At 55.9% G+C, this 69,496-nt stretch overlaps 1 protein-coding gene across 1 annotated transcript; it reads left to right on the forward strand.

The window, feature by feature from the left end:
* Positions 1 to 2,889: 2,889 nt before the first annotated feature.
* On the forward strand, positions 2,890 to 52,786 carry KCTD16 (potassium channel tetramerization domain containing 16). Its single transcript, XM_018915617.3, has 2 exons — positions 2,890 to 3,991; positions 52,228 to 52,786. The coding sequence occupies exons 1-2, from the start codon at positions 3,160 to 3,162 to the stop codon at positions 52,677 to 52,679; spliced, it is 1,284 nt and encodes a 427-aa protein (XP_018771162.1). The 5' UTR covers positions 2,890 to 3,159; the 3' UTR covers positions 52,680 to 52,786.
* Positions 52,787 to 69,496: the final 16,710 nt, after the last annotated feature.

A 69,496-nucleotide genomic window follows, 5' to 3' on the forward strand; every position in this document is an offset into this window, starting at 1 on the left:
GTTGCATTTCTAAAGCTGTTGTGATTAAAATTCTATGGGTTTTGTTCTTTTCAAAGGGCAATTCTGATGATAATGTTTCAAAAAGACTTCGAGCTTAGAGCTGTCTCTACTGGCTAATCACAGGGAATCCGTGCCTGCTGCTCGTTAGAGCTTGTCAGGAGTCCCAGGTGTGGATAGCTCTGTCCCTGCTCACTGAGCACCTGCACATCCCACTGGCTGTGGGTGCGGGCCCCGAGCAGCAGCGCCGGGCTGAGCTCCACCCCCAGCCTCGGGCCTTGGGCTGTTGTCACGGGGACATCACAAACGCTTCCGTGCTGGTTTGAGCGCTGTCAGCTCTTACTGGGGAGAGGGAATGGATTCTTCAAGCCCTGCCAGTATGCCACCCCTGCCTTTATGAAAATGGATTTTAATTAGATGGCAGCATATGAACTCACATGGACAACTGAAATATTTGCAAAAGCTGATGCAATTCTCCCTGCTGTGAACAGGGACAGCACTGGCACTCCCAGAGGCAGCTGTCGATCCCGATCCCTCTGGCTGGTCATGCAGGTGTTAAATCCTGTCTGCACCGACTGCACCAGGCTCTTAAAAAGGTAATGAAGACATTTAAGTGAACATGATCTCACATCCCACCTTTAAATCCTCTGTGCAGGGGTTATGGAGCACTTGACCTGCACTGCTTCAGCTGCTCTGCAGAGCCACAAGGGCAGGACACAAGACCTGAGCTTTTCTGAGGCACAACCAGCACACCCTGTAGTGGCACCAGATTCTGCTGGTTTGAAAATAAGGATCCTGAACTGAGAGACAGACTCTGTTGAGGAGTGCGCAAGTTGCTTCAGAATGAATGAATGAAGGTAAAATTCAAGGGTTTGATTAATTGTTCAGCTCTCAGATTTAATTTGAAAAGCCTGTATGTACACAAGTAATGATTTTCTGTCTTAGCCTTGAAAATTATTCTTTTTTGCTATTTTGTTTTAAATTACTGCCATGTTTTGGGAAGAATCTCATCTGAAGCCTCAGCTGGTGCTAATACACCAAGGTTGTGGATTCAGTCCCCATGCATGTGGATCTACTTAAGAGCTGGATTCCATGATCCTTGACCCTTCCAACTCAGAATATTGTGTGAATCTGTGAACTTAAGTGCACTCAGCAACATCTACCCCTGCATGGTGACTCCATCACAGAGAGACTTCACTCTAAAGCTTTTAGCCAACCTTTGAGTAAAAGGCTTTCCTTTCTCATATGTTATCATTCCGAGAAGAGTATTTTTGCCCAGAAGTGGTGTGAGCTCTCACGGGGCTGTGCTGCCCCGTTCTCGCGGATGCCCGGCAGTGTGGGGTGCTCCGGAGAGCCGCTTCCGCAGCTCCTCCGCTGGGTTTCGGCTGCCGCCGGGGTGCCGGCTCCTCTCTCCGTGCCCGCAGCGCCCGGGCCGAGCAGCGGGGACGGACACGAGGTGGCGGTGCCGGCGCGCCCGCGGCTCTCCCCGTTAGAGACCCACAAGGAAAGCGGGTCCTCCGCACCGCCGGAGCCGCCCCCGGTCCCTCCTCCTCCCTCCCGCGCCCCGCGGCGGGTCCCCTCCCTGCCGGCTCGGGGAGATGAGGAGCGGCAGCAGCGGGAGAGAGTCCCGGTCCTGCCCGGCAGCCGCGGCCGCGCGCACCCGGAGCCCCCGCGCAGCCCGCACCGCCGGCGGGGACCCCGCGGAGCCGGGACAGGCACGTTGCGGGCGGGCAGGGGACGGGCGCTGCCGGCCGAGGGGACGGAGCGGGAGGGACCGCACCGCAGCTCGGGCGGGGAGCAGCGGGCGGCAGCGCTGCCCGGCCCCAGCCAGGCGGGGACCGGCGCTGTCCGCGGTGCTGCCCGGGCTGGGCGCGGCGCTGCCGCTGTCCGCGGTGCTGCCCGGGCTGTGCGCGCCCTGCCGTGCCCGCCTGTCCCGGTGCCGGCGCTGCCCGGCGCTGCCCGCTCGCGGCGCTGCCCGGTGCCGGCGCGGGACGCGGCGCCCATCCCGGCCCGACTCCTTTAAGATGATGCAATCGGCATCGCCCTCCGCGCTGCCGACCCCGCGCGGCTGAGCGGAGCCCGGAGCGCGCAGCGGGGCGGAGCGGAGCAGCGCGGGGCGGCCCCGGCGGTGCCCGCGGTCCCGGCGGGCCATGGGGGAGCCGCCGGCCGCGCTGCCGCCGCGGGAGCCGCCGGAGCCCGGCAGTGCCTAGCGCAGGCTGCGGGCTTTCTGCAAGTCATCGGGGCCGGCGGACGCGCCCCCGCTGCCCTCCCGCTCCCCCAGCCCAGCACATCCACTCGGGAATTATTTTATTTATTTGTTTGTTTGTTTGTTTGTTTATTTTCTCCCGCCGTGCTGTATGTACTGGTTTCCTCGTCACCCGCCATGGTTAACTTCCCTGTGACTCGGTTTAACACTTGAGACCTCCGTGGATGCTGCTAAGAGCACTTCTCTTGCCTTTGCTGTCCCTTGCTGGGATCGGATTCACTCTACCCGGACCCTGTGTGCCTGTATGTGTGTTCTGAGTGTCTTGACATTTTGGTTTTCTTTACAAGAGCTATGCATTAATTGTTACTAAGGTAAGACTCCCTGTTCTTGTTCCCTCATGTGCATGTCTAATTTAGATGTTTCTTTAAAGATGAAGTATGCAATTTCTTTTAAACAGTGGAGTCATATGTAGCCCTTCCATTGATGAATACTTGTGAAATAGAAGCGTAGAACTTGCCAAAAAAAAGAGACCTATTTAGCAGATTTAGCTTGGCTCTACAAACTGCTCTGCTTTTCTCTGTTGCAGCAGCTGTGATGCTTAGAAGAGTAATTTGTGCCTTGTTTTGTTTTCCCTTTTCACAGACCTGTGAATGACCATAGGCTTGGCTTGACCTTGATTTTGATGGCTTTGTTGGAAGATCTGATGATGTGATTGCATGTCATGAGGTGATTGCTCTCCAGCCTCCAGCCTCCGTGGCTCAGTGTATAAACCACTTCTGCCACACTGTCACTCATGGACAATTCAAATTTTTCTTTTAAACAATCCTTTTGGCATTTTTGTTTCCTCACTTCTCATTTCCCCCTTGTTTCTTCTCAGTGTTGGGAGCTCTATTCTACCCTCTGATGTGATTGATAGTCCTGCTTCTCTGTGCTGCTGATTTCCAGTTTAAACTACAATGGCTCTAAGTGGCAACTGCAGGACTTACCTTCCTGCCCGGGAGCAGGGGCCGGGGCTGCACTCCTTCCCCGAGGTGGTGGAGCTCAACGTGGGCGGCCAGGTTTACTTCACTCGCCACTCCACCTTGGTAGGCACCCCTCACTCCCTGCTCTGGAAAATGTTCACCCCAAAGAGAGACACAGCCAACGATCTGGCCAAGGACTCCAAGGGAAGATTCTTCATTGACAGAGATGGTTTCCTGTTCCGCTATATTCTGGACTATCTCAGGGACAAGCAAGTGGTTCTGCCCGACCACTTCCCAGAGAAGGGAAGGCTCAGGAGGGAGGCTGAGTACTTCCAGCTCCCAGACCTGGTCAAGCTCCTGACTCCTGATGACACCAAGCAAAGCCCTGATGATTATTGCCACAGTGACTACGAAGAGGTGTCTCAGGGCAGTGACACCAGAATTTGCCCCCCCTCGTCACTCCTGCCACCAGACCGCAAGTGGGGATTCATCACCATCGGCTACCGTGGCTCGTGCACCGTTGGCAGGGAGAGCCAAGCAGATGCCAAATTCAGGAGGGTCCCAAGGATTTTGGTTTGTGGAAGGATTTCTTTGGTCAAAGAGGTTTTTGGAGAAAGTTTGAATGAAAGCAGAGACCCAGACAGGGCTCCAGAAAGGTACACCTCCAGGTTTTATCTCAAGTTCAAGCACCTGGAGAGGGCTTTTGACATGTTGTCCGAGTGTGGATTCCACATGGTGGCCTGTAACTCCTCGGTGACGGCTTCCTTCGTCAACCAGTACACAGACGACAAGGTCTGGTCCAGCTACACCGAATACGTCTTCTACCGTAAGTACCAGCCGCGGGGGGAGAGCAGCGCCGAGCTCCGGCCGCCGTGCCACCGAGCGAGCGTTCCCGCAGCGCGGGGAGCGCCCGTGCCCGTGCCTGCCCAGGCTCGAGCAGTGCTCAGATCCGGGGGACACCTTTCCGTGCGGGCTGTGCAGGTGAAGCGGGGCTGAGCTCGGCGGGCCGGGCCTGGCTAGGTGGCAGCACAGACTGCCGAAAGCACCGTGCCTGTGCCCGGAGGACGCGATGCCTCTGGAGCGGTAAATCAGCGCCCGAGTGCCTCGCACTCTTCCCGGGACGTGTGGGACACAAACCGAGGGTGCAAACACTGTGAAATTCATTACAGAAAACCTTTAACTGGGATTCGCTTTGCAAAGGTAATAGAGGTTTGTTAATCATCAGGCACAGGCAGCCGAGCCATCTGTCAGCAGCCCTGACACGCTTCCACGCAGGGAGGGGAAAACACAATTCCATCCCTCTGGCCGCATTTCAGCAGGGCACTCTCAGAGCAGCTGCTGTGCTCTGGAATGAGGGCTCGGAGCAGAGAGGGGCAGGGGCTGGGCCTGGTTACACAACACGGCCGTGGAAAAGCGAATGTCCTCTCCAGGAGCAGCGTGTGCCCTGCTTCCCGCAGCCACCCCGGAGCCACGCTGCTGCTGCCCTGAGCTGGAGTGCTCAAGGACTCATTAACTTCAGCTGATAGCCAGGTACAGCCTGGTTACCAATGGTAACACCGGGCTAATCTGGATCCCGTGAGCCTGTACCAGAAAATCATTCCACATCTGCTGTGCCAAAACGTTTGAGAGGTTCGTGAGGCTCTTTGCCTCCATTTTCATTTGAGGAGGATGAAGGATGGAACAGTTGCATCCATCAGTGTAGCCAGCTGCTGCTTTGGCAGGTGGCCTTGAGATAGAGGGATAGAGGGACAGAAGGACAGAGGGATAGAGAGATAGAGAAACTGAGGGACACAGGGATAGAGGGACAGAGGGACACAAGGATAGAGGGACAGAGAGAGGGAGAATGCAGAGCTGCCACCCTGGGTGTGGTGCTCACAGTGAGCAGGCTCCTGGCGTGGGGAGCTGACAAAAGTTTTCGGTGGAGGATGCATCAGGAAGTGAACAGTTTGGGTGTAATTCCATGGATTCAGTGCCATCTACTCTTGTGTGGGGCTCAACAGGCAGCCCTAATCTGCTTATGCAATGAAGCTTAAGTTAGCATCCTGAAAAGACATCTGGGTTTTTGACATCTGTAGATTTACTTAAAATTAGTTTTCTAGCTGGATTTCTTAGCAAAATAGTTCTAAGGTCATGGATCAGCTTATATTCCAACAGGGATAGATGATTTGTGTTAAGGAGCTTCTGTTTGAAATTACAGTGTCTTGTACAAGTTCTAGGAGGAGAATTAATGTAGGTAAAGGAATGGATAAGAAAAATTGTGCTGGCGTTTATATTTGAAATAGGGAAAAAATATAAGTCCTTTAAAGGCACAATGATCTCTGCTAATTGAAGAGAGGATGAACATAGGCTTTCCCTGAATTAGCAGAACAGACTCCTGATTTTCATATCTCTGAAATTTTTACCTTAAAGAATTGCACACTGCTCCCACATCACTTCAGCCAGGGTAGGGACCAAGAGGAGAGGTACCGTAGAAATTTTGGAGAATGAAAGTTCATAGCAGGTGTCACAAAATCTTCCCTCATCAGTTGAATCTAATTGAAGTTCCTGGAAAGATTCCTACTCAGTTCAGCAGGCTTTGGGTTTGGCTCTGATGGGTTTTGTGGGGTTTTGACACAGATACAGTTTCACAGGTGGATTTTTCAGTGTCCTTCCCCAGGTAAAAGCCAAAGCCATGGCTGTGGTGCCAGATGACCCTTTCTTGTCCCAGCCCGAGTGGTTCAGTTCTGAATGGTGCTGGTGCTGCTGCCATGGAGCTCTGGCTGTGGATCAGCCCCACACGCAGGGCTGGCTGCAGCCGACACACCTGACAGCTGGCTCCACCTGCAGCAAAGGAGCTCCCTCTCCAAATCTCCTGAAATGACTCCATTCCCATTGTCCCAAAGCCTTTTCATCTGAAACTTTGAGGACCCATAAAACTGACATCTGGCTTTGCAGTGGAACATGGCATCTCCTCTGCAGCTGCTTAGCCATAATTACTTCTTTAGATGCTGCCAGCTGTGTCTGTGTAAGCATTAATCATCCAGCTGCTGTGAGCAGGTTAATGGGCCTGAACCTGGAGGAGTCTAACACAGCTGGGGAGGCAGAGGCAGAGGTGGTCTTTGCAGGGCTGCTCAGGAACTCCCGTGAAAGGTCTGTTGGAGGAAATATTCTCAGCTGGAAATGGATGATCAGCTCCAAAGGAGCAAGAATACAGGGAGGAATGGTGTTTCAATACACCAAGCACATTGTATGCTCCAAATAGCACCGAGAAGGAAAATGCCTGTGGTTGGCACACAATAAAGAGCATTTTTCATGTTCAAATCCATCTGAAAGTGGCTGAGATGGAGCGGAGAGGGTGTGAGCTGAGCAGTCTCACACGGGTACAGTGCAGGGGAGAAATGCACCATCAATATTGCATGGCCCTTTGTCCCACGGGCACGTGCCCTGCTGTTAGGGGGTGTAGGAGAGAGAGCTCCCCGTGGGGGAGGCTTTCCCAAACCAGCCCTGCAGGTGAGCCTGGCACGGCCAGCCCTGAGCTGTTTGCTGAGAAGAGCCCAGGGCGTGGGCACAACAGGGGCACTGCCAGGCTCCAGCCAGCCCCAGATGGGCCGAGGCACTGCAGGGCTTGGAGGCAGGCTGGGATGGGCCAGCAGAGCCACTCCCGAGCAGTTCTGTGACACACAGCTCCCGTGGGGTGGCACGGGGCACTGCCAGGCTCCTGCTCACAGGAGGGGAGGGGCTGGAGCCGAGGGGCTGCCCATGCATTTCCTTTCCCTCCAGTTTCTCCTATAGCAAAGATATTTCCTTACATTTTCTACTGGCTATGGCTGGATTTCTGACCAGAACCATTTTGTGGGTTGCCCCCCACTATTGCTTTAGTGATCCTAAAGTAAAACTTCATCTCCAAAGTCTCTCATTTTTGAAGAGGGTGAACAGCCTCTGCTTGGGTCTTCATTTTCCCCTGTTTTCAGCCTTTACAATGTGATGAACTGAAAGTGTGCCCTCGAGCATCTGGTGACAGTGGTGTTGGGGGCGGGGGCTGTGACAGCAGCAGGCTGGCTCAGCCCTCTGTAGCCTGGCCCCATTCCTGGGCCGTGGCAGCACCGTGCTCCTCTCCACCATAACCCACAAACCAGCACTCTGCTCCTTCCATCCCACAGCTCTGTCACACTGGGGGTGACACCCTGCATGTGGCTGCTGGCACTGCCAGGAGAGCAGATCAGCAGGGTGGGAAGGGACAAGGCCTGAGCTCCTGCCAGCAGTGCTGTGACACGGCGGGACGTGTGTGCCTGTGGGGCAGCTGGGACCTCAGGGACACAGCCAGGGATGGCCTGGCATGGCATGGCATGGCATGGCATAAAACTGCCTGTCAGCCCTGTGTCACATGGCTATTGTCCCAACACCCTGGAGCCATGTCCCCTCTCTCTCTGAGAAGGGCTGACAGGAGGGTTGGTCTGATTTGGTGGAGTCTTTCCTTGTACTGGCCCCTTCCCAGCTGCACACAGGGAGCAGCCCAGGCACCTGCAGATGTGCAGAGGAAAAGGTGAGACATTGCTGGTGCTGTAGCTCTGAAAGCCAAGGATGGATGAAGGATGCTCCTGCAGGCCTTGTGCTGGCTCTGCTCGCTCCAGGACCCTGGGGATGCTGGGGCCCCCCTTGCTCTGGGCAGGAGCTGGCCAGGTGTGCCTTGCAGCTGCTGGCTGATGGGCAGAGATGTTTGTGAAGCAGGCTGCAGAGTATCCTGGGGTAAAAAGATGAATCCTCTTGGGTGGGGACGTGCAGGAGGAAGGAGAAATGTCAGGCGATATTCCCAACGCCTGTCCTTTGGGCACTGTTCCCTGGGATAATCCTGGAGTCTGTTTCACAAGAGGATCCATTTGGGATTGCTGCAGCCAGCTGGGGCCTGTCACTGTGCATGTGTGACTGAGCTAAAGGATCCCATACTGATGTGCCTACCACTGACTCATAAATTCATTGTGTGGCAGAAATTTGACTCACAAAACGGAGCAGCCTTTGCACAGTGACACCCACAGCTGTGCTGTCAAATGGGCAAGATGTGGGAGAGGAACATCACCCAGTTCTCTTTAAACCAATACTGTCACATGATCCAGGAGCTGCTTCTGTCTGGTTTTAAATCAGTGAAGATCAAAATGACCCCAAAGTGAGCAAAATGAAGTCTAATCCAATGAATAATGCAAGCTTCTTCCCTGCTGACAGGAGATGTTTCTGTTTCCAGGTAATTATTGTCATCATTGATGCCTCTGGTTCCTCTTGCCAAAGCAAACCCTCTCACCAGGATGATCATCTGCAGGTGGTGGGGCTGAGCCAGCCAGGTCTGTCAGTCTGTTCATGGCTGAAGGACCTTCCTCCAAGCTTTTTTGCTCTCCCAATTTTTCAGGGCAGACTGAAAAACCTGCAGAGTTGATTAGAGTTATTCCATAGATGAGAAATGCTGTTATTTATTGGAAACCAGTTGTGTCAAATCTGATTGTCAGATTAGGCCAAGAATCTGCTGCTCAGTGAGTAAGCAAAGCAAAACATGACAAAAGAGTTGGTTGGATTTAGAGCTCAGAGTTGGTTGGATTTAGGGCTCAGAGCTGGTTCTAACAATCTACAGCCAGTGATGTTGAGGAGGCCGTGAGGGTGGCTTTGGCTCTGGCCTGTCTCTGCCCAGTACTCGCTGGCCCTTTGGCCAGGGTTACCCCTGGCCCTTGGGAGTGACCCTTATGGACTGCCCTGCTTCTGTCCACATCTGTCCCCTGCTCCAAGCACCTCCTGGGCATGGCAGCAACCCCTGTCCCAGCAGCTGCACAGCAGCCAGGCAGGCTGCTGCCAAGGAGGAGCCTTGTCCCTCTGTCCCTCTGTCCCTCTGTCCCTCTGTCCTGTGACTGGGGGAAGGAAGGGGCTTTGTGGCTGAGGAGATAAATCAGCCCTGCCTGCAGACGTTTTGAGCGGGTTGTGGCCTGCAGTTTGTGTTTTCCCTCCCTTCCCAAGCTGCCAGGATGGCAGTGTGCCAGGGGCACAGCAGACACCCCCGTGGGGCCAGGGCCTGGCTGTGGGCACAGCTGTGGGCACATCTTCACTGTCCCCAGCCACCAGTGCTGCCACAGGGAGTGGGGAGGGATGGAGGCACAGCCTCCCCCTGGCACTTGAGTGCTGCTGCTGCTGCTCTGTGATCCAGAAAAAGACCATAATGACTAACAGATTAACCAAGGAGAGCTGGCATTTAGGGAGGAAAAAAGAGAAATCCATGTATTTGAAAGTGCAGCCTTGAGCTGCCGTGTGCCAGGAGCAGCACACGAGGTGCCCAGCCCCGTCTGGGAGCGGAGCAGGCTCTGCTGTGCTGGAAGCAGCAGGGTGTGCCAGGGAGGGCTGAGGGCACGGGGAATGCCTGCCCTGCTGCCCCGGAGGGCACTCCTGGGTGGGGTGACCCATGACCCTGGGCAGGGCTGAACACGGCTCCCAGCAGCCCCTTTCTGCAGCTCCTTCAGCCTGCTGAGCTCTGCCTCCTCCAGAGCTTGCTGAAGTGTAGCTGTGACTCTCAGGAAAACAGAAAGAGTGAAGGAGTGCAAATGAGAAAACACAACCCGACGTTTGCCGTTCAATAAATACCAGCAACATATTGTGCACACAGACAAACACTGCCTTGCAGCAGGTTGGGTTTTTTCTGTCCAGCCATCCTAGATTTGTTTAATTTTGTAACCACAATATTTTCTCAGTTTCTCCTCTTTTTTTTTTCGGCTTTTCAAGTTCAAGGCTAACGTACAATAAATATGGAGACGCAAAGCAAAATCTAAATTACATCTTTGCACACAGAAAGAAGAACCCTTTTTTCTTTGAGCTTCCTTGCTCAAAATTGTATTTCTTATGAAGGAAGAAAACAGACTAAAGTGCTTTAGGCTTGGTGGAGTCACTTCAATTGTCACTGAGGTGTGATGCTGCCTGAGCTAGCCAGACCCAAGAATCCTGTGGCAGCGATTCCCCTGCTCCTTTCAGATGTACTCAGGTTAATTCTGGAATGCACTCAAACATTGCTGCCATTATCAGGGCTCCTAACGCTGCTCCCAGTGCCTAAGGAACAGAGGAGCTGGAGCTGCAGATGTGCTGGGTGAGGGAGGGTGCTGTGGGGATGGCTTGGCAGGTGCTGAACACCTGGAATATACCTGGCTTCATCCAGGGCTGCTCTGGGCACTCAGGTGTGGTGCCAGAGCTCAGTGCTCAGGGGATGTGTCCCTCCCTGGCTCAGGGCAGCAGCCTGGCCTGGTCCCAGGCTCATGGACCTGACTGAGCCTTCCCAGCCACTCTGGGCCCACACAGAGGGACTGCTTACCAGGGCATGCAGTGACAGGGCTTCCAACCCACCCCATTCAATGGTCCCGTGCTTCTATGGCTCCTGGAGCAAATGTCCCTTGGTGTGATTGTCCCTTGGCTTTATCTCTGCTAGCAGGGGCTGAGAAAATGAAGTGGAGAGTGCCCAGCAGAGGCCTGGCTGGGCTGTTCTCCTTGGTTTCCCCAAAGCAGCTTGCTAAGTCAGCTGTCTAATGGTGTTTGAAGGAGAGCGAGAAGTCTGGAGCTCTTAGAATTGTTTTGCATTTCAGTAGCTGGTCCAAGCTGAGTTGAAATGCCCACAAATGTAAATTGGTCAATTGGAGGGTGCCCTGGTGACCCCACTATCGACTCTCGCTCATGTCCTTCCCATCCAGGAGCTGCTCATACATCACTTGTGTTACACATTTCCCTGCACTGCCTCTGACTCTCCTAAGGATGTGATTAACGATTTCCAGGAGCTCATTGATTAGCTGTTAGGGCAGCTAAAATTTCCTCTACCAGAAACAAAGTGAGGAGAACCGTGGCCATCCTGGTTTGCAATCCATCCTGGAAATCCTGCTGCTGAGGTGTTGGAAGGTGAGCACAACATCCCCAAACACTACATCCCAAGGAGGAGAATGATCCTGGGCTCTGGGGAGTGTTCCTAGAGCAGTCTGGAGGCAGCAGCAGCCTGAGGGATGCTCCCACCCTGGATCTGAGCAGGGGCTGCAGCTGGGAGCAGACCCAGCACTGCCCTCCTGGCTGCAGGCTTGGCCAGGGCCTCAAAGTCAAGTTTAGAGAGAAAAATCCTCTCTGCATATTTTGGAGGAGACTCATTTCAGGACTTCAGATTGAATTTCCATCAATCTGAATCAGAGTGTATTTTTACAGTGGAATTAAATCAGGCTGAAATAGAACCCAGTGGAACATGCTGATTTTGACTGAATTTTACACTTTAAATATTTCCAAAGCAAAAAACTCCAAGCAAAGCTTGAGTGAGAAAGACCACACCACCAGAGAGCTTAGGAAAGTGTTTGTGCTCCTGCTGAGGGAATGTCACTGGATTTCTCTCAGCTCGGAGCTTTCCCTGGTGTGGGCAGGTCCAGCTCTGGTCCCAGGAGGATCTCAGAGGCTGATCCCGAGGCTGGGAGGTGAACAGGGCTTACTGCAAATCTGCCCTTTGATGCTCCTATAAAAATGGGATTTTTGACCACCACTTACACTCAATCTACCAGCAGGACCCATGATGGGGCTCTCACAGACAGCTGGAACAGAATTTTCTCTCACGGTGCCATTGCCTCAGTGCGTTGTCATGTGGCAGGTGAGTGCAGGGGAAACACTGAAGGTCTCAAACCCCCTTGTTCTAATGTGCCAAAATCGATAACAAGGAATTTGAGGAGTTACTGCTCGTTCTAAAAGTATGTTGGCTTTGGTTTCCTTTGGTTTTCTCTCCTGACCATCAGGAGCAGTCAGTGCAGGGAACTGGGTCTCAAGAGGCTGCCTGGTGCTTTTTCCTTTGGTTTGATGTTGCAGCATAATTGTGGGGAAAATAAATGACCATTGTCCTCCTGTGGAATTGCAGAGGGAATTCTTTCTTGGAATTAATGGTCCAGTGGTGGTCAGTGGTAACAAAATTTTTATGCATAAATAATGCCATTTATTATATTATTGATGCTTTCTTGTTGATGTTTTTTTAGAGTCAGAAGAGCAGCTCTGAGGAGCTCGGGTTAATGGCAGGAGCTGTGCTGAGCCCAGCAGAGCTGCAGCAGCTCCCCCAGTGCAGAGCTGGCCCAGCATTTGTGCAGCTCTGCCCTGGCAGGGCGTGCTCCCGTGGGGGCTGGCTAATTGGAAAGGCTGCCATGGTGAATCTCTCACTGTGACACAGGGAAAATATTTAATGTGCTTTGCTTAAGAGCAGCTGGGCTTCCTTGAGAGGTCACTGCCAGAAAAATGTTACTGAAAACTTCTTGGAAGTTGGGATCCTTCTGTCTCAGGAGTTTGGCTGTGACATGCTGTCACAGAGTCCCAGAATCCTGGGATCCATGAGGCTGGAAAAGCCCTCCCAGCCCATCCAGACCCAGCTGTGCCTGATCCCACCCTGTCCCCAGCCCAGAGCCCCGAGTGCCACCTCCAGCCCTTCCTTGGACACTCCAGGGATGGGGATCCAACCCTCCCTGGGCAGTTCCAGTACCTGAGCACCCTTTCCATGGGGAAATTCCTGCTGTGCCCACCCTGAGCCTGCCCTGGCCCAGCCTGGGGCCGTTCCCTCTCCTCCTGTCCCTGTTCCCTGGAGCACAGCCCAACCCCCCCGGCTGTCCCCTCCTGGCAGGAGCTGTGCAGAGCCACAAGGGCCCCCCTGAGCCTCCTCTGCTCCAGGCTGAGCCCCTTCCCAGCTCCTCAGGGATTCTCCAGCCCCTTCCCAGCTCTGTTCCTGCCCTGGCCATGCTCCAGCCCCTCCAGGGCTCCCCAGAGCTGCCCCAGCCCTGGAGGTGCCCCAGCAGTGCCAGCACAGGGACGGGCACTGCCCTGGCCCTGCTTCAACCCCAGTGCTCTGGCTGAGCCCTCCTGCCAGCACTGCCCACGATGACTTTGTCTCAATCCTGCCACCACCTCCTGAGCCACAGCCTCCTAGAGAGAGGTTGTACCCAGGGCCTGAGGAATTCCCCTGGGCACTGTTTAACCCAGCCCACGTGCAGCCCGTGGGTGGCTTCGCTCTCCCTGGCAGAGCCACAATCACCAGGATGCAAAACCTCTCCTTTCTAGCTGGGACAAGAGCAGTTTCCAGGTATTCTTGATTTCATTAATTTGTGAGCATTCAGGAGAACAAACCCTCTATTCTCTCAAGTCAATGCACTTGTATTACGTGAGGATTAAATCATTCCCTTCCCTCAGAGCAGAGGCTGCAGACAGAAACCTTCTATGCCTTCCCTTGCCTAGACAAAGAATATTTAAATAAGGATGTTGATAAAAATGCTTTCACTGGTAAAGACTTGATTAAAGGATCTGCTGCTCTAGAGTCCTGTAGGTGAAGGCAGAAGTCAAGAGGTGCCATTTCGTGCAGAGGGATTGAAAAGTTCCTTTAAGTTTGGTGCGTGGGAAGAATTTTCACAGCTCAGTGACATCTCCAGGGCTGGGGAGAGCCCAGGTCCCAGGTCTAGTGGAGATCACTGGTGGGGAGAATCAAACCCTGCTCTAACTTATTTCCATTTCTAAATCTTCAAAATACTTGACTTGCACCTGGGAAGCATCAGTGTTCACTTTATACAAGTTTTCTGGGTTTAAGAAGCCCAAATATTCTTTGGTGTGCTGAGGCTCGAAGGACTGGAGCTGCTCCACTGGAAACTGTCAATAATTGCCTCCCTTCCCTCCAGCAGCAGCCCACGAGTCCCCAGCAGGCTGGAACAGGCAGGTGGCACGTTGGCAGCCAGGCCCTGCTCGTGTGGGAGGATGACAGATTTGCCCACTCTGCCTGAGCAGCTCCGCAGCCTCTCGGGTTCCTGCAGATAAGGCAGGGGACTCAGGGCTGGCTGAGGCTGCTCTGTTCCCATCAGGGATGGTTCCCACCCCGGGAGTGCCTGCTGTGCCAGGCCCAGACAGATTCACTGCAGGAGCACAGGGTCTCCAGTCTGTGCATCCAGCAGCACCAGGCTGGGACCAGCCCAAGCCTGGCTGGCAGCAGCAGAGCCCTGGCTCCCACAGCACCCCTGGCTGGCAGCAGCAGAGCCCTGGCTCCCACAGCACCCCTGGCTGGCAGCAGCAGAGCCCTGGCTCCCACAGCACCCCTGGCTGGCAGCAGCAGAGCCCTGGCTCCCACAGCACCCCTGGCTGGCAGCAGGCAGCCTGGCCTTCAGCTGGGCCCTGCCTGTCCTGCTTTTGCTCTGGTACAAACACCATCAGAATTCCAGCCTGGAGCTGAGAAGCTTCAGGGCCACCCCATTGTGCCCTTCCAGTGCCTGCCCATGGCAGGGGTGGCACTGGGTGGGCTTGAAGGTCCCTTCCAGCCCAAACCATCCGTGATTCTGAGACTCTGGTGCTGAAGCAGAATTTTAGAATCTCTAAAAACATTCATAGATTTTCTCTGCAAAAAGACAATCAACCCACAGGCAGAGAGGGAAGAGCCAACCCTCCCCCAAAGCCTTTGGAAGCAGCCTGTGCTGATGGAAATGCAGCAGAAATCCAGCATTCTCCCGAGGAAAGCTAAAAGCTACATGGCAGACAGTAAATAAATAATTGCAGGGAAACATTGCACATAGATTTCTTGGGGAACAGAACTTAATTAAATTTTGTGAACATGCCTACAGAGTTCCATTGATCAGGAAAAAATGGATATGGGCTACGTCTGTAAGATTTACTTGCTTGGTTGTGTTTTGCCTTTCTTCCCTCCCTCAGCTTCATTCACTTTATATCCTGCAGTGGTGAGGGAGCACATTTCTGGTTTTTCTCTGTGAAGAAATTGATTCTGAGCAGCACAGGACATGATGTATGGTTTGTAACTCTACAATATTGCTAAGCAAAAAAATCACTGAAGAAGGCTGTGCAGATATTATATTAATTTCCATTTTAAAATGGATTTTTTCCCACTAGGACCAATAAAAATATGCAAAGACTTTCAACAACCTCTCTAGTAATGATTAATTAAAAGATGGGATAAATCTTTCTAGGCTAATTTAGCAAAGTAGTTTTTTTTAGACACTTCACAGGACACTTTTTGCCATTGAATCCAAACTTATACCTGATTTCACCCAGCAGCCACTCTGGCTCTGGCTGGGGTCGCAGATCTGTTTGTCTCCACCACCAGAGTCAGGGAGGTGAGTGTGGCTGGTGCCTGGCAGAGGAGCAGAGGGGCTGGGCAGTCACAGCCACCTCCGTGGCCAGCACAGGGCACAGGGAGTGCCAGGGGACTGGACCTGCTCCCCTCTGGAAGGGCTGATCCCCCTCTGAAAGGGCTGATCCTCTCTGGAAGGGCTGATCCCCCTCTGGAAGGGCTGATCCCCTCTGGAAGGGCTGATCCCCTCTGAAAGGGCTGATCCTCTCTGGAAGGGCTGATCCCCTCTGGAAGAGCTGATCCTCCTCTGAAAGGGCTGATCCCCTCTGGAAGGGCTGATCCCCTCTGGAAGGGCTGATCCTCTCTGGAAGAGCTGATCCTCTCTGGAAGGGCTGATCCCCTCTGGAAGGGCTGATCCCTCCTGGAAGGGCTGATCCTCTCTGGAAGGGCTGATCCCCTCTGGAAGGGCTGATCCCCTCTGGAAGGGCTGATCCTCTCTGGAAGGGCTGATCCCCTCTGGAAGGGCTGATCCTCTCTGGAAGGGCTGATCCCTCTCTGGAAGGGCTGATCCCCTCTGGAAGGGCTGATCCCCTCTGGAAGGGCTGATCCCTCTCTGGAAGGGCTGATCCCTCCTGGAAGGGCTGATCCCCTCTGGAAGGGCTGATCCCCTCTGGAAGGGCTGATCCCCTCTGGAAGGGCTGATCCCTCCTGAAAGGGCTGATCCCCTCTGGAAGGGCTGATCCCCCTCTGGAAGGGCTGATCCCCTCTGGAAGGGCTGATCCCCTCTGGAAGGGCTGATCCCCTCTGGAAGGGCTGATCCCCTCTGGAAGGGCTGATCCCCTCTGGAAGGGCTGATCCTCTCTGGAAGGGCTGATCCCCTCTGGAAGGGCTGATCCCCCTCTGAAAGGGCTGATCCCCTCTGAAAGGGCTGATCCTCTCTGGAAGGGCTGATCCTCTCTGGAAGGGCTGATCCCCTCTGGAAGGGCTGATCCCTCTCTGGAAGGGCTGATCCCTCTGAAAGGGCTGATCCTCTCTGGAAGGGCTGATCCCCTCTGGAAGGGCTGATCCCCTCTGGAAGGGCTGATCCCTCTGAAGGCTGATCCCTCGGAAGGGCTGATCCCTTGAAGGGCTGATCCCCTCGGAAGGGCTGATCCCTCTGGAAGGGCTGATCCCCCTCTGGAAGGGCTGATCCCTCTGAGGGCTGATCCCCTGGAAGGGCTGATCCCTCTGGAAGGGCTGATCCCTCTGGAAGGCTGATCCCCTCTGGAAGGCTGATCCCTCTGAAGGGCTGATCCCCTCTGAAGGGCTGATCCCTCTGGAAGGCTGATCCCTCTGGAAGGGCTGATCCCCTCTGGAAGGGCTGATCCCTCTGGAAGGCTGATCCTCTGGAAGGGCTGATCCCCTCTGGAAGGGCTGTCCCCTGAAGGGCTGATCCCTCTCTGGAAGGGCTGATCCCTCCTGAAAGGGCTGATCCTCCTCTGGAAGGGCTGATCCCCTCTGGAAGGGCTGATCCCTCTCTGGAAGGGCTGATCCCTCCTGAAAGGGCTGATCCCCTCTGGAAGGGCTGATCCCCTCTGGAAGGGCTGATCCCCTCTGGAAGGGCTGATCCCTCTGAAAGGGCTGATCCCCCTCTGGAGGGGCTGATCCCCTCTGGCAGGGCTGATCCCCTCTGGAAGGGCTGATCCCTCTGAAGGCTGATCCTCTCTGAAGGGCTGATCCCCTCTGGAAGGGCTGATCCCTCTGAAGGGCTGATCCCCTCTGGAAGGGCTGATCCCTCTGGAAGGCTGATCCCTCTGGAAGGGCTATCCCCTCTGGAAGGGCTGATCCCTCTGGAGGGCTGATCCCTCTGAAAGGGCTGATCCCCTCTGGAAGGGCTGATCCCCCTCTGGAAGGGCTGATCCCCCTCTGGAAGGGCTGATCCCCCTCTGGAGGGGCTGATCCCCTCTGGCAGGGCTGCACATGCTGCTGACTCTGCAGGATGGCAAATGGGTGCTGCTATGGAGAACAAAATGTGCTCCATGAGAACCCAGAGGATTTTTTCCTGTTCACATTTTACTGCCCAGCCCAAATTTCCCTGGGGGCTCTGGGGGCTCCTGGGGTGCTGCTGGTGGCCTGGGGCTGCTTCCCCCAGCCCAGGGAGGAGAAGCCCCTGCCCTGCTTTGCCTGAGCTGGCTCCAGGCTGTTCCCCTCCCAGTGAAGCCCAGCCCCAGCAGGAGGGTTGGTGAGTGAGGGGGCTGCTGGCCTTGCTGCAGGACTGGGAGCTGGCATATTGGTGAGGCATTAAAATTCCAATGGAACAGATGGTGTCAGGATTTTAACTTATGTTTATGAGATACAGATGGTCCAAGGAGTGAACTTGTTCACCAGTTATTTTTATTTTGAACAGGTTAAGAACAAATTACTCTCTGACTATTGTTGTTACTGCTCTTCTTGTCATTTCTTCTTTCCCTGCGAGCGTTTGTGTCTGTGCACATGTACAAGACTCAGAATCTCTTCTCCATGGAATGACAGACTGAAATAGCCCAATTTCTGCCTAAAACTCCCCTCTCAATATTTTATTTACAGTTCCCATGTGCTCGGCCTACCCTCCTCTGGAAGAACTGTCCCTGTGCCAGGGCAGCTCGGCCCTGTCCCAAGCTCAGCCCTGATCCCCACCCTGCCAACTCCACACCCGAGGCAGGGCTTGCACACCTGGAGAGAGGATGGCAGGGCAGGCTGCTGCTCTTGGTTGCACTGAAATAACCCCAGGCTGACCCCACTTTTATGCCATTAAGGATGGGATTATCTAACCTTGTCATGAAACAGGGGGTTGTATTTTTGTCATAATTTATAAGCTTGTTTCATTTTTTATAGAAAGAAAATACATGTACTGCTACAAATTATTAATGTCCACCTGAATATTTTACAGCCACCACACAGCACTCATTTTCATGTGAAGGCCCCAGTGCTTGGCACAAAGCACCTGTGTACATTTTCCAGCCTGGTGCCCCTGTCCTGTGTCACACACTCGGGGAGGGACCCAGGAGTTCCCTTTCAGCCACGTCCCCCCTGTGCCAGCCTGGGCTGTGCTTGGGCTCTGTCCCTGCTGGGGCTGCAGGTGGCAGCTCCTGGGAGGCTGAGGTGTGACCTGGCACTCGGAGCTGCTCCTGCAGGAGCTTTGCTGTTTGTGCTGGGCACGGGGAGCTGCTGCCAGCTGCTGCTGGTGTGTAATTTAGAGCCCAGTGCAGAGAGCAGGAGAGTCCCAGAGCTCCCTGTGGCTGGAACAAGCTGGAGGTGTTTGAGATCTGTAGATTGGGGAAAACAACGTTTCCCAAGGGTTACAGCACTGAGGAAGTGTCTGCCCAGCTTTCTCCTAACAAGGAAGGAATTGCTGAGCTCTGACTGTGATCAAGTGCCTGGGCCAGCAAAAATAAATCTTTGTGTGTTCCCCGTCCTTGGTGCAGTTCCCGTGTCCAGCCTGGAGCCCGGCTGCAGGGAAGGGTCCCAGCAAACCCCCCAAACAGATGGGCCAGGGCAGAGCAGCAGTGCAGGTGTGGGCTGATCAGGTTCAGTTATTCCTCCCTCGTGCCTGCTGCCATTACTCATCCTCTCTCCCGCATGCAAATGTGCAATCACAGCTCTCCCTGCTAAAGCCCACGGAGCTTTGGAGGCTCTGTTCCCACCCTCCAAACACAGCAGGTCTGGGAATGCAGCACTGGGGGGACAGAGCCACCCGGGGACCCCGATCCCACCCTGGCTCAGGGCCCTGCCTTGTCGTTTTTACTGGTGGAGATGTGAAGGGTTTGGGAGGGTGCAGGAAATGGCTGAGGGCTGCAGGGAGGCTCAGGGATGCCTGACCACATCTCCAAAGCTGTGAGACGCCTTGTCCCTGAGGGCTGGCATGTCCCCTCTTGGGGGCCAGCCAGGCTGATGGGTTGGGCTTTGGGGATCCCCTGGAGCACACAAAATCACCCTCCCACCTATCTCTGGTAATGAGGGTTTTCCATAATTATCCCGGGTAAGATGACATTGACCGAGAAGGCCGTGCCATCGCCAGAGGTGCTGGAGCTAATTCGGGTCCCTCGGGGCAGCTGGGCAGGGCAGGGCGAGGGGCAGGGCAGGGCTGCAGGGGCTGAGGGGCAGGGCAGGGCAGGGCTGCAGGACCCCTGGGGCTGGGGGAGAGCAATGAGCACTCCATGGTGAGCATTGCAATGCTGTGAAGGGCAGCCACTGTGCCATCTGCAGCTGCCCCCTGCCCCAGGCACAGGGCTTGGCTCTGTCCCTGGCAGGAGCTCTCCCTGTGCCCCCCACCCACACCTTCTTCCTCCCCAGCAGAAATGCTGGAAAGTTCCTGTTGCTGCTTCTGAACCAGGGGCTTAGAGAGCTCTGCAATATCAACTTCTTGCACTTCACACCGTGTTTGAAACCTTCTCTTCAAACCCTGAGCCCCTCTGGGCTGTGGGATGGGAGGGGTCTCCCTCTGCCCCCACCCTGATCCTGTCTCTCCATCCCGGGGATCCCCAGGCCGGTGGGGCCAGGGAGAATTTCCTGCACCCAAATTTCCTGCACCCAAATGTCCTGCACCCAAATTTCCTGTGCCCAAATTTCCTGCACCCGACCCTGCCAGCTTTCTCCACTGCAAGGAATAATCATCAGTATGTTTTGGTGAGTCAAGTAAATAGAATAATAAGTGGAATATCAGAGACACTGGAAAGTGTTTGCTCAGCTGGAGTGACAGCCTCAGTCCCATACTATTTTTGTTTGCAGATGCAGCTTTACAAACCATGGCTATAGGACAGATTAAATATTGTTTGAAAAAGTGATCAGAGATTTTGTTTGCAACTGTGCTGTAGCTCTTCTCCAAATATTGGAAGGATTTTAAATTGGTTTGTATTGATAATGGCACTGTAATGCCTTTCCTTGCCTGTACAGATCATCAGTGGTTTAATGTGCTTATTCCCAAGGGATGCAGTGACTGAAAAGAAGAGATTAAGATAAACCTTAAAGAATGTTTTGTGGGGAAAATTGTATTTCCTTTGAGCAGGCTTTGTGTAAGGCCTTGGCTTGTATCTGTTCGTGCTGCTGTGAGCAGTGGGCACGGCCAGATCCCTGTCTGCCCCACCCTGAGCCCCAGGGCAGAGAGAAGGTCCAAGCCAGGGCTGTGCCAGGAGCCTTTCCCAAAAGGAGGTTCCCTGTGCCTGTCCCTGGGGCTGGGCTGCTGGGCTGGGCCCACATTCCTGTGTCCCTGAATTCCAGCAGGGCCCTGGGGCTGCAGCTCCAACCCAAAGCTTCCCCTCCCAGCTGTGTGTGCCCTGCCCTGGGCTGTGCCCTGCCCGGGCTGCGGTGCCCGGGCTGTGTGTGCCCTGCCCTGGGCTGCGTGTGCCTGGGCGTGGGTGCCCTTGCCCTGGCTGTTGCCATGCCCAACCATGGGCCGTGGCCCTGCCCTGGCGGGGTGCCTTTGGTGTGTGTGCCCTGCCCTGGCTGCGTTGTGCCCTGGGCTTTGTGTTGCCCTGCCTGGGCTGTGCCCTGCCCTGGGGATGTGTGGCCCTGCCCTGGGCTGTGTGTGACACTGGGCTGTGTGGCCCTTTCATGGGCTGTGCCCTCTGACCTGGGTTGTGTTGATGTGGCCATGGCTGTGCCCTGCCCTGGGCTGTGTGTGCCCTGCCCTGGGCTGTGCCCTGCCCTGGCGGTGTGCCCTGGGCGGGTGTTGCCCTGCCTGGATGTGACCTGCCTGTGCTGCGTGTGCCCTGGGCTGCGGATGCCTGGGTGTGCGTGATGCCATGCACTGGGCTGTGCCCTGCCCTGGGCTGTTGCCGCCTGGCTGTTGTGTTGCCCCTGGATGTGTGTGCTGTGCCCTGGCGTTGCACTGCCTGGGATGTGCCCTGCAAGGGCTGTGCCATGCTCTGGGCGGTCGGTGACCTGGGGATGTGTGGGTGTGGCCCTGGGCTGTTGACCTGCCTGGGCTGTGTGTGCCCTGCCCTGGGCTGTGTGTGCTGTGCCCTGGGCTGTGCCCTGCCCTGGGCTGTGCCCTGCCCTGGGCTGTGTGTGCCCTGCCCTGGGCTGTGCCCTGCCCTGGGCTGCGTGTGCCCTGGGCTGTGTGTGCTGTGCCCTGGGCTGTGCCCTGCCCTGGGCTGTGCCCAGCTCTGAGCTGGGTGTGCAGCAGTGCTCTGGGTGGCTGGGCTGGCACTGCCAGCTCTGTCCTGCTCTGTGCCAGCCAGCACAGGGACACAGCCCCTCCAGAGCCATCCAGCTGGTAAATCCAGAGTGACACCGTTTGCCAGAAGCTGTTTGGATGTACAGGAGTCACATCTTTACTGAGCTGTTGTGAACACGTCCACCTGCATCCGAGCTCAGCCGGAACAGCTCCTCCTGCAGGACAGGGACATGTCCCATATGTCCCCAGAGGAGCTGGCTCCACGTGACGAGCCCTCTCTCACAGCCCGATGTGCTCCAGCCACGAGGTCCTGAGCAAAAATGGATGAACCTGTCTGTGGCTGCAGGACCAGGACTGCTGAGCCCATCCCCCAGTGGGGCTAAAATCATTTCAGTGAGAGCTTTATTGGGGTTTCAGCCTTTGGAGCTGAAGTTTGGGTTGGTGTGTGTGGCACACGCTGAGAACAATGTGCCAAATGGCACAGTGACAGCTGTGTCACTGTGACCACCCAAAGGCACCAGAAACAGCTCTGTTCTAAGCAAGGGAAGGTCTCCTTGGCTTTGGAACTGCTGGGTGAATACAGGGTGGCACAAACCTCTTGTCACTGTGGCTTCTGTCATGCCCTTGGCTTTGGGCAGCTGGATGGGGACAGAGCTCAGCTCAGGCCAGGCTCAGGAGCTGGCAGTGGATGTGACATTGGCTTTGTTTACTGCAGTAAATATATGACAAAACCCCCACATAACCAATATTTCACTGATCACAACTGGTTTATTTGTTGGATTTTATTGATGCTCTGATCTCTGGTGAGAAAATAATTGGCTGAAGCAGCAGAAGCCTATTCCATCTAAACCCGTGACAGCTTTGTTCAGTGACAGCAGTGGGTGACCCTGCTCTGAGTAAACAAACAAACACTCTCACTTATGGACCAATTATGTGTTATGGAATGGAATCTCTGAAGCACCCGCTTTGCTTTGCTCTAATTGTTGTGCTGCCTCCCTGCACGTCTCCTCTTGGTTAATTGCAGTTTTTAAACTTTGGGTTGCACTGTGGGATATGGTCAGAGCTCTGCAGGAGGGCAGCAGCTGCACATGTGGGTGCATATTTCAGTATATTTATATTCATTTTATAGATCTGCATGTCGCCCTGGCATTGGCTCAGGTGGGCAGAGCACGGTGCTAATGATGCCAAGGCTGTGGGCTCAGTCCCTGTGTGGGCCACCCACTCAAGGGTTGGTCCCCGTGGTCCCTGTGGGTCCCTTCCAGCAGAATATTCTGTCATTCTGGATTTAGCAAAGCTTGGGCTGGATGGTCTTTCCAACCCTACTGGTTCTCTGACTGAACTCTCAGCCACCCCTGGGGGGCACAGGGCAGGGTGAGCTGTGGTACCCAGGCCCAGGCAGGGGCAGGGAGGGTGCAGAGGCCACCCCAGTCCCTGCCCAGCTCCAAGGCAGTGCCAGGGCAGGGTGGCAGCAGTGCCAGGGCAGGGTGGCAGCAGTGCCAGCAGCCCCAGGAGGTCACAGCCCGAGCCACTGGGTACAGTGAAGTTATGTGAGCTGAAAGTGAAGGACTCAGCTTCTAAAAATAAATGGCTTTTTTTTCCCCGAGCGATTCATTTTTGCTGGATGGCTCAGCCATGTGCTGGTTTAGCAGCAGGACAGAGCCAGGGGCACAGGGGCTGCCTTGGAGGGGAGCTAGGGCTGGAACTCTGCTCCTGGCTGGAATGGGCACTTCGGGGCTGCTTTGGGTATTTATGCAGGGATTTTTGACCTGGTTTACTTTCCAGATTAACTGAACTTGAGAGGGTTTTTTGTAGAGAGTAGGTCCAGTGCCTGTTTTCATAATCTGGAGACACACAGGATACATTCCTGTGGTTGTCCTGTGCAGGGCCGGGAGATGGACTTTGATGATCCTTGTGGGTTCCTTCCCACTCAGGATATCCTATATCTTTAAGTTTTATTTCTTTAGGATTTTGCTATATGATCATTTGAGTTATCCTGCAGATCGAAGGCGTTTGATTCTCAGATGAGAACACAAAGAGCAGTGTAGAAATTCAATTTTCTGTTAAGACAATCTGCAGGCACATACAATTGCTCCCTGAGGAAGCCCAAGGTAAAGGGGCTGGAGAAGCTGAGTGTCCCTCACCCTGCAGGGCAGTGCCAGTGGGCCATTGTCACCCAGCAGGGTGGGCAGCTGCAGCTGAGCCCTGCAGAGCCCCCAGCCCCCCAGGGTCTCTGTCCCAAGCCCAGGGTCCCTCAGAGCCCTGGGCAGGGCTGCTCAGCCCCCCGAGCTGCTCCCCAGCCATCCCAAGCCCTCCCCACTCTCCCTGTAAGCCACACCTGCACTGGGGCCGTTCCTCAGGAGGCCCTGCCAGGCTGGGCTGGCTCTCAGGAGCAGTTTTGTTAGGCTTGGACTGGCATCTCTCATTCCCCTCCAGTGTGAACCTTCCTCAGATAACACAGCTCACATGAAAAGACTTCTTCAAATTCTTTAAGTGCACATTAAAATGCAAATCGGCCTTCTTATTAAAGACTTCTGGAAGTTCTCTGACAACACATTTAAATGCAAATCAGTGCAACGTAGACTCAATATTAAAATCCAAACAATTACTTGATCCACATGCTGAAATTAAAGGGGGAGCACATTGTATGTCCCCAGAAAAGCAGTGGCCTTGCCAGCAGCAGGGGAGGCAGCTCTGGGTGGGGCTGCCCTGGCTTTCTGGGGGTCACTGAGCTCTCCTGTGCCACCAGGGGGGTGGCACGGGCTCAGAGCCGGCCCTGTGGCACACAGCTCCTGGCTCAGAGCTGGCCCTGTGGCACACAGCTCGTGGCTCAGAGCTGGCCCTGTGGCACACAGCTCCTGGCTCAGGGCTGGCCCTGTGGCACACAGCTCGTGGCTCAGGGCTGGCCCTGTGGCACACAGCTCCTGGCTCAGAGCTGGCCCTGTGGCACACAGCTCGTGGCTCAGAGCTGGCCCTGTGGCACACAGCTCCTGGCTCAGGGCTGGCCCTGTGGCACACAGCTCGTGGCTCAGAGCCGGCCCTGTGGCACACAGCTCCTGGCTCAGAGCCGGCCCTGTGGCACACAGCTCCTGGCTCAGAGCTGGCCCTGTGGCACACAGCTCCTGGCTCAGGGCTGGCCCTGTGGCACACAGCTCCTGGCTCAGGGCTGGCCCTGTGGCACACAGCTCCTGGTTCAGGGCTGGCCCTGTGGCACACAGCTCCTGGTTCAGAGCTGGCCCTGTGGCACACAGCTCCTGGCTCAGGGCTGGCCCTGTGGCACACAGCTCCTGGCTCAGAGCTGGCCCTGTGGCACACAGCTCCTGGTTCAGGGCTGGCCCTGTGGCACACAGCTCGTGGCTCAGAGCTGGCCCTGTGGCACACAGCTCCTGGCTCAGAGCTGGCCCTGTGGCACACAGCTCCTGGCTCGGAGCTGGCCCTGTGGCACACAGCTCCTGGTTCAGGGCTGGCCCTGTGGCACACAGCTCCTGGCTCAGGGCTGGCCCTGTGGCACACAGCTCCTGGCTCAGGGCTGGCCCTGTGGCACACAGCTCGTGGCTCAGGGCTGGCCCTGTGGCACACAGCTCCTGGCTCAGGCTGCCCTGGGCACACAGCTCCTGGTCAGAGCTGGCCCTGTGGCACACAGCTCCTGGCTCAGGGCTGGCCCTGTGGCACACAGCTCCTGGTTCAGGGCTGCCCTGTGGCACACAGCTCCTGGCTCAGGCTGGCCTGTGGCACACAGCTCCTGGCTCAGGGCTGGCCTGTGGCACACAGCTCGTGGTCAGAGCGGCCCTGTGGCACACAGCTCCTGGTCAGGGCTGGCCTGGGCACACGCTCCTGGCTCAGAGCTGGCCTGTGGCCACAGCCTGGTCGGGCTGGCCCTGTGGCACACAGCTCCTGGTCAGGGCTGGCCCTGTGGCACACAGCTCCTGCCTCAGAGCTGGCCCTGTGGCACACAGCTCCTGGCTCAGAGCTGGCCCTGTGGCACACAGCTCCTGGTTCAGGGCTGGCCCTGTGGCACACAGCTCTGGTCAGGCTGGCCTGTGGACACAGCTCTGGCTCAGGGCTGGCCCTGTGGCACACAGCTAGGCTGCCTGCAGTCGTGGCAGGCTGGCCTGTGGCACACAGCCCTGGCTCGGGTGGCCCTGTGGCAACAGCCCTGCTCAGACTGGCCGTGGCACAGCTCCTGGCTCAGAGCTGGCCCTGTGGCACACAGCTCCTGGTTCAGGGCTGGCCCTGTGGCACACAGCTCCTGCCTCAGGGCCGGCCCTGTTGCACACAGCTCCAGGACTGCTTCAGTGCCCAGCTGGCACTTCTGAGACACCAGCTCCTCTCTCTGCCTGATTTGGTGCCCCCCATGTGCCGGTGCCCCCGGAGCAGCCAGGGCAGAGTTCTGGGCAGGTGTGGGCTCCTCAGGAGGCAGGAGATACGCTGGCAGTGAGGGAGGCAGCAGCACAGACCACTCAAATCCCCTCCATAAGTAAGGAGCCACAGCTGGATTTTGAATTTTTCCTCAAATGAGGCAGTGTGAGGTTAAAGCTCTACCCCCAGCCAAAGTGCTGGTAATTATTTGATGGAGTTTGAGTGGGCACGGGCTGAGGCCAGTTCTAAAAGCTCGGGGTGTCGGGGGAGGCAGCTCAGCTGAGCACATCAGATCTGCTTTATTTTAAAGTGTGATAATCCATTAGGAACAACAGCCTTTAACTATCTTTAAACCTGGATGAGGCCCTTTTGCTCTTGCTCTGCAGTGCTCCTGATGCTCCTCAGGAGGAGCAGAAGGTGCTTTTCCACCACTCTTTGTTCCCCTCTCTGAATTTTTTGGGCTGTTTTCACTCAGGCTGGCTCTCAGAGGTCAGTGGGTGACACTCAGGGTGTGACAGAAGCATTTCTGTGCTGGGGCTGTTCTCCTCTTTCTCTCAGACTTTCCTTTTGGAACGTGGCTCCTTTGTCTGAAAATCTCAGCCAGTGTTGTTCAGAGGAAGGGAAGGTGTGGAGGTACCCCAGGAATATGGGACCCAGGTATTTGGGAAAAGCACTGCCAGAGGAGGGCTCAGAGGAGCAGCCCCTGGTGACTCTCAGGTTCCTCACAGTGGTTGGAATTATTTGCTTTATCATCTTGAGCAGGCTGAAGGGACAGGGGACACTGAGGCTCACTCCTCTCACTTGGCCAGATCAGGTTTTACTGCTGGCTGGTGTGTAGCCACACCTGGGGCTTCTCCAAGAGAAAAAGAGGATTCTTTTCTCTCCTGAATTGGAGATCCCACAAACAAGCTTTGCCAACACCAACATTTTATTTATTTGGGGTGTTTGAGGGATCTGAAGCTCTGCTTTTGTTTGGATCTTTTATGTCATTTCATGTGCTAATCAGGGCTTTTTAACTTGACTCTGTCACTCAAAAGCTTCTTGATGATGATGAGCAAAATCAAGCTGTTTCACTGCTGAGTGTGTATCATCAGTGAATTTTAATTTTAAAGGAAAAAGTGAGAATCTTTCCATTTTTAAAAGTATGACTATTTTAAAAAGGACTCATAGCGATTTTAGTTAATCTTCTAAGCAAAATGGAATCCAAAGTACAAAATGGATCTGGTTGTTTCCTCTCCTCCACATACCATTTATTAGATGAAAACAAATGTCATACCCAAGTAGATGTGAGTGATGCACAAGGACAAGGTGTCCTGTGGCTGGGATCCATCAGTACTTGAAAAATGGAAATAATGGGAAGTGTTTCAGCTGGTGATGCTCATGGGTTCCTCGTCTGCCCCACCCTTGATTGCAAATATTTCAGTGTTGGGGAAAATCGAATATCAGGTCACGAACTGTAAATGAATTGTATATGTGAGCAAGTGGGGCAAAGGGGAAGAATCCCAGAGTCCCTGAGGCTGGAGAAGCCCTCCAAGGTCACCCAGTCCCAGCTGAGTCCCATCCCCACCCTGTCCCCAGCCCAGAGCACCGAGTGCCACCTCCAGGAGCTCCTCGGGCACTCCAGGGCTGGGGATCCAACCCTCCCTGGGCAGCCCCTCCGAGGCCTGGAGGAGGTCCCGGGGTGTGCAGAGGGATCAGAGCTGCTCCAGTGTGGAAGCGCAGCCAGCCGCTGTGCCTGGGCTGACCCGGAGGAGGAGGAGGAGGAGGGCTCTGGGGGAGGCAGGCCGGCCCAAGGGGGAGCTCTGGGATGTTCCTGAGGCTGCTCTGGCCCTGGCCCTGGCCCTGGGGCCGGGCTGGCTCCATCTCTCTCGGAGGTTTTTGCTCCCATGGGAAGCAGCCAAGAAGAATTCCTGCCCCTTCTGCCCCCACGGGCCGGCGGTGCTGGCGGGAGGTTCGGGGATGATGGGGACGGTCCCTCCTGTCCTGCCCCTGTGGCCCGAGGGCACCGAGCTGCTCCTGTCCCCGTGGCCATCCTCCCTGCAGGGGTCTGTGTTCGGGACTCGAGCACAGGGACGGGGCTCTGGCTTTTACGGCTTCAGCAGCGAGGGGGAATCGCCTCTGCCGCTGCCTGCGGGCGCTGAAATCCCCGACGCGCTCGTCATTCTGGGCTTAAGAAGCCTGCAAAACCAGTGCCTCGGCAATCCCTCAGCACCATGCACGTTCCGCAGCCTACGGTGCAAATTAGACTGGAAAACCGCGTTATTCCTGAGCTAGTTGTCCATGGCTTTGTTGCTAAGTTGGTGCCTTCTCATTCAGAAGGAGACAGAAATGCAAAGTACCCGTTTTCCGTGGGTGCTCGGATGCGTGCGGAGAACATCTGCTTTCCACCACGAGCGCTCGCCTCAGCTCTGCTCTTCTCCCTGCTCGGTCCCCACGCTCTGTACCAGCGCTGGGAGGGGGTTTGAACACTGGCAATGTGCAGCAATCCCGGGAAGAGCCCCTGAGGGCTGCGGGCACTCAGCCTGGGCAGAGCCCCTTAGGGCTCCTTAGCCCCTCGGGGCTGCGGGCACTGACCCAGCTCAGCCCGGGCAGAGCCCCCTTAGGGCTCCTTAGCCCCTCGGGGCTGCGGGCACTGACCCAGCTCAGCCCGGGCAGAGCCCCCTTAAGGCTCCTTAGCCCCTCGGGGCTGCGGGCACTGACCCAGCTCAGCCCGGGCAGAGCCCCCTTAGGGCTCCTTAGCCCCTCGGGGCTGCGGGCACTGACCCAGCTCAGCCCGGGCAGAGCCCCCTTAAGGCTCCTTAGCCCCTCGGGGCTGGGGGCACTGACCCAGCTCAGCCTGGGCAGAGCCCCCTTAGGGCTCCTTAGCCCCTCGGGGCTGGGGGCACTGACCCAGCTCAGCCCGGGCAGAGCCCCCTTAGGGCTCCTTAGCCCCTCGGGGCTGGGGGCACGGACCCAGCTCAGCCCGGGCAGAGCCCCCTTAGGGCTCCTTAGCCCCTCGGGGTTGGGGGCACGGACCCAGCTCAGCCCCGCCCGGCACGGCCGCCCCTGGAACGGGAGCGGCTCAGGGGCTCCGGCACGGCCGGACGCTGCTCGGGGGCTCAGGGCTCGGTTCCTCCCCTCCCGGAGTACATTCCCATCTCCTCCCTTAAGAAGTGCTCCTCTCTAGGAGCTGTGGAGCCTTTGTGGTTGGGGCCCAGCCGCGCTCTGCCCCCGCAGCCCCGCCCGGAGCATCCCCGGCTGCCGCTGCCCGGGCTGTGCCTGCCGCGCTCCCTGCTGATTTCTCAGTTCCCTCCCTCCCCTCTCCCCGTGACCCCCTTGTCCCAAAGTCGCCTCTCCACGTGTCCGCTCCCCCTCCCCGCGGCCCTGCCCTCGCTTTCCCCGGTGGTGCAGTGAAAGATATTTCCATTTTCCTATTGAATTTCCACTCTCGCCTGGACCCCGCTCGAAGCTGCTCCCCTGGGCTGCGCTGGAGGTTTCTGGGGAGGAGAAGCAGCCCGGAGCGCCCAGGCCCGGCTCGCTGTGCCCTAGCTGCCCTCTCCCCGGCGTGCCCTGCCAACACAGCCCAAACACATTTCCCCTGATGATCCCCGAGCAGCAGTCAATATCTAACCGAGCTCCTGCAAGCTGCTTTCTGCGCTCCGAGGAGAATTCCTAAAGAAACAGTTTGTAGGAAATGTATCGGAAAATTAACTTTGTGTTCATCAACACATCGTTAACGGCTTTCTCTCTCCAGCAATCGAATGTCCCCGATTGTTCCCAGCTTGGAGAAAGGTGAAGGCTGGCACCAGGCAATCTGTTCTCCGGCATTTGCTCGTGGCAGCGCTGCTCCCGGGGGGGGATGCAGGCTCCTGACGGGGGGCAGTGCAGGAAAAGGCATCTGCTGTGTTCCTGAGCCTGTTTACAGCACCGAGCCCAAAATCTCTATGGGCTGGAAGTGATGAATTTTGTTAAAATTTGTTTTTACCAGAAGCAGGCATCATTCATGATTCCCTTTTGCCGTTCTCAGTTTCCCTTGCTTCTCCTTCCCAGTCTCCTCAGCCAGCCAATGCAGCTTTTCATCTCCTGTGTTTTCTGGCATCTCTTCATTCCGTGTCAGCCTCCTCTGCTGCACCAAGAACATAATTTTTTATTCTATTTGGTTTTGGGTGCTGGTCCCCAACTGTATGATTTGCTGAAGGAGCCAAAGTTTAGTTTTTCTTTTACTTGCATGGCATCCATGTGAATTCAAACCACCCCCACCACCCCCACACAGTTTTTTTTGAGTCATGAGTGAGTTGCCTTGGAGCCTGTGACTTCTCTCGTTGCTCCCCATAGTAGTGACAGCCAGGATTGTGGGATGACTTGGCTGCTGGTGCCCAGAGCCACCCCCGAGGGCTGGCAGGGCTGGAGCTGGCAGGGATGGGGGGCTGCAGCTCCTTCCCCACACTGTCACTGCCCTGGGGTCAGGATGGAGCTCTTCCCCAGCAGGCCAGGGGGGACCACACTTCCCACAGGGCTCTCCAGGGCAACAACCAGGGATGCTCCAGCCCTGGAAGTGTCCAAGGCCAGGCTGGAGCAGCCTGGGACAGTGGGAGGTGTCCCTGCCCATGGCAGGGCTGGAATGGGATGAGGGTTAAGGTCCCTTCCAACCCAAACCAGGCTAGCATTCAGTGCTAACCCCATTTCAGGAGAGAGGAAGGAGCTGAAGCAGTTGTGGTTGCAAGGAAGAGGAGGCAGAGAAAGGGTTTGCAGGGGGACACTGAGGTGACACCTGGGACTGTGACCTTTCCCAGGATCTTCTGGCAGTGTGTGAATGTCAGGCAGGAGGAGCAGCCAAAGAGAAGAATTTATTAATTATGGAGATGGGATTTTGTTTCCCAGGAAATAGCAGAGAGTGCCTTCAATCCCTGGCCCAAGGAGCTGGCACGGTGTGGGTGCAGCCAGGCCAGGCTGTCCCAGCTGAGGGTGATGCCCAGGCACGGGACTGAGTTATTGTGTGATCAGGGTGTGACCCCAGGGAAGCTGGAAAGAGAGGGGGACAGTGTCCCCAGCCCTGCAGGACAGACGTCCCCAGGGATGGGAGCATGCCTGTATTGGGGCTAGGACTGAAGGAGGGGTGGCTGGAGCTGGAAGATGCATCTGTGAGTCACCAGCACAGAACAGTTAATTAAAGATGTGTTGAGGGATGAAATTACACAGAAACGAATGAGGAGCAGAGACAAACAAGGCAGTGTGAGAACTGCACAGAAAGCGAAGGAAGCTGTGGGAGAGGGGTCTCCAAATGATGGGTTTCAGCAGGGATTTGGTGTCAGGATGTGGGGTTGGAGCACAGGAGCTGCCTGAGCCCTGTGTTGGAGCAGGGCCAGAGGTGCCTCCTCTCCCGTGGGCACAGCAGGGCCAGGAGAGGCTCCAGCAGAGAGTGGTGACCAGGACTGGGACTGAGAGCTTGGGAGGGAGGGGGAGAAAGGACACCTCACAACTGAGCCCCCCCTGCCAGCTGTTGGAGAGACCAGGGGCAGTGCAGCAGCAGGGGAGGTGTGGGGTGACAGGGACACCTCCCCTGACAGTGGGGCTGGCTGGTGGCACTGGAGCAGTGGAGCTGTGCTGGGAAAAGAGGTGGCAGAGGAGTTCAGGTGGAGGGGCTCAGCCTGGCCATGGAGTTGGTATGGGATACCTGTCCCTGGGCAGGAGCAGGGGCTGCCAGCCTGCTGCTCATTTCCATTTTAACTGCTTTTTCCCCCCAGGGAGAACACACCAGGTAATCTCTGTTTTGCTTATTCTGACATTAAAAAGGGAATAACAATAGGGAAACAAAAAGGAAAAAGAAAAAAAAGAGATTAATTTTCAAACAGTAATTGCCTTTCTGTTGATAGCACTGACAACTCCCAGGCACCTTCCAATTACAGCATTTGTGTCTTCCCTTTGCCTCAGCTCCCGTGGCTCTGTGCCTGGGACAGGACCTGCAGCCACCAGCTGGCAATCCCCCCTGTTCTGTGGGACAGGGAGGGTCCAGGTGGGGAATGTGTGGGCTGAAGGAACCTCCAGGTTGTAGCAGTGCTGTCTCTGGCTGGAAACAGTGACCACACCAAGGGGTGGGGCTGAGCTGGGCCTGGAATGGGATCCTGGGCTCTGCTCCTTCACTGCACTGACAGGGATGTGATGTTAAGCTGCTCTTCCCACACTTGCTACGTCCCCTGTGCCCATCACAGGCCATCCCTGTGCCCAACCATCCCCTGTGCCCACCATGGGTCACCCCCTGTGCCTGTCCCTTCCCTGAGCTCCCATCCCATGCTGGGGTTTACTTGGCCCCTGGGGCAGGTGCTCTGGAAGCTGCAGCTCTGCAGCTCTGCTCATGCAGACATTGCCAGCACATCTGCATTTGCATTTCTCCCAGTTTCCAGCAGCCTTTTAGTGTTGTCATTTTATGGGCGCCGGTACCTTCCTGCTCAGAGGGGAAAAAAAGATCTTTACAGGGAAAGCAGAGAGTATGGAGTGTTGCTCTGCTTTCAGTGGCTCCTCTTTATTTCCCTTTTCACCACAAGAAAGAACATGTGAGAGGAGCTGCATGACAGGGAGTGACGAGCAGAGCCCGAGGCTGCTGGTGCTGCTGAGAGCATTTTGTGAGCAGGGGAGTGCTTGGAGCTGGGGGAAGAAGCATTAGCACAAGTGGCTCCACGGGCCAGCAAAGCCCAACCAAAGCTGCCTTTTAGGAAGAGCTGGTGGTGCATTTGTGGTCTGCAATCATTCCCTGCTTTCACCCCATTTTATTGCAGAGAAGGTTGTGCTTTGAGCCACAGAAGTGTTGATATGGAGCTACCCATGGGCAGGGAAAATCCCACAAACTGTCTGACTGCATCAAGCTGTGCCTGGGTGATCAGAGCCCCTCAGCTCCCTGCTCCCTGGAGTCACTGCCCACCAGCACTGCCCAGGGCCCCCCTAGTCCCTGCTGGCTTTGGCTCTCTCTTCTCTTTGGAGAGGAACTGAGACAGTCCATCTGCAAATAGGGGAGCACCCAGAACTGAGCTGAGGAGCTGAGGATGTGAGGAGCTGGCAGTGAGGACTGGGTGGGACCCTGTCCTTGTCCCGAGGAGGGTTGTGGCTCTGAGCCCCTGTCCCTGTCCCGAGGAGGGTTGTGGCTCTGAGCCCCTGTCCCTGTCCCGAGGAGGGCTGTGGCTCTGAGCCCCTGTCCCTGTCCCCTGAGCCCAGCTGCTGCTGCAGACCTGTCCTTTCCCTGGGAGCCCTGGCGTGCTGAGATGGCAGGAGGTGACAGTGACAGTACAGCGCCCAGCGTGGGACGGGGCATGCAGACGCTCAAACCTGATTGCTAAAGGCGAATTGTCGCCTCCTTCTTACCGCTCCATCCCAGGGCGAGCTGGCGCGGCAGGGCAGTGCCGCGGCTGCCCCGGGGAGCCGCAGCAGGGCGGGGACAGGTTCGGGGTTTGTGGTTGAACGCACATCACAAATTGGACGCTTTTGGGCGCTCCCCGTTCGTTCGGGGCGGTTTTGGGCTCTGGTTTCCCGGTGCCTGAGGTCAGCTCAGTCCGTGAAGCTGGCTGAGCTCCCGCGGGCCCTGGGCTGCTCTGGGTGCGGGGACCCATCCTCTACCCACTGCGGGGATCCCTGCCCCGCGCTCGGCAGTGATTTATTTATCTTCTGTTTGCCCAATTCCCGTGCGAGGAGGCTGCGGTGAAGCACGGCCCGAGACAGCGGCCATCCATCCTTCCCGCTCCGCTGCTCCTCAGCGAGGCCAACGGAGGCACTGAGGCACCGGCGGAGCGGGGCAGCCGTGCGGGATCGGGAGAACCGTGCGGGACCGGGGCAGCCGTGCGGGATCGGGAGAACCGTGCGGGACCGGGGCAGCCGTGCGGGATCGGGGGAACCGTGCGGGACCGGGGCAGCCGTGCGGGATCGGGGGAACCGTGCGGGACCGGGGCAGCCGTGCGGGATCGGGGGAACCGTGCGGGACCGGGGCAGCCGTGCAGGAGCGATGGGACCGGGCTGCGGGAGCGGGGGGACCGGGGGAAGCGGTGCGGGAGCGGGGGGACCGGCGGTGGAACAGGGCTGCGGGGCTCTGGGGCCGCTCCCTGCGGGGCTCTGGCACCGCTCTGCCTCGCCCGCCCCGCAAGCGGCGCTTTCCGTGCCAATCACACCGGAAATAATTATTTCATTACACAATTCTTTGCTAACTGCTTTGCTCTCCATCTTGTCTTTGATTGCTCAGGAGCGATTTGGGGTGAAATAATTGCATGTTCAGGGAATTTGCTTCGAAGCTGGTAATTATTAATTTCCTCATCAGCTGGCGTTCCACGTGCGTTTGGTGCACGGGCTGGGGCTGCTCCTTCCCGGCGGGATCCCGGCTCGGTTTTAGCGCAGTGTTTGACTGTTTGACACCATCCCGGCCCGGGCAGCCTCGGGCTGGTGCCCCGCTCCTGCTGCGCTTTGCAGCCCGGAGTTTCTGCAATCCAGCTGCCCTGTGGCTTCGAGCTGCTGACTCCCATTTATTAGTCATGGTGTGCTGATGATTCTGGTTCTGTGCCTGTCGATAATTGCTTCAGATGTTGAGAGTATAGAGCCATTAAGGTTGGAAATGACCTCCAAGATCATCCAGCCCAACCTTTGACCAATCACCACCTTGTCAACCAGACTAGTGTTGAACAAAGTTCAAGAAATTACTTTTAGTAGTTAAAAGCAGTTTGAAGTTCATGAATAATATGTAGGTCATCTCAGGAGCCATCATTAACCTGTGCTGAAGCCCACTGGAGAATTTAAACTTAGTTTAAATCTCCCATTTCCTGAGCAGAGGTGATGTCTGGGTGTAAGGAGTGTGACAAATCCTCATCTCCACCCTCTCTAAACTCTCCAGCAAGTGCTGAATTAATCTTTCCCACAATTAGGCCCACTCTGAATTTCCTAACTGTGAAATGTAAAAATCCAGTTTCTTATGTCTCTTAAAGTGATAGTGATGAACCTTTTGTGGATGCAGGAGAGATGTGGCAGGGGAGGCCCGAGCCTCCCTCCTGGCCCAGACTAAAAGCAGACATGGAGAAGCCCCTGTCACTGTGCTTTATATTGAATTTCTGCTTGAGTCTTCTAGTTGGCAGCCACCGTGAGTTTCCACAACTATTGGTGTAAATTCAAATTTCAGAGAAAATGGCATTGGGATGGAAGCACTGTGGAGGAATTTGGTCACTGCTGGGGGAAGTGCAGGGGAAGTTTCTGGGGCAGAAGGGCTGCTGGGGCCTGCGGGTGCTTTGGGGCAGATGCAAACCTTGTGTGTTCCCCAGGTAACTCTGGAGCAGGCCATGGACAGGGAATGGTGTCAGTCAGAGACCCCTGCATGTGCAGAAGCACAGAGCTCTGTGTGATTCTTTTATACCCCAAATCCCTTGCTTCTCACCGTTCCCAAAGGCAGGGATGGAAAATGTCATTTCTGCCACTCCTGCCATGGCTGCAGCCATGCCCAGCCCTGCCAGCCCCTGGGAAGGGAGATTCCCTGGAAAACTGCCCCAGTCTCTCACTGAGCTTTCATCTCCTCTTTTTCTTCTAAGCTGAGATCAGTGTCTCACTTCTGGGTCAGGAGGGTGACACTGCAAACCTCTCCTTGTGTTGCAGGAGCTTGGGAAGCCTCAGCTCTGACACAGGAGGCAAGGCTGGGTAGCTGCAGTGGTGGGGGGACAGTCTTTGTGATGTGTTCTGTGACAAACAGGAAACAAATTATGATTTGGAAAGGATTTAATTAACCTGAATGAATTCAGTTAAGCGGCATTAAAAGTTTTGCCCAGAGTATTTGCTGTCTTATTTTTTCATTTCTATGTAAAAGGGTTCCTTGCTGGGTTAGTGCAGGTTACCTTGAGGTTTGATTAACTCCAGTGTTCCCATTAGCTACCTGTAATTAAATATTTATGGTACAGTACGTCCCTGTTCCAGCTCAACACTGAGAGCAGAGAGGAAATGGGCTCAGGAGCAGGAGAGGGGCTGGTGCAGGGGCTGGGCTGGGTTTGTCAGCCTCTGGCTCTGCTCCATCCAAGCTCTGAGCCCAGCCTGGGGGCCCTGAGCCCTGGGGCAGCTGCGTGGGCAGGGCCCAGCCAGGAGCAGCAGAGGTTTCTCTCCACTGGTGCCTCCTCTCGGGCTGTGCACGGCTCATCGGGAGCAGGAGAATGCACCAGCCCTCCTAAATCACCTTGTCAGTGTTTGCAGTTTGGGCTCACAAATCTGGCAGGAGTTACTGGTGTGGGACACCTCGGGGGCCATAAACATGGGGAGTTTTAGTTAGATTTAATTAGTGGCAAAAAGTGGTTTTTCAGACTCTCCTCGCAGAACCTCTGCTGCCAACCCCCCGTGGGCCTTGGGAAGAGACTCCTGGAGCTCAGGCTCCTCACTCAGGGCCCACACATTTGTTTAAAAAAGGGGCATCCTGCCAGAGGAAGGGGAAATGTCCTCAGGCTGCCCCAGGGAGGTCCAAACTGGCTGAGAGGAGCATTCCTCCCTGCTGGGGAGCCCTGCTCAGGGCAGGGGGAGCAGAGCCCAGGGCTGAGAGGAAGTCCAGTTCCCAGGGCTGTGGGATGCCCCTCAGGGCCCCTAAAACACCAGGTCAGTTTGGTGAACTCAAGCACCAAGGAGTCTTCAGCCTGCAGCAGTGCAGAGCCCCTGCAGGTCCTGTACCTGTTCATTTGATTATTACACATGCAGGGAGTGCCTGTGGCACCAGGAGGCTGCTGCCAGGGCTGCTGCCAGGGCTGCAGCCCTGCCCAGGCTGGGGCTCTCAGCACAGAGCAGGAGGAGGAGGAGCCCCAAGGGGGGACCAGTGTCACACCAGTGCTCACTGGCAGTGTTCAGTCCCTGACTGTAGGGACAGTGGCAGATGTGAAATGCTGGCTCTGGCCAGAAAATTGTTCTTTGAACAATTGTGTTATGTACTTCAGTGCCTCTGATTAGGAGCAATTTGTGTGAGGAGCTGGCAGGTCGGTAATCCCTGGTGTTCCAAGGGCATTTTACAGGGAGCAGGGCTGTGGGTGAGAAAATCCATCCATGAATCCTGGGGGGAGAAAGGCTCCTTTCAAGGGGGAAGTGTTACAGCTGGAGTAAGGTGAGCCTTGCAATTAAAACCAGATCCACTCAGTGCTTGGAAATGTCAGGGATGAGGGAGACTCTGAGTGCCTGGCTCTGATTTTTGACTTTCCCATTTTCCTTGAGCTGAGCCACAGCTGGGCAGGGCTGTGCTGGGTGACCCCATCCTACAAAGAGCCCCCCAAGGTGACTGTAGCAGCTGATGGAAACCCTTGCTGCAGCTCCTCCCTGCTCATTAGTGCCAGGACAGGCAGCCTGAGGTGCCTCCAGGGCTGCTGTTTGCTGTCACTTCAGGATCTTTGAGGTGTCATGTGCAGAAATCACAAACTCAGGTGATGTCAGGTACTGTGTTCCCTTTTATTCCTGCTGTATTAAATGCTGCTCCTCCAGAAACAAATGTGTTGTGCACTAATTTGGGTGAGTGCCAGGAACAGCATCTGCATTTGCATTCTGTGAATTGGAGAGCAATCTGTTGCTAAAGGGGAGCTGGTGTAGTCATTTCTAGCTCGGAGTGCTCCTGAGATATTTCACCAGAAATACCCCGTGTCTGAGGCTGCTGCTGCCTCCTGTCTCAGACAAAAATGGCCACACAGGTGCTCTCAGAAAAGAATCATTCACAGCTATTTGTGTCACTTACCTCATGCTGCTCCAGAGAAACAACCCCCATGCTTCCAAGCAAGACAGATTTACTTTTTCCCATGAAGCTTTTTTTAGTAAAATGAAATGCTCGGGTTGCTTTACCTTTCTGTTTAGGGAACGGAGCAATTCCACCTGCAGGAGGGTGAACTGGGGGTGCTGCTGGCACACAGCTCCTGCAGGATTACCTGGAGATGCCATGAGCCTCCCATCCCCTCTGGAATTGCCCCAGGTGTGGTGGTGTACAACATGAAATGGATGAGGTTCTCCTGAGTGGGAGGGCTTGCACTGCAAGCAAGGCAGGCTTCACACTCAGACTTTTCAGGGCTGGGCTGGCTGGGGCTTGGAGCACCCTGGGACAGAGGAAGGTGTCCCTGCCCATGTCCCTGCCAGGGGTGGCTCTGGATGAGCTTTGAAGTCCCTTCCAGACCAAACCAGTGGGATTCTGTGGCTCTGTGACCTGCAGGGATGCTGTGGGACCATCCAGAGCCCTGAGCTCCCCTCCTGTGCCATGCAGAGGGAGCAGGGATGCTGTGGGAGCATCCAGAGCCCTTTGCTCCCCTCCTGTGCCGTGCAGAGGGAGCAGGGATGCTGTGGGAGCATCCAGAGACCTTTGCTCCCCTCCTGTGCCGTGCAGAGGGAGCAGGGATGCTGTGGGACCATCCAGGGCCCTTTGCTCCCCTCCTGTGCCATGCAGAGGGTGGGCTCAGGTCTCAGGGTGAATTTGGCCTGGCAGCTCTGCAGAGGGGCTGCAGTCCATCCCTGCACCTTTGGGGCCCTGCAGAGCTGCTGGAAGGAGCTCAGTGCACTCTGAAGCCTGCTCCAAGTGCCGGGTTCCTTCCCCCATGCAGGAGCAGATCCTGATTTTGATGCCTGTTTCTGTCAGCATCCCTGGAGGTTTTATTTCCTTGAGCTGCTCTCCCTGCACTGATTTGTTTGGCTGAATCCTCGTCGAGGCACTTGGGCTAAAAATGAAATGCAAATGTACAGGAGCTATTCCTGCTTTTTTTCAGCTGTATAAAGCAGGAATTGGAAAGATAAATTACCATAGTTCCCTTTAAGCACATATTGCTAGGAAGCAAACACTAAAACATCAAAATAAAGCCTTTTTTTCTCCTTCCCTCTCTTTAAAGCAAGAATATAATTATGCTCGGTGGCTCTCAGCAGAGCACAGATCAAAGCCATTAAGTAACTGCTCTTGGCTGTTGTACTGTGGCTCTGGGGGCACACCCAGGGTTTGTAGGGTGCCAGTGGCTGTGGCTGGCACTGCAGAGAGCAGCCCTGGCACCCAGGGAGGGCTCAGGGCAGTGGGCACCCCTGTGCCAGGCGCCCCGGGGGCGCTGAGGGCACGAGGAGCAGCACAGCCCCAGAGAGGGGTGGGGGGCTGCCCTCAGCCCCTGCCCCTGTCTGCTGGGCACAGGCTGGGGCTGGGGCAGGGAGGTGCCTCAGGCTGGTGCAAAGTGGGTGCTGGTATCCAGAGTCTGCTTGGCTCATTCTCATCCAGGATAAAAATCTCTCTCTGAAGCTCAGCACTGCCCAAAACGCTGCTCCCCTGACTCCCTCTTTGCAGCAGGACAAACTGGTTGCCCAGCACCTCAGGGCTCACCCTGGCACTCAGCAGTGGGCCCTGGGCCATTTTCCCCAGCACAGCCAGGAGATCGTGCAGAGATAAGACTATCCATCATTTTAACACCGGCAGGCTCGGCTAAAAACAAGACATTTCAAGACTGAAAGCAATTTCTACTTCCCCACAGAAATGTTCCCCTATTTTAAAAACACAGCAGTTCCCTCCTTGCCTTCCTTCTGCCCACACTCCCCCCTCCAGGGCATGTTCCAGGGCTGGTCTGGCTCTGACTGCAGGGAACATTCCCAGCTCCTGCCTCCCCCGGCGAAGGGAACAGCCCCAGGAGACAAGGCAGCTCTGGAGAGAAGGGAGGAGAGAAAAAGGGATGATCCAAGAGGGGAAAAGATGGTGTCCCCTGCAGGAGTGGCAGCCGCCCAGGGCTCCCCCAGTGCTTTCATAACCGTTCCAGCCACGCCATCAATATTTAAAGAGGCTCCAAGTGCTCCTTTCCAGAGCTCCCTGGTGCAGGCAGTGGATCCAGCCGAGTGCAGCCCTGCGCAGAAAACTTCTGCTGGGCTCTCCAGCTTTCCTTTCCTGGGGATGGATTTGACTGTTGTTATGGATATCCTGAAAGGAGGATACCAGAAAACATACATTAGACCAATAACCATATCATAAATATGTATTTGCACTGGAGCGGGCAAATTTATCTGTGGAATGATTTAAAACAAAATAAATTCACGGGATAAATTATTCAGTGATTAATATTTGACCAGGCCCAGTGTATGCAAAGTTACCTTAATCTGTTTGGAGGCCTGGGTAATGCACAGCGTTGTGCAGGATTTTTACAGCTGTTAAATATTAAGGGCCTCTTGGTCATGTGCACGGGGGCCCCATAAATCATTTTGTCTCTGTAAAGGGGCCTTGAAACACAAGCAAATCACTTTGCTGCCTGCTTTATGGCCCTTGTGTGCAGCAAGAGAGATATAAAAAGGCTTAATTTGTAAATGAGGCTCGGATTCTGCTGCTCTGGGATTTGGGGTGCTTTCCCAACAGCAAACTCCCTGCGGGAAGGGGGAGCGTGGCCAGAGGCAGCACACATTGAGGGGGAGCAGCTCCCTGGCCTGTCCCATGGGCTGGCAGGGTCCTGGGGCCCCTGCCCTGCCCTGCCCCAGCCCCCTGGCACCCCCTGCCCTGCCCCAGCCCCCTGGCACCCCTGGCACCTCGGGGTGAGCCCGGTGCCCGCGCCGTGCTGGGAGCACGGGCAGCCCAGGGCTGCTCTGGCAGTGACAAGGTGTCAGCTCAGCTCCTGCTCACCAAAGTGTCAGTGACCCCAGCCAAACAGGAGCCTCTGCCCAGATGCTGCTAATGCTGCTTTTAATTTCACCGTGGCTTAATATGTAAGAGAAATCTCTTAAACTCAGTGAAACCCATCAGCTGGCAGGACGGGCACTGCCTGAGCCAAGCTGTCACTGTGATATCATAACTAGAGCAAATGGCTCTGATTCGGTGATGGCAACGAGACAGACCTTTGGCTGTCAATGGTTCATGTACAGGACTAACACAGCAAACATTGCAGACCAAAGTGCTCCAAAGTGGGTGTTTGCTGTGCCTGACTGCGACGCACACGGGCGATTCCTTTGTCAGCCATGGCTGGTGACTCCCCCTTCTCCAGCTCCTGCCTATCACAGCACTAATGCAAGCACCCATGAAATGAAATTCCACTCTATTAATTAAATATTTGGTGTTACAGATTAATCTCCCACGCTGAGCAAGACTTTGCTCCCTTTTCTGAAGGCAACAGGTTAAATGTGAGAGTGAAATACAATGTCAAGCCCCAGCGAGGGGATGAATCCTGCCAGGCCCAGCACCCTCCAGGAGCTGCCCAGACCCCAGAGCCCCAACCCTGACCTGGTACAGAGGGTGCTTCCTCCTGGCACAAAGTGCTGAGCTGCCCCGTGAAAAACTCCAGTCACTTGTTTTTAAGGGTTTAAAAGTTTATTAGTAATAAAATGGTTATAAAGATAGCAATGTAATTAGAGTAATAAAAATTTTGGACTGTTTGAATTAGGACAATATGAGACAATAGAAACCAAGAGTTACAGACAGTCCAGGTACCTTTTTCTGGGCAAAATGAGCCCAAAAAAGACCCACGTTAACAGAGTATTAACTCTTAAAAGCAACAGCCTGTTGCATATTCCCACACCTCATCCATGGTGCATCAATTCCATTCAAACCCAGGATTCTGTCTGGGCAGGGTCAGCTCCTTCCTCTGAATCCTGACGGCTCTTCAGGGCTGAGTGAGGCAGGAAGAAGTTCGTTTCTCCTGATAATGGAGCAATTATCAGGAGAAATAAATGAAAAAATAAACTATCAGTAGAAATAAATTATCTGGAGAAATAAATTTAAAAAAAAAATTCTCTTTCTCTGAAAGATTGAGGTGTCCTGTGGCTGCTATCTTGCTGCAAGTCCTTTCTTTTAAAAAGTATCTTACACAGCATAGTTTCTATTTTAATATTTTGTTATAAACTAAAACTACATTTAACACACTAAAAAAAAATTAATACAGCATAACTTTCTAACACAACACTATATATATATATAAAAACATATAATATACTTATATATACATATATATACATACACACACACACACACACATATATATATATGTATAAAATGTATATTTAGCCCTGCCCTGGCTGCAGGGCTGAGCGTGTCCCCCCTGAAGCTGCAGCCTGGCTCTGAGAGCTCCCAGCAGCAGACTCAGACCTCGCAGCTGGTCAATAAATAATGACCATAAAACACTACAATGAGCCCCTTGACCAGCAGGTCACGCTTGCATTTCCAGTGTAATTTATCTTTCCTCAGCCAAGGATCTGGGCTGCAGCATTTGGTTTTCACCAGATGAAGCTGAAATGAAGCGATGGGTGAGACCTGAGCAGCTGCTCCCAGTGTCAGCATCCAGAAATGACTCCCCAAAACGAGCTCCTGCCCATTTCATTGAGGCTGGGGGCTTGAGGAGAGCTGAGGGAGGACTTTGAACCACGGCTGCTGGGGTCTCCAGCCTTCCCCAGCAGAGAAAGCCCCTTTGCCCTGCGGGGCCCAGTCTGTCTGTCAGGACACGGGCTGAAGGACCTGCCTAGGCTCTGGGCTTCCTCGTGCCCCGGGGCTGCCCCACTCCTTACAAGCTCCTTCCCTGACCAAACGGCTCCATTTCTGTAGCTGATTTGATGGCAAAAGGGCCCAGGAGGTGCAGGAGGGAAGGGGGAAGGAGATGTCCGAAGCAAGGGGTGTGATTAGAGCAGCTGAACGCTCTGCTTCCCTAACCCAGCACAGCCCCCGTGGAGCTGCCTGTCTGTCTGTCTGTCTGTCTGTCTGTCTGTCTGTCTGTCTGAGGGATGGGGCAGGGCCTGGCCATGGCTCAGCTGATTCCTGGGTGGTGTTGGACATGAACCCACCTTCTGTAATGACCGCCCATTCTCAAGTCCCAGAATCCCTGAGGCTGGGAATGCCCAGCCCTGTTCCACATTCAGGGGCTGCCCATCCTCCCTGCATCCCTGGGTGAATGCAGAAGCAATGGGGCACCTCAGCCTCGCCTGCCCTCTGCTTTTATCCTTCCCAGCCCTTGCACAGGCAGAAGGAGCCGGGTGCTTTTGGGTGATGCTGCACGAGGGGAGCTCAGGGAGCTGGGGGCCCTTGGGTCCCTGCCCAGCGCCCTGGTGCTGCCCCTGCCCCAGCTCAGCACCCTCCCCATCCCCTCAAACCCTCCACAGAAGGGAAAATCTCCTGATCCCAGAGCATTTAGGATGGCCCAGGCACAGGGAACTTAATTGGTCTTGAAACCGGCGGTGAAAATGTTTGGAATAAAGAAGTGTCTGGAGGGTCTCCCACTGCCTGCATTTATTTGATGCAAAAGTGCTCTGCTCAAGATGCTAAATCAGATAAACCAAACCATTCATTTCTGAAAGTTCAATTCACCACTTAGAGGATAGCAAATAAACCAAGCTAAGCCAGAGCAGCACTGAACAGCGAGATATGGGGTTTAAGGCAAAGCCCACTGTGCCTGGGAATGTTTCTCACATAAATCAAATTTATCTCTGCAGAGCAGAAGCCCAGTTTATGAGCTTCAGACAGGGAAAAAATAAGAAAACTTCCAGAGAGGGTGTCTTAAATAGCTCATAAAAACTGAGCCTGTGCCCCTGCGGAAAGGGATATCTGATAGTCCCAGAAAAGTGCCAGCCCTGGAGCTGAGCTCTGACACAGAGCCCAGCTCCACCTGCGGAGCTCCAAGGGCCCGGAGCATCCCTCCCTTCCTGAGGCAGAGCCCAGCTCCACCTGTGCTCCCACAGAGGGCTCAGAGCATCCCTCCCTTCCCCTGCCAGCAGCAGCAGCCCTGCCCGTGATTGTGCTCCAGGGAATCCATCAGCAGCAGCTCCTCTGGCCCTCAGCCCTCCCTGGTTCTCTGGCAGGGACAGGAGAAGGAGAAGGAGCAGGGGCAGGAGCAGTGGCTGGGCACGGGCAGCCCAGGAAGGGGCACAGGCCACTGTCCCCGTGTCCCTGCTGCTCCAGGCTGGCACTGCTGCCCCACAGCAGCACCCTCTGCTGCCTCTGCCAGCACAGGCTCGTCCTCAGGAGGGGATCAGGAAAATGCAGCTGGTTTGGGGCTGAGGGGAGGCAGCCAGGCCCGAGCTGTTTGTCAGTGCCTGTGGCTGGAAATGCCACTGTCATCCCAGGGGATAAATAACTGGGAATGCCCTGTGTCACTGCTGGGCACTGCTGGGCCAGCCCTGCCTGCAGAACCACAGAACCCCAGCACGGGTTGGAAGGGTCCTTAAATATCAACTTGTTCCCACCCCTGCCATGGGCAGGGACACCTTCCACTATTCCAGGTTGCTCCAAGCCCCATCCAACCTGGTCTGGGACACTTCCAGGGATGGGGACTCCAGCACTTCCCTGGACAGCCTGTTCCAATGCTTAACCAGTCTTTCAGTACAGAAATTCTCCCTGGCAATGCAACCTGAACCTCCCCTGGGACACCCCGGGGCCATTTTCCCTCCTCCCATCCCTCACTGTCTGGGGAGGAGGCCGATGCTCCCCTCACAGCAACCTCGAATGAGGAGATCAGTAATGGCTTTAAGCACGAAAGAGGGAGGTAATTTCCAAAGTCATTGTTTTCACGAGCATCCTCTCCAGCTGGGTGTCTGAGCAGAGCCGTTCCTGGCCACTCTGCTGCCCTTGCCCCTGTCCCTGTGCCCAGGTGCAGCAGCCACGCTCCGTGTCCCGCTGTAATAGGGACATACATCATGTCACTGTGCCAGCCAGAGGCAGCTGCTCCTGCTGGCTCTGCCGCTGCCAGCCAGCCCCGGGGCACTGCCAGCACGGGGCTGAACGAGGCAGGGAAGAAAAACAGCTCATGGTGGGCTGAGGGCTGCAGGCTCTCCTGCCACCCGGGCAGGTGAGACCCTGGTGCTTCACACGTGCCTTTGGCCAGCCCATGTGGGACAGACTCCTTCCAGGCCTGGGCTACTCCTGGCAGACCTGGAAGAGCTGCTGTGCCCCTCTGCCACCCTTCACGTGGCATCCAGCATGGGCACTGAGCTGTGCCAGCTGGGTGGGTGTGCCAGGAACGGGGGAGCTGCAGACCCCTCCTGGGGCTCCTCTCCCTGCAGACCCCTCCTGGGGGCTCCTCTCCCTGCAGACCCCTCCTGGGGGCTCCTCTCCCTGCAGACCCCTCCTGGGGGCTCCTCTCCCTGCAGACCCCTCCTGGGGGCTCCTCTCCCTGCAGACCCCTCCTGGGGCTCCTCTCCCTGCAGACCCCTCCTGGGGGCTCCTCTCCCTGCAGACAGCCCGGCCTGGCAGTGGATCCCCTCCTCCCTGGGAGTCTGCCCAGCCACCCCTGAGCTGCCAGGGGGAGCGGCAGGGCTGCATTCACCCACCTTTAGCAATATTTGCTTTAAATTCAGCTCCTCCCACCAGCAGCCTTTTTCAGCAGTCACTTCAGTTGTGTGTTTAACAGCTGGCTGCCTGCTATAAAGGTTAATTATGGATTGATAGCCCTGCTATACAGCTCAGTTATTGACTGGTAGTGTGGTAACCCCAGCTGTGGGACGGGAAGGGACTGGCAAGGCAGGGACAGGGAGCTGCAGCCCTGAGGAGAAGGGGACTGCAGAGCCTGGGAGAGCTGGCCAAGGAGCCCTGAGAGCAGCTCCTGCAAGGGTGACTTTTGGGAACAGTACTGGAGCAGAGACAAAGGGACAATGGGAGGATGCTCCAAGAATAGCAGATCACTTGATACTGGGAGTAAAAGATGAGAGAGGAGAAACTGGAGCGACTGCAAGAGCAGAACAAAGGAGAGGTGAAAGGGGTGAATTTCTCCATGTGGTGGTGGCACCAGAGGCCACCAGCAGGACCAAGGAGACTCAGATTTATCTGTAGTGGAGATGAGGACCAGGTGGGAGATGAAAGGGAAGAGAGTAAGGCATTAAATCATCAGGGGAAAAAAGTGAAACTCGGGCCTGTTAAAAGGAGAGCTGGGTTTGTTCCAACTGTATCCAAAATAAAATGTCATAAGAAGACAGCAGGACTGCAGCTGGATTAAAAACTGCCCTACTAGCTGGCTGCCAGCAGAAACTCCTCATTTAGGAGCTGGTTATCTCTCAGCCTGGGGATTTCCCTCCCTGCCATGAGGGACTAGCCCTTGCCAGGGTGACAGTGAGTGACAGCCTGGCTGTCCCCAAGCTCTGTCCCTGCAGGGGCTGCCTGCCCCAGCTCTGCAGCACACCCCAGCTGCTCTGAGCAGTTATTTAGGTTATTTCACTCTCACTTCAGAGTAGCTCTGTTAGGGTTTTTGGCCCTGTAGAGCCAAACCAAGGTGCTGCCCCCAGCAAACCCATTCCAAGCACAGCTTCCCGTTCCCAGGGCTGGCATGAATCAGAGAGCTTGGCTAGGAAGGGACCCTGGAGAGCACCGAGCTCCAGCTCATTCAAGCAGAGCGCTGTCAGAGCTGCCACCTTGCTGAGTGTGGCAGGGGGAGCCCAGGCACTCCTGTGCCCCCCGTGCCAGCCCTCATCCCTTGCCCCTTGAACCCAGAGCTGCTGTGCCATGGCACCTGCCAGTGACAGGAGGGAATCAGGAACCCGGCTCCTGTTCCTCCTTCTCCCTCTGCTTCCTGAGCTTTCCTTGCACTGGTGTCATTTGTGGTGGGGGTAAAGGGGAACATGCAATTTATTCTCCATTATGTTCAGAGTAATGACAAGTCTTAAAATAGCTCTCAATTAGCGATTGATTGCAATTAATTGGAACAACATAGGCTGACACGATAGCTTCGGATCTCCAGAGCATTTTTGAGTTCACGAGCTCTAATTTCCAAAAATTCAAGAATTCTGGCTCCCACATTACCACAGCCATCTGTCAGCAGTTTCTCCCACAGGTCTTCGAGAAGCAGGAGCAATAAACACTCTGGCTTTGCTAATTAAAGCAGGAGTCCAAAATGGGGCTCATTTAATGAGAGCTGGGGGCTCCACCCAGGCATGGAAATATCCCTGTACTGCAGGGAGGCTGTGGGCTCCCAGCCCTGGAAGTGCCATGGCCGGGCTGGTCAGGGCTGTGCTGACTCTGCCCTCACCCTGCCCTTCTGCAAAGCTCCAGAGCTGGGCCAGGGTCAGGGCAGCTCTTTGCTGATCCTTCAGAGCACTGTGCTCCCACCTGGAGCACATGCTGCAGCCATGCACTTTAATTAGTGCATGGCTGCAGCATCTCCCTTAGTGAGAGGCTCAATCCACGATCCTGGTCGCTCCCTGGGTTGGGGCTGTTGCTCTGTGCCCGAGCTGAGGGCTCTGTGTGTGCCACTGCAGGGCCAGGGGTCACTCCAGGGGCCCTCCAGGGAGGACAAGGACAGCCCCTGCTCCTTAGCCCAGACTGGTGGCTTTCCACCAAACTCCACTGTCAAGGTCTTGAGCACAAATTGAAAGTAACAGAGAGCAAAAGGAAAGGCTGTGTTAAGGTACTGGGTTAATATGGCATTGATGAATCAAAAAATACTCAGAAAAGTCTTAAATTGAGGAGGCAAGGCAGAACTGCAGGAAGGAAGATGCAAATAGTGGCAGCTGTGAGTTCTCTGTGCTCCAAACTCACCCAAGCTGGAGCTGTTTGGCAGAACAGAAAGAGCAAATGCTGTGGGCAGAGGAAAACTGAAGTGCCAGGTTTTCATACCAGCAGCATTTCCCAGAGGAAAATAGACTGAAACGCCTCAGTCCTGTGGCCAAATATTGTTTCTGCTCGGAGTCCTGGGGAAGGGGAGCACCGAGCAAGGGAGCCAGCAGCACTGAGTCATTCCTTCAGCTACTGCTCCCAGGAGAGGCTTGGCTGTGCAAGGATGGCCAGCTCGGGGGCACCAGCAGAGTCCAGAATGTTCCCTGCACAGCCAGGGGATGAAGTGACCACGGAGGAGCAGTCTGGAAGGCCTGGGGTGCCCACAGCTCCCAGACATGAGCAGCAGCTGCTCCCCGCACTGCCTGTGCCTCCCCATCCTGCTGCTCACTCTCCAGGCTGCTCCCTCCTCTCCAAATTTTAACTTCATCACATGTTACTTTGAGAAGATTCCTATATAAATATTTTGGCTTATTTAATATGCCTTCTGGTATTTTAACACCAGGTCTCTTTTTCTTCACCATTTGGGGAACTTATTTTTATTTTCAAACAAATTTGATACCCTTACAGCAGTTCACTTCCAGATTCAAGTGCTTTAGGGAAGATTGCAGGAGTGCTGGTGGAATGTCAGTGTGCTGGGAGGCTCCTGATGGAAGTGTGTGTGCTGCTGGGCATTGGCTGAAACGACTGTGCCCGAGCAAGACAGACCAGGGAACAAGTCTGGGGTTTACATTGGGCTGGCAAGTTCAGAATATTTAAATGGAAAACACTTTGAACTAGAAATTTTAAATTTTAATTTAAATTTCAATGGAATTCAAATCAGATGGCAGCATCCAGGTGTCCCCAACTGCCCCCAGAAGGGTAAAAAGTGGTGTGAGCTTCTTGAGGGGGCAGGAACAGCCCCAGGCTCTGCCTGTTCCCTTCCTTCCTTGGATCCCTTTCTCCCCAGTTCCCTCCTGTCCCTACTCCCTCTCCCCCACTCTCTGCTGCCTCTGAACACATGGGAGGGCTCAAACCAACGGAGTCACTGCCAGCTCCTTCCCGGGATTGTCTCCCACTGAAATATCCCTGCAGATGCTTCTTCCTAAGAGCAAATCAAAGCAAAAGAGCCCGGGGTGCCCGGGACAGATCCTGGAGCTGGCAGTGCTGGGGTTTGTCAGCATTCCCCAGCTTTCCCTGGGCATTTTCTGCCGATAAATCCAGCCCCAGTACTGAGTCAGAATGTGTTTATTCAAACACCAGTTAGAGCTCGGGCTCTCATCAGTCCCTCAATGCCCACATGGATGCAGCCCCAGAGGCGCTGGGCACGCCCCAGTGCCCGCTCCACACCAAACTGGCACCGCACCAGTGCCACCCTGTCCTCAGCCCCGGGGCACATCCAGCTTGGAGCGACCCCCTGCACCACGGGGCTGTGCCTGAGAGCTCCAGCACTGCATCCCTGGGGGTGAGAGGGGCACAGAGGGGCCAGGGCTGGAGGCACAGCGTGACAGGGCTCCTGGGGCACGGGGGTGACAGGGGCTGCTCCCCTGCCAGCCCTGCCCACCTGGGCACGTGGGCATTTATCACTCAAACGGGGATCAGCTGCTGCCATCAGCCCCAGCAGAGCACAGAAAGGGAGGAGGAGGCAGCAAAGCCCAGAGCAGGGGTGAAAGTCATGGGACAGGAAGGAGAAAAGGAGCGTGAAACAGAAATAAATCAAACCCACAACAAAGCCCTAGAGCAGAAGGAGCAGGGAAAGGAATAAAAGGTGAGAGGACAACATAAATGGACCAGAGTGGATTGAGAACAGTAGGAAAATGGCTCAAGTGATGATCACAAGCTGGGAGGTTGGTGCAGCCACACACGTGGAGGTAAATGAGCATCTGGACACAGAAAATATCCCTGTCTGCCTCAAAGACAGGCACCAGATGTGTCTGAGCTGTTGCCTGGGGACAGTGTCCCTTCCCAGCCTGACACCATCCCCAGCCTGCCCACAAACCTCAGGAGAAAGGGCTGTGCCAGCTGCAGAGACTGCACAAAAGGGACGTTACTGTGGGAAGGGGCCTGCAAGGGCAGAGCTGCAGGAGAGCTCCGTCCCAGCCCACCGAGCACCCTCCCAGAGCTGAACTTCAGTCCAAACTCAAGAGGAGTAAAAACGAAAACTTTGAGATTTCCTGGAGAAGGGGAATTTGTAACGTTTGTTCTGAAATGGGACAACCTTGTATTTCTGGGCACAGAGCCCTGGGGCACCCTCAGACCCCTGAGTGTTCCTGCAGGCCTGCTGCCCTCGGGGTGGCATTGCCAGCTGGGGGGCAGAGGGATGGGATGGGGTGGGATGGGGTGGGATGGGCAGGGGTGGGAGGGGATGGGATGGGGAGGGGGCCCTGCCCTGTGCCCCCACGACTGTCTGTGCTGGGCTCTTCATCCCAGGCTCAGCATCTCCCAGCTGAAGCCCTGATCAGTGTGTGAGCTAGGGCAGTCCCTGCCTATCTCTCAGGGCTTTTGTCAGTCTGGTTTCCACCCCAGCTCCTCCCCAGCTCTCTCACAGCATCTGTCCTCCTGCACAGGGATTTCCCATTCCCTCCTTGCAGCCTGCTTGGGAAGGAGGGAGAGGAGAAGGGGAAAACTGGGTGGCTGCTGGCTTGTGTGTCAATTATACATCAGAGGCTTTGCTGCTGCTTCAGAAGCTTCTAATAACAATTATTATAATTAGGGCACTGGGAGAGAAATGTGCTGAGATCAGGGAGGAAAGCAGGAAAGCCAGGCCAGAATTAATTAGCCACTTTTATCTAAGAATCTCAAAGCATTTAGACATTAATTAACGGGAGCTGAGGCTGAGGCAGCCGCTGCTCCTCTGCTGCCGCGGCCGCGCCGGGATGGGCTCAGCCCCTCCTGGCCCAGCCCGGGCACTGCCCAGCCCTGCGGGGCACAGGGACGGCTCCTCCACCCCCTCGGCCCCGGCTGCCCCCCGAGAGCCCCGAGGGCAGGGGTGTGCTGCTGCAGCGGGCACTGCCCGGCCCTGGCACTCCGGGCACACCGTTCCGGTGGGCAGCAGAGGCTCCGGCTGAGCCAGCCCAGCCCCGTGAGCTCCCACCCCTGCCAGAGCACCTGGGGCAGCAACGGAGCTGGTACTGGGGCAAATCCTTCCTGTCTCCTGGCACACCCGTGCTGTGCCCGCTGCTGGTGAATATTCATTAAGAGAAATTAGCATCTAATAGGTCTTAATTGACTTATAAAAGCCTTGTTTTGTGCTAATGAAGGCTGTACTGTAGCTGTGCCTGACGGCAGCTGGTGGGTCCCTGTGCCCCGGCTGCCACCTCGGCTCCATCCCCTCTCCTGCCCCACAGCCCCCGGGAGCTGTGCCTGTCCCAGCCCTGCCCAAACCCCGGGAGCTGTGCCTGCCCCAGCCCTGTCCCACAGCCCCCGGGAGCTGTGCCTGTCCCATCCCTGGGAGCTGTGCCTGCCCCAGCCCTGGGAGCTGTGCCTGTCCCATCCCTGGGAACTGTGCCTGTCCCAGCCCTGCCCCAGCCCTGGGAGCGCTCAAAGCCAGCCTGGAGAAACCTGGTCAGCTCCTGGAAGTGTTCTCAGAGCACGTGGGTCACGGTTTTACAGGGGCTCAGCTCATAATGCCTTTGTCCAAGCCAAGAAATGGATAAAAGTTTCAGTTTAGCCATTATTGACTGTTTTCAGACAAGACACAGGGCAGCTTTGAAGTGAGTCTGTAAGTGAGAGTGGCCCTGCAGCTCCCAGACTGAGAGACTCCTTCATCATTGACAAGGAGGAGGAGGGAGGAGAGGAGGCTTCCTGACTTCTGGTTTTCTGCCTGTTCCTGTAAACGGTGTGCTCTGTGCTCCTGGCTGGGTAAGGATGGAGGCACAGGAGAGGCAGACAGTGCCAGTGGGGCTCCCAGTGTCACAGCCCCTTCCCCAGGCTCTGCTCCCCGGCCTCGGGGGCTCTCAGTTGGCACCAACGCCTATTGCTCTTTGTCTTTCCTTTTCCCCATTTTTCCATGGGGCTCTGGAGCTGGGGCAGAGCAGCAAAAAGTCACCTGAGTCCATGGTGTGAGGACATTTCCCCAGGTGGCCCCACAGGAGCCCTGGTGCAGCTGTGACCTGTCACCGTGTGCCTCTGCCACCTTGTGTCCCTGTCACTGCTGCCAGCCCAGGGCAGAGCTGCAGAGACCAGCCTCGTTCTCTGCTGTTCCTGCAGCCCCTGTGCCCCTGGGAGGGACCCTCAGGCCTGGGGGTGACACTGGGGACAGCTGTGGCTCCCTGTCACAGTCAGAGCAGGGCTGCAAAGCTGCTGGTGCCTCCCATGGTCCGGGGGCTGGCAGGGGCTGGGCAGGGCTGGCAGGGCTGGCAGGGGCTCTCCCTGCCAGGGAGGATGGATGCTCCCCATGACCTCTGTGTCCCTGCTGGCTGTGCTGCCGTGGGCACGGAGCCGCTGTGCCCGCTGCCAGCTCTGCCCTGGTCACGGACTGCTGCGGCTGGGCAGGGCTCCAGCTGGAGAGCAGAGCCTCAGCCCTGCACTGCAGGATGGGGAATTGTCACTGTCCTGGGCTTCCCTGCTGGGCTCTGCCAGGGAAGGACCCGCTGTCCCCAAGGGCTCTCTGCCCTCTGCCCAAGCCTCGCTGAGGGAGGGAAGGGGGTGATGCTGGGGGGGTGATGCCTGCCAGGACAGAGACTGGCAGTGCTGGCTGCCCCAGCCGGCACTGTGGCCCTGGAGCCTCAGAGCAGAAAGAGTGTCTGCAGAAGTCAGGGGGCTCTGGCCATGGTTGTTCAGTCGGACACTCCTGTGGTGGTTCCTCCCTGAGGATCTCTGCAGAGGCTCCAGCCCATGTTGGATGTTGAACAGCACATGGCAGTGGGGTGGGTAGGAGCTGCAGGCTAAGGGGATCTCTGCTGGTCCTGGAGAGCTCCAGGGTAAGGGGATCTACTGCTGGTCGTGGGGAGCTTCAGGTTAATGTGGATCTGCTGCTGGTCCTGGGAGAGCTGTGCCAGCTCTGTGTGCTGATGTCCAGGGGAGGTCCCTGCGAGGGTTCCTGTGGCCTGGCTGCCCTGCCGGCCCAGGGGGGCTCAGCAGCCTGTCCTGGGGTGTGGGGGGGTCTGGAGCTGCCGTAACCCCGGGCTCTCTGTCCCCCTGCAGGAGAGCCCTCCCGCTGGTCCTCGTCCCACTGCGACTGCTGCTGCAAGAACGGCAAGGGCGACAAGGAGGGCGAGAGCGGCACGTCCTGCAATGAGCTGTCCACGTCAAGCTGTGACAGCCAGTCCGAGGCCAGCTCCCCCCAGGAGACCGTCATCTGCGGGCCCGTCACACGCCAGCCCAACATCCAGACTCTGGACCGGCCGGCCAAGAAGGGCCCAGTGCAGCTGCTGCAGCAGTCCGAGATCCGCAGGAAGAGCGACCTGCTCCGGACTCTCACCTCCGGCTCCCGCGAGTCCAACTCCAGCAAGAAGAAAGCGGTGAAGGAGAAGCTCTCCATTGAGGAAGAGCTGGAAAAGTGCATCCAGGATTTCCTCAAGATCAAAATCCCAGACAGGTTTCCCGAGAGGAAGCACCCCTGGCAATCGGAACTGCTGCGGAAGTACCACCTTTAGGGGTGGGTGGGCAGAGTGCACGACCTTGCCACCTTAGAGCCAGAGCCCGAGAGATACAAACGTAATTTCCAATAATGACTATTTGTTAGGTCGCCAAAACCAAAATCCATCTCTAGTACTGCCTAACTTGCCTATTTCACCTTAACATTTCTAGTTGTAGGGGAAGGATCTTTTTGCAGTCCTGGAAGCACAATGACAAACACTTTTGTTTGTAAACTCGGAGTCTTACACGAGCTGAAAACCTTAAGGGCACAGCCAGGCCTGCCCAAGGGACGCTGGAGCAGCCCGGAGCAGGCAGGGCGGGTGGGAGGGCTCGGTGCCCTCTGCAGCTGCTGGGAGCCTGCAGGGAGGAGCACAGCACAGAGCCCAGCTCTGCCCCGGCAGTTTAAGCATGTGTATTTATATATGTGCATATATATATGTGTGTATATATATATCTGTGTATATATATATGTATATATATATCAATATATATTGCTTAAAGATTTTCTGGCTCTTTCCTTATAACTGCACTTTCTCAGAAAAGAGCATTTTTTTAGTCTGTGGATGTCCCATTTCTTCTCCAGGCCTTAGAGGGCTGAACAGTAGAAATCCATCTCCCTGTCTCTCTCCCCTCCTCTCCCCCTGCCAGTCCTTGCCCCTCGCTGGGGCACTGTAGATGTGTGCCAGTGGAGAGCAGGGTGCAGTCTCTGGGTTTGTGTTACCATCAGTGCAATATTCCGTTTGTTTGGGATGCTCTGTCCCTCCTGTGTTTCCCGAGGCTCTCGGCTGTTACCGGCATGCTGATCCCCCTGGAACGCTGCAGGGGTGCCTCTGGGCTCTGTGGGGATGCTGGATCCTGCAGGTGCCAGGTGTGTGTGCCAGGAAGGGCTGTCCCAGCTGGCAGGGACAGTGGGCACCGCGGCCCCTCTGCACCAGAAACCCCCAGCCTGCCCGGGGGGCTCAGAGCTGTCACTGCAGGAGGGAGCAGGGCTGTGCCAGGAGAAAACACAGCCCTGCAGGAGCTCTCTGCAGCTCCTCCCGCGGGTGCCAGCCGTGCCAGGGCCCTGGTGGCACTGCAGCAAGGCACACCCTGTGCCCGTGTGCCCCGGAGCCCTGGGAAGGGCTGGGATGCTCCTTCACTGCCCCGAGCCCAGGAAAGGGCCAGGGGAGGGGGACCAAGGCTGGCAGGGGGACAGCCAGGGCTGGGCAGGGGGACAGCCAGGGCTGGGGCTGGCATAGGCAGGGGACAGCCAGGGCTGGGCAGGGGCTCGGGCTGGTGGGGCAGCCGTGGAGAGGGACAGAACACTCCAGTGCTCCAGCTGGGGACACCACAGCTGGGAACAAACCAGCTGCAGGATTTGGGATCAATCATTTCGTTTCTAAAGACACAGGAAGAAGATTATATATATATATATGAATATAAAGCTGAGGGCAGTGCCAGTGCTGGTGACACAGATCACTCAGCTGTGACTCAGTAAGTGTCCTGCAGGTGCCAGGGTGCCCTCCCACACTCCCACGCTGCTGTGGGAGCTGCAGTGCTGCCTGCACAGTCCTTTCTGTGCTCCTGCTGCAGCTCCAGCCAGGAGGATCCTCGGTGCCTGCAGGGCTCCATCGCCCCGGGCTGGGCCGGGTGCCAGGGAGCCCTGGGGTCTCCAGGAGCCCCCAGCCGTGTTCGGGGTCGGGTGCACCTTAGAGCAGCTGAAAAAGGAAGCAATACGTGTCCAGAGGGGTGGGCAGGCAGGAGCTGGCTGCAGCTGGGGAGCCCTGGCAGCAAGGCAGAGCCGGGCTGGCATGGGTGGCTGGGGTCCCCTGCGGGATGGTGGGGGGCAGGAGGAGCTGTCCCTGAGAGCTGTTCCTGAGGGAGCTGTCCCTGAGGGAGCTGTCTCTGAGGGAGCTGTCCCTGAGGGAGCTGTCCCTGGGGGAGCTGTGCCTGAGGGAGCTGTCCCTGACGGAGCTGTCCCTGACGGAGCTGTCCCTGAGGGAGCTGTCCCTGACGGAGCTGTCCCTGACGGAGCTGTCTCTGAGGGAGCTGGGCCTGAGGGAGCTGTCCCTGAGGGAGCTGTCCCTGAGGGCTGTCCCTGGGGGAGCTGGGCCTGAGGGAGCTGTCCCTGAGGGCTGTCCCTGGGGGAGCTGTCCCCGAGGGAGCTGTCCCTGTGGGAGCTGTCCCCGAGGGAGCTGTCCCTGAGGGAGCTGTCCCTGTGGGAGCTGTCCCCGAGGGAGCTGTCCCTGAGGGAGTTGTCCCTGTGGGAGCTGTCCCCGAGGGAGCTGTCCCTGAGGGAGCTGGGCCTGAGGGAGCTGTCCCTGAGGGAGTTGTCTCTGAGGGAGCTGTCTCTGAGGGAGCTGTCCCTGAGGGAGCTGTCCCTGACAGAGCTGTCCCTGAGGGCTGTCCCTGGGGGAGCTGTCCCTGAGGGAGCTGTCCCCGAGGGAGCTGTCCCCGAGGGAGTTGTCTCTGAGGGAGCTGTCCCTGACGGAGCTGTCCCTGACGGAGCTGTCCCTGACGGAGCTGTCCTTGCTGTGGCTGCTGCAGGAGGGTCTCTGCCTGGGAAATGCTCACCGAGGAGACCCAGCCCTCCTGGGACTGCGCTGCAGTCAGCTCGGGGCTCAGGACATTCCCTGCCTCTGGAATTCGGGCTCTTGTGCCACCCTCTGCTGACAGGCTCCAAAGGCACATCTTCCCATGGAAATCAATGATTTGTACAAGCTCCACAGATTTGGCCCTGCTTAGTTATTTCATGGTTAGTTCATAGCATTTTTCTCTCCCCACTCAACATTTCCTGCGTCTTGTCCCCCTGGGAGCCCTGCCCCTCGCTCGGGCAGAGCCAGGAACAGATAGAGCTGTCCTCGGGATCTCAGCAGGGCACGGGGCCAGGACAGGCCAGCTCTGTTCCTTGGCAGGAGGGGAGGCTGCAGCTGAAACCTCCTGCTGGCCCTCCAGAGCTTCCCCTCCCTTCAATATCCCAGCGCTGGGCTGCAGGCTGCGTGTGCAGGGTGGAGGAGCAAGCACTGGGGGTGTGTGTGTGTGAGAGAGTGTGTGTGTGTGAGTGTGAGTGTGCATGTGTGAGAGTGTCTGTGAGTCTGTGAGTGTGAGTGTGAGAGTGTCTGTGTGTGTCTGAGTGTGTGTGAGTGTGTGTGTGTGTGTGTGTGTGTGTGTGTGTGTGTGTGTGAGTGTGTGAATCTGTGTGAGTGTGCATGTGTGAGAGTGTCTGTGAGTGTGAGAGTGTGTGTGTATGAGTGTGTGTGTGAGAGTGTGTGAGAGTGTCTGTGTCTGTCTGTCTGTCTGTGTGAGTGTGTCTGTGTGTGAGTGTGTGTCTGTCTGTGTGTGAGTGTGAGAGTGTCTGTGTCTGTCTGTCTGTCTGTGAGTGTGAGTGTGTCTGTGTGTGAGTGTGAGAGTGTCTGTGTCTGTCTGTCTGTCTGTCTGTCTGTGAGTGTGTCTGAGTGTGTGTGACAGTGTGTGTGTTCCCAGGGACACGGGACTGCTCCATGATTAATCACTGGGGGAAAATTAGACCAAATGAAATGTGCCCAAGTGGGCTTGATTTATGTGGCCTTCACGTCTCCATTTGAGATGAAATGGTTATTGCTCTCCAGTGCTACAGAAATAAAGGTCTTAAACTTCAGTAATCACAGGCAGGCCCAGCCAGGGCAGTGCCAGGCGAGGGGCACTGCCTGTGTGTGTTTGTGTGGGTCCTGCTGAGGGCCCTGCCTGTGCTGTGAGCCCAGGGGCAGCTGTTTTGGGAGTGCTTTGAGCAGGGCTGGGGCTGTGCTGGCAGGGTCTGTGCTGCTCAGAGGGACTGGCGGGCTGTAGGTGGAACACCTGGGCAGTGCTGGGAGGCAGCAGCTCTGCCCAGCACCCCCCAGCTCTGCCCAGAGCTCCCCTTCCCTCCCTCCTCACTCACTGCTCTCTCTGCTCCACCAGGGCCCCACAGCACCCCTGCACCTTTGGGGCACCTCCCTATGCCCCCCGGGACAGGGCACGGGAGCCCTGGGAGGTTGGGACAGAGCAAGACGAGTGCAGAGGCTGCTCCTGCTGGCCCCGTGGCTCGGGGCTGGGGGTGTTGGGTGCAGGAAGGGCACCCAAACCTTCTGCAGGCAGCAGGATGGTGGCAGGAGGGTGAGCTCCCCCGTGAGCCCCGGAGATCCCCTCCCAGCACTGGTGCCATGCTCACTGGCATTGGTGCCATGCACAGCTGCATGGGCCCCCCTGCTCAGCTCCCAAGGGCAGAATTCCCAGTTTCCAGGGGCTTTGCCCCCCTGAGCCCCCCTAGCAGGACTCAGAGCACTCAGGGGACACACAGAGGAGGTGTCATTTCCCCAGACAGACCCCTGGGGACTAAATGCTTTGCTGTTCTCCCTGGACCATCTGCCCTCCCTCACAGAGGCTTCTCGGTGCTCTGAGAGCACCCTGGGCTCCCTCAGTGAGTCCATCTTTAATTTCACCTGCAGGGTTGGGCTGAAGGAGAGGACGGGGTTGGGGTTCCTGGCAATGGCCATCACCACGCACCAGAGTCCCTCAGCCGTGTCCCCCTGCTCTCCCAGCCCCCTCCCCAAGCCCCCAGCCCTGCGAGCAGGGGCTTGGCTCCCAGAGTACTTTATGCACAAGGCCCCATGTCTATCATGGTACAGAATAATTGTCCAGTCTTATGGATAGTTAATGCCCCAGCGGGGTTTTGTAGATTAATAGTAAAAGAACAAAAAAAAAAAAAAAAAAAAAAAAAAAGAAAAAGCACTTTTAAATTATTTATATTATAAAAAGACATTCTTTATTTTTCTTGGCATTGATGTCACTTAGCTAAAATATCCATTTATAACTAGGATATTGGAGATTTTAAACTATAGCAATGCTCGAGCACACACGGATCCAGAGTTGCAGAGAGCAGTGCCCGAGGTGAGGCAGAGGGGCAGGGCCCAGGCTGGTGCTGAGCGGGGACACGGGGCTGTCCCTGCGTGTCCCCTCTGGCTGCCCGCCCGGGCTGGGCTGGGGGGCTGCCGGAGCAATGGGGCACTGCCCAGCCGGGGGCACTGCCCAGCCCAGCCGGGGGCACTGCCCAGCCCACCTGGGGGCACTGCCCAGCCCAGCCGGGGGCACTGCCCAGCCCAGCCAGGGGCACTGCCCATCCCACCTGGGGGCACTGCCCAGCCCACCTGGGGGCACTGCCCAGCCCAGCCGGGGGCACTGCCCAGCCCAGCAGGGCTGTGGGGCCAGCGGGCTCTCCCGGGCCCTGCCCACCTTACATTTCGGACCTCATTCAGCACTAAATGACTTTGCTGAGGCTGAGTCAGCCTGTTGCACATTGATGTAGATTAAGTGGCACCCACTGAATTACCTCTCGACTTTCCAACGTGGTTCACTTGTACATAAGTGTAATGTCAAACTGTTTACAGGTTCTTTTGTGCGTAATTGTGGAAAAAAAAAGTTTTAACTGCAAATTTAAAGGAATCGATTTTACTGGAAGGTGTTTAAAAAAAATGAATGTGCTTAATACAGTATAGACATCCTTGCTAATGGTCTCACCTGAATGCATGTATCCGTGTTGTCAGTCCCACCAGTGAGGTTATTGGCAATATTCTGCAGTCTGTGAATAGCAAATATGCATCAACTACTGTGACTCTGACAAATATAACTCGGTAACTGTTTCTACTGTGGTGTGTGAAACAAATCCTGTAGCTTTTAGCCTGCTGTATTTCCCTGGTGCAAGGAGCACCAGGAAAGAGAGAGATCCGGGAGAAAGGAAGGCACAGCTGTGCCCCAGCAGGGTGGTGGCAGCCCCTGCTGTGCCACAGGTGCTACAAGTGCCACCTTCAGAGGGTGTCCCCGAAGGGAAGGTGCTGCTGCCCGGGGAGGGCAGAGCCTGGGGCAGGGCCCTGGGACCCTGCACGGGGAGCTCAGCTGTGCTCTGGGGTGCTGGGGCTTGCAGCTGCAGCCAGCTCCAGTTCACAGAGAGTGGGCTGTACTGGGAGCTGCTATTGCCACTCCAGTTCACAGAGAGTGGGCTGTACTGGGAGCTGCTATTGCCACTCCAGTTCACAGAGAGTGGGCTGTACTGGGAGCTGCTATTGCCACTCCAGTTCACAGAGTGGGCTGTACTGGGAGCTGCTATTGCCACTCCAGTTCACAGAGAGTGGGCTGTACTGGGAGCTGCTATTGCCACTCCAGTTCACAGAGTGGGCTGTACTGGGAGCTGCTATTGCCACTCCAGTTCACAGAGTGGGCTGTACTGGGAGCTGCTATTGCCACTCCAGTTCAGTGGCTGTGCTGTACTGGGAGCTGCTATTGCCACTCAGCTCACAGTGAGGGCACACAGGGAGGGCACAGACCAGAATAAAGGTCTGGGTACCCCTCAGCTGTCACACACTCCCAGGAGTGCATCCATGGATACATCCAGGCCTTTTTGCTCACGGGGGTTTAGTTCTGGCTCATGTGACCACTTCCCTCCCTGCTGCCTGGGCACTGCCCTCCCTCCAAAGCAGTGGGCTTTTCCCCAGGTTATTTCTGGGTTGTTATTACTGTTTTTAGTCTGCAGCACTTGGCTGTGGCCGGGAAGAAGCCCTTTCCAATGGCAGGAGGTGAAAGCTCCGTGTCTGCAGCGTTTGCCCCGTGGTGTGCTGCCCCTGCCCCAGGCTGGGGTTGGGTGCTGCAGTGCCTGCCCCATGGGAGGCTGAGAGCTGTGTCCCTCAGTGCCGAGGGGATGCTCCCTGAGCTCCCCTGATGCCCCAGCCCGGTGCTGGCAGTGCCATGAGCCAGGTGATGCCAGGATTCCATCCTGGCACAGCCCCTGCAGAGCCCCTGCCCTGTGCCCTGTGCCTGTACCCGCAGGGGGGCCTGTGTCCCTGAGTGCCCTTCCAGCTCTGGGATGAGCTCCTCGCCAGGAAACAGCCCTGTCTGGAGCCAGGGCTGGGGATGGTGCAGAGAGGGCCTGCAGGACCCTGCTGCTGCTGCTGCTGGGCACAGAGGGGCTGCAGGACCCTGCTGCTGGGCACAGAGGGGCTGCAGGACTCTGCTGCTGGGCACAGAGGGGCTGCAGGACCCTGCTGCTGGGCACAGAGGGGCTGCAGGACCCTGCTGCTGGGCACAGAGGGGCTGCAGGACCCTGCTGCTGGGCACAGAGGGGCTGCAGCCCTGCTCCCCTGCCTGGCTGGGCTCCCAGGCTCCATCCCTGCCCCCTGCCAGCTCCCAGGGCAGGAGAACACCCCTGGCTGCTGTGGCCTGGCTGGTGGCAGCCCTTGTGCAGCCAGGACAGCCCTCAGCCCTGAGCAGGGCTCACCTGCCTGGCTGCCCTCTGCACTCCGAGCAGGAAGATGGTTTGGTGATTCTGAGCACTGGCTGCTTTGGGTGTCAGGGCAGATGTGGAGGAGCAGTGGGTGTGGAGGTGGAACACCTGCACAATAATTACTGAGGATGTAATTACCTCCCCCACGCAGCACGGGGTGAGGTGCATGGGAAGGAGGAGAGATTCCCTTTGACACCAGGTGATGCCAGAAAAAGATTTTAATCTGCCTTACAACTATATAATTAAGAGAGCTTATACCTAGAAATATCTATCTATCTATGTATCTATCTATCTCCCCAAAGTGTATTTCTGGCTGAGAGCAGGGTGGGCAGCACCAGGCCTGGGCTGGCCCTGCTCTCTGCCCCTGCTGCCACAAGAGACAAACTCAGAGCTTGTCCAAAGCCTTTCCAGAGGAGAGGGGCCCCTCCCAGGGACAGCCCCCACCCCAAACGCTGAGCTGTCCCAGCAGCTGGAATGGGGAGGGGCTGGGGAGGCAGGGAGGGGTGACCCTGCAGGTCTCAGTGACAGATGAGGGCTGAGGGGTGGCCCTGCAGGTCATGGTGAGAGGTGAGGGGTGACCCTGCAGGTCTCAGTGACAGATGAGGAGTGAGGGGTGACACTTCAGGTCTCAGTGAGGGCTGATGGGTGGCCCTGCAGGACACGGTGGGCTTGCCAGGGTGGTACTGAACTCTTGCCATGCCCCAAACCCGAGCACAGGAGGACCTCAGTGGCTCCCTAGGGCAGGAGAGGCAGGAGGGCAAGGCTGGGCTGCAGAGCATCCTCCAGGTGCCCCCTCTGTGCCAGGGCCAGAGCCAACCTGCTGCAGGGAGAGGGGCTGGCCTCGGGGGGCATGGACACCCCCTGCTCAGCCCTGGGTTCCTGGAGACACAGGACAGCACAGACCCCCTGCTCAGCCCTGGGTTCCTGGAGACACAGGACAGCACAGACCCCCTGCTCTGCCCGGGGCTGCCCTGCCCCTCTCCCGGGCCGGGCTCTGGGGGAGGGCTCTGTAAATACAGCAGGTTAAAACTGGCGCGGTATCAGCGAGTCTGTACCTGATGCAGATGTTTCCCATGTTTTGTAGTATTGTTTTATTGATAAATAAAAATCAACCAAAGACAAAACCAGCGTTTGGCCTGGTCTGGGTGGGCAGTGAGAGAGACTGGCCTGGCACAGGGGCTGCAGGCCCCCCGCCTGTCCCTGCCATCCCTGCCAGCCTGGGGATGCTCCTCCCAAGCACAGACTGGAAATGGAAATGGAGGGGATGGGAAATCCTGCCCTGAGCTCCGTGGCAAGAGGAGCCATCCTGAGTGTGCCCTGCACTGCCCCAGCTCTGGGGTGACACTGAATCACCCAGCAGGGCTGGGATGGCACAAACATCACTAATGGCTCCAAAATCATCCCAAAACGCTCAGGATTCTTAAAGCACAGCAAGAAACGCAAAACTTGCAGCAATTAAACTGCATCTTAATGAGCTGCCTCCCAAAGAAAAGCTTGAGAAAAATGGGTTCATCAGAGACTCGTTAAAAAAATCACTAAAACCATTAATACTATAAACATCTTCTCCGTGGCATAAATTTTGTATCTTTCCAGATGTGTTTTTATTATTATGCCAAATTTATGGGAGGAGAAAACAAGGCACAGTCCTTTGTGTTGTTTTGTACCAGGGATGCCAGCAGGCAGCTGCCAGGATGTACAAAAAGCAGCTCCTCTCACCAAATCCCTGCGCAGGTGTGCCCGTGCCACACCAAGCTGCCTCACCCAAACCCTTCAGCGAACTTTATTTGGTTTTTTTCCAAAGCAAAAGATTGCTTATTTTGGGACTTTGTGCTGACTGAAGGGGGGAGTGATGTCCGTGCCCCTGGGAGTGGCCCCTTGCCCGTGGAATGGAGCTGAGAGTGTTTCAGCACAGCATCCCCAGAGGGGAACAATCAGCACTGACTCCAGGATTCCAGAGGGCTGATCAATCACTTTATTATCCTGCACTTATTCAGAAACCCATCACCCTTACAGACAGTCTGACACAGGTGGGCCCCATTGGTCCTTGGACCCAAACCCATCACCAGTGGCCAGCCAAGAACTCACCCTTTGGTAAACAAATCTCCCTAACACATTCCTCATGTTCACAACAACAGGTGCAGCAAGTGGAGAGAAGAATTGCTTCTTATTCTTGTCTCTGTGCTTCTCCCAGCCTGCCCCAGGACAGGGCCTGGCAAAGCTGTGCCTGCTGCCACACAGAGCAGAGGAGTTTGGGCAGCCTGTGCTCAGGATTTAACCCTGGGGCTGCCTGGGAAGGGTTGGCAGCAGCTCCTGGGCAGGGCTGGGCTGTCAGGATGCTCAGCACTCTGAGCTGGGTGGGAGCAGCTGGGCTTGCTGAGCTGTGGAACAGAGCCAGGGGGGCTGTCCACAGATGACTTCTGGATAAATAGACCCCTAGACCCCAGCCCTGAGCTCCACCCTGCTGTGGCCCAGCTGGACACCTGGAAGCCAAAATGTGAGTTCTGCTTTCTCTGAGGGTTTGCCTCTGCCATTGAAGTTGTTATTAAGCTGCCTCAATTATTTTTGCAATCCAATAAAGGCATCTAATATGTGCAATTTTAACAGGATGTGCTGGGAATGGTAGTTCAGTGCTATTACCAGTGCTAAAATCAATGGCTCTGCTCATGGAGCTGTGAGCTTTTATTTCCACCATTAGGCCAAGAGAACAAGTCTGTATCTATATCTGTATTATCTATATCTCTATAGCTATCTAGATCTGTATCATTATTAATGTGAAGTAGAATCACACAAAATTTAATAATATAAAAGATGGGTGATTATTCATTAGAGCCATTGCACCTGGCCCCTGCTGGTGCTGCTCATGAGATACTCTGTGCTCCCTGGGAGCATTGCTGGGCCATTGCTGGGCCATTGCTGGCCTTGCTCTCTGTGTTTCTGCCATCACTGTGCCCAAGCACAGTGAAGGGATTGCTTTTCCAATTTCTGCTGGCTGGATCCATCAGCTCTGAAGCTGCCCCTGTCTCTGTGGGAGCTGCACCTCCAGAGCCCCTGGAGGTTTAAAGTTAATAAAGGACAGAGCATTCTCTCTGGCTGGGGAACCCAGCTTCAATAAATGAAGCAGGATCTTCTCCTTTTTTCCCCTCAGCCAATATTCCATCCCTCTATGCCCAGTGGGAGCCCTAGCCCCTGGCAGCTCCTTGCTGCACCCAGCTCAGCCACACCTGGGGATTGCCCCAGCCCCGACCTGGGCCCGGGGCAGGAGGGAGGATGTTCCCTGCAGGGCTGCCTGATGGGAGCACAGATGTTATTCTGCTTTTTACAAATGCCCTAACACGGTGTTCAGGCTCTTTCTAAGAGGACAAAGGCAGTGAGGTCTCTTTTCCAGGGAGGGCAGGTTTTCATCCTGCAGCTCTGTTTCAGCAGTGCCATGAGTAATCATCTCCTCCGGGTTAAACCCAAAGATGTCCCAAATCATGGATTGAAATTACAGCCAAAAATTCCCTCAACTCCTTAAAGTTAATGACCATCTTCATTTTCATTTGCCACATATTCCTCTCCCCTAATAGCCATGTGCTAAATCTTCATGAGATTTTTTATAGTTTCACTGAAGGAATATTTGCATAATTATTAGTGCATAATCTGCTTTAATGGCCCCGCTGATTTTACTGGTACAGATAAATGCATGTGGTGTCAAATCTGAGCACATGAAGGCCTGGGCAGTGCTGGGGAGCAGTGCCCACGGCTGTGCTGGCTCCTGGGGACAGTGTCCCTGCTGGGGGACAGCAAAATGCCCTGGCCCTGGGCAGCCAGAGGGACACAGGGACTGCTGTCCCCCAGTGTGCTCAGAACATCAAACCCCAGCTGCTCTGGGGGGATGGACCCTAAATCCCATGGCAGGGCCACCCCAGCCATGGCAGGGACACCCCCACTGTCCCAGGGACACCCCCACTGTCCCAGAGACACCCCCACTGTCCCAGAGACACCTCCCACTGTCCCAGGGACACCCCCACTGTCCCAGGGACACCCCCACTGTCCCAGAGACACCTCCCACTGTCCCAGAGACACCCCCACTGTCCCAGGGACACTTCCCACTGTCCCAGAGACACCTCCCACTGTCCCAGGGACACCTCCCACTGTCCCAGGGACACCTCCCACTGTCCCAGGGGCTCCCAGCCCCAGGGTCCAGCCTGGCCTTGGGCACTGCCAGGGATGCAGGGGCAGCCCCAGCTGCTCTGGGCACCTGTGCCAAGGCTGCCCACCCTGCCAGGCAGGCACAGCCCCAGACCCCTGCTCCAGCCCTGCTCAGGGCTCAGCCCCCCGGGCTGGGGGCTCTGGGTGCTGCTCACGCCCCATTTGGAGCCTTCCTGCACTGACGTGGGAAGGGATAAAAAGGAGCTGTGAGGCAGGAGGAGTGAGCTGTGGGGAGGGGGTGATGACAGCAGCTATATGAGGAGGCAGCACAGGATTCTTGAGGGAAAGCATCAAACTTCTGCTATTTTCCAACCAGATCATACCCTCGCTATGAAATGTCATTTCTAGAATTTTTTTAGACTGTTCTAATAGATCCTGATAAATGTTCCTCTCCTCAGGGCTTGTCAGGAGCAGACGTGATTTATGCTATCTTCAGAAGGAGACAAAAACGTTCTGTGCAGGATCTGCCACTGTGGCAGAGCTCAGAAACAATGGGCTGAACTGAGCAGTGCAGAACACTTCCAAAATATTTAAAATTCCTACAACAGCAGTTGGGTTTTGAATCCTACCTCCTTCAGAAAGCCACAGGAAAGACCTTTTCTAAATCTGGGAAAAGAGTAAGGAAAGAAAAGCATCTCAAAATCTGTAGGCAACAGCACAGCCTGAGTACAGCCTAGGCAAGCTGCACTTCCTGCACCGTTTTTGAGAGTGCCAATATTCAATTGATAATTTTAATAAAATATTAACATGTTTTAATGGAGAGATTCTGCAGGGCTGAGCCTGGAGGCAGGGAATGGCTCTGCTCTCCCAGATCCCAGCAAAAGCCCAAAATTAAGCTCTTAATGCCTTAATAAGGCAGAGAGTTGAGTGTACAATGACCTGTTCTTTAAGTGATATATTAAATTAGCTTTCCTTATGTATTTTCAGATGGAAGTTAAATATTTTCACATAGTTCTAGACTGCAAAAGACCATCAAAAGGGATTAGATGAGATTTTTTCTCTATTAAATGAGAAATCTGGCACGGTGTGGGCAGCAGAGCCCACCCCACACCCACTCCCTGCCCTGCTCTCCTCCCCTGTGAAATTCCCACAGAAGCCCCCCAGGACCCCCTCCCTGGTGGCACTTGCCCTGGCAGAGGCCACAGGAATAAGGAGCCTCCTCCTGGTGTTTGTCACATCCCTCTGCTGCCCCGGGGGTTTCAGCTTTCTGAGGGCAGGGTCACAGATTTGCTCTTCCATAAAAGCTGACAAAACCCCTTAATTGTTCCCCTGTTATCCAGACAAGCACGGAGACGTTGGAGATTTTCATTGCTGCAAACAGCACCTGTCAAAATGCCATGACTGAGTGCTGCTGTCACCTCCCCAGGCTGGGCACCCTGTGACCTGCAGCCCTGGCAGCAGCTCTGCTGGTTCTCATCTCCATGGGTGGCTGGGGCCCTGCCAGCCCTGCCAGCCCTGGGCTCCAGGGGTTTGGCACTGGGAGTAGGGTGGCACTCCTCCTGGACACAGAGTTCACATCCCCAAAATGAGGATTTGAACATCCTTCAGGAATCTGAGGCTTTGTGTGGCCTCATCTGCAGGGGCCAGTTTTTACAGTCACTGGTTATCAACTCTAACATGTAGGACCCAGGGAATGGCTCCCACTGCCAGGGCTGGGTGGGATCTTGGGAATGAGGAATTGTTCCCTGGCAGGGTGGGAGGCCCTGGCACAGGTGCCCAGAGCAGCTGGGGCTGCCCCTGGATCCCTGGCAGTGCCCAGGCCAGGCTGGACAGGGCTGGGAGCAGCCTGGGACAGTGGGAGGTGTCCCTGCCATGGCAGGGGTGGCACTGGGTGGGCTTTGAGGTCCTTCCAACCCAAACCAGTTTGGGATTCTGGGATTTTGGTACCAAGCTGTGCAGCAGGCTTCCTTCACTGGGACTGGGGCATTTCCTTGGCACTTCCAGCAACATTTGTGGAAGAGAAAAATCCCCCTGAGCAAGGGAGCCTGACCTGCAGCTGGAGAGCCTTGGCTGCTGAGGCTCTGCCTGCCTGAGACCAGCCAGGAGCAGGGTCCTGAGGGGAGCTCTGAGCTCAGAGTGCCCCTGGAGCTGCCCTCCACCGCGGGGTGAGGGACACTCAGCCCTTCTGTCTGTCTGACAGACCCATGATCCCTCCTTTGTAAGGGATGCAGCTGGAAGAGATCAGGAGATGACTTCTGGATAAATAGATTTATTGGTGCAATTTGGTTTTACATGGCCAGACTGGAGTGTTTATAAAATATTTATGGAGTTTTCCTTTGCAGTGATGGAACAAGGACCAGTTTAACAATGTGTGGGGCTTCATTAGTGCTGTTCCACAGTCAGCTTTGCTCCATCTCTTCTTGTCACTTCATTAAGCTGGCCCTCGTGACAGATTGGCCCAAATCACTAATTAATAATTACCTCTTCTGTATAAAATCAGATGCCTTGAGCTGGCAGTAGTGGCCCTGAATTGAAGATGCTGCACAAACCTGTGTGCCTTTCTCTGCTCCGTGTTTAAGTCATCCCGCTATTCATCCAAAACCTCATCAGAACAGATAATAAAGCACTTCATGAACAGATGTGCCACTTATTCATCCAGTTCTATCATGATAATGACGAGAATTTAATCTGGAGTGTCTGTGGAAGATGATCTGAAAGCCAGATTGGTGTGAATGATGAAGCCCTGCAGAAGATGGGGAGGCTGCCTGGAGAGGGGCTCATTAACTCCCGAGCACAGCCCGGCTCCGGCAGCCCCAGCAGGGCCAGAACCAGCTCCCCCCGGGCTGGGCCCCCAGCAGAGCCTCCTCCTGCAGGTGGGAGTGCTCTCCATTGCTTTGCCTCTAAAGAAGTTTAAAAGGGAATTGCTCTTGCAGCTGCGAGCAACGTCTGACACTGCAGAACGCTGGAAGCATGTGGAGGAGAGCCTGGAGAGTCCAGATCCATCCAGGGTGGGGGATAACACACAGAGCTGAAGGTTTAGCCAAAACGTGAAAAAAATGCAGAGACAAGTAGAAATTTATGAGGCCAACTTGCTCTGAAGAGCCATTTAGCCCTCGTTATCCAGATATACATTTATTTATCTGTCTCCTCATCCAGGCTCTATTGATCCTTGTCAATGGAAACCATCAGGAATGTGGTACAGGAGGGAGCCACGCTGGAGGTGGATATTGGCAACGGGCTCTACACAGCTCTGTAAATTCTGTTAGCAGTCAAAAAGATCATTCAGTCCCCACAGTGCCTTTGAAGAACAAAAAGCCTCTCGCTCAGCGCTGGGGAGGTGGCCTGGAGTGACAGCTGCTGTCCTGCTAATGCCACAGCAGGAAAAGCACAAACCCTGAGGGCAGGCACTCCAGAAAACCACCAGCCTGCACGGAGGGGTGGAATAGGGCACCACCCTGGCTCCCGTGGAGTGGCACTGAGTGCCAGGCTGCCCCATCCCTCGGTGCCCAGAGCAGGGACACCCTGAACGTCCCCAGCCAGCAGAGCCAAAGCTCTTCCCTCTCAGAAACGACCCAGAGGGGAACCAACCTCATAACAGTAAATCTTTCCTTTAACAGCCTGTCAGCAGAGAAGTCCTGCTTTTCTCACCAGAAATACTGCCAGCCTCCCCCAGCATCTGTCACAGCAGCAGCAGCAGCAGCAAAGCCCCAAGTCTGGGCTCAGGAGGTGGGAAGGATGGGTTTGGGGGGCCAGTGTGGGAATTGGGGCTCTCTGGGGCTGGGGCCTTGGCCCAGCAGAGGGAGGGGGAGGCTCTGGCTCCTTCCCTGGGGGGCTGCAGGAGCTGGGATCTGCCAGGACACAGCTCCTTTGCTCTGCTGCTCCCGTACCAACCTTGGCCACATCCCAGGCTGTGCCTTTGCTTCATTTTTCCCACTGCTTTTGATGGCAGCGGGGTTTGCTTTCCCTGCCCCAGCCCTTGTGCTGTGGCAGCCCCAAAGGCAGCAGCCAGAGCTGGTGCTGCTGGCTGGGCACCCTCAGCACCTGTGCAGGTCACCTGGGCAGGACGGGACCTGGGAACCCCTGCCCTGCCCCCCTCAGTGCCAGCCTGCTGGTGCCTTTTGGCAGCACAGATCAGGGGGCTCGGGGGGCTCCCAACCCCCATGGGAGGCAGAGGGCCCAGCTGGGAGCAGCTCTGTCCTTGCCCGGGGCAGGAGCCTCTGCCTTTGCCGGGGTGTGAACAGCCACCAGCAGGTTTCAGTTTCCTTGGTGATCGCTGTCAGATCTGAAACACCAAACTGAAATGAAAATAGGAACGTATCAGAACTAATTATATGCATTCATGTTAATTATACACCTTCTCTCCCAGCCCTTCCTGGAGTCAGTTTTAGTGTTGGCTCTGCTTCTCCAGGACTGCCACGAACTGGTCAAAAGGACCAGCATTTAATCTTCGAGGGGCAGGGCAGACGTTTTAATACTGAAGACTGTTTTACTCTTAGGGTACCTTGGATACAGGATATGCATCTTCCCAAGGACAAATAATTACTGCAGCAGCCTGGAGCAATTTGTCAGGAGAATGACCCTGAGAGCAGTTAAAGTTCATGAGGTACAACATGAGTCACCATTAGCAAACAGCAGAACTATTCCTCTCAGTGACAAGGGGGAGAATTCAATAGCAAAGGGAGGTGAAATATTAGGAACCCAACTAATTCAGGGATGAGTAGATGAGGGATTACAGTCGGTGCTCATTTGGGAAGCAAATGTGAGACGATGTGTTTGGAGTGCTTGAGAGAAAATTTGGTATCTTTGGTAACACAGCTAGAAAGGAAGAACCTCCAAATAGTTCCAGTTTCTTACTGTAGTCATGGAACTCAAAAAGGCAACGAATAATGAATGAGTCATCCCAGGACGCATCTGAGGACTCACAGGCCGAGTGCTGGGGGCTCAGGGGCCAGCAGAGGGACAGCAGGACAGAGGGACAGCAGGACACGGGGACAGCAGGACAGAGGGACAGCAGGACAGAGGGACAGCAGGACACGGGAGAGCCCGGCGCTGCAGAGGAGCTGCAGGAGGGGATGGCAGTGCCCAGGTGCCAGGGCAGTGCCCAGGTGCCAGGGCTGAGCTCCCACCTGGAGCAGCTCCGTGGCTCCCAGGGTTCCCCAGCCCTGCTGCAGCCCTGGGCTCTGGGCAGGGCACGGGCAGTGCTGTGGCACAGCTCTCCCCTTGCCCTCCTGGCCACTCCCAGGGCTCAGCCCTGTGCCAGGAGAGCCCCAGCCTGGCAGGGAGCCCCTGCTGTGCCCTGCAGCAGGCAGAGCCCAGCGCTGCCCTGCAGAGCTGCACGGGCTCTGATGGATGGCACACAGTGGGAAATATTACAGCAGAGTGTATTTCATCCAGACAGGAAACTTTAAGCAGGACACAACAGACATTTTTCTTACA

The sequence above is a fragment of the Serinus canaria genome, chromosome 13 (genome assembly GCF_022539315.1).
Source record: "Serinus canaria isolate serCan28SL12 chromosome 13, serCan2020, whole genome shotgun sequence".
NCBI classification, from domain to species: Eukaryota; Metazoa; Chordata; class Aves; order Passeriformes; family Fringillidae; genus Serinus; species Serinus canaria.

Excerpts from the sequence above, each read along its gene's own strand:
- KCTD16 (XM_018915617.3), top strand. The coding sequence starts at position 3,160 with ATGGCTCTAAGTGGCAACTGCAGGACTTACCTTCCTGCCCGGGAGCAG. Across the intron at positions 3,992-52,227 it reads CACCGAATACGTCTTCTACC|GAGAGCCCTCCCGCTGGTCC; the intron begins GTAAGTACCAGC and ends GTCCCCCTGCAG.